At 40.0% G+C, this 72,089-nt stretch overlaps 4 protein-coding genes across 4 annotated transcripts; 1 reads left to right on the forward strand and 3 right to left on the reverse strand.

The window, feature by feature from the left end:
- Positions 1–10,223: 10,223 nt before the first annotated feature.
- LOC130025313 (olfactory receptor 51D1) lies at positions 10,224–11,198 on the reverse strand. Its single transcript, XM_056116271.1, has one exon. It carries the CDS (start codon positions 11,196–11,198, stop codon positions 10,224–10,226), a length of 975 nt encoding a protein of 324 aa, XP_055972246.1.
- A 6,676-nt stretch (positions 11,199–17,874) lies between these two features.
- TRIM68 (tripartite motif containing 68) lies at positions 17,875–26,273 on the forward strand. Its single transcript, XM_056116110.1, has 7 exons — positions 17,875–17,920; positions 20,546–21,028; positions 22,360–22,455; positions 23,473–23,733; positions 24,158–24,180; positions 24,754–24,854; positions 24,987–26,273. Exons 2-7 carry the CDS (start codon positions 20,603–20,605, stop codon positions 25,535–25,537), a joined length of 1,458 nt encoding a protein of 485 aa, XP_055972085.1. The 5' UTR covers positions 17,875–17,920; positions 20,546–20,602; the 3' UTR covers positions 25,538–26,273.
- Positions 26,274–31,353: 5,080 nt separating this feature from the next.
- Positions 31,354–32,340, reverse strand: LOC130025337 (olfactory receptor 52I2-like). The gene has a single exon (XM_056116296.1). The coding sequence runs from the start codon at positions 32,326–32,328 to the stop codon at positions 31,354–31,356; it is 975 nt and encodes a 324-aa protein (XP_055972271.1). The 5' UTR covers positions 32,329–32,340.
- A 29,610-nt stretch (positions 32,341–61,950) lies between these two features.
- LOC130025484 (olfactory receptor 52M1) lies at positions 61,951–62,904 on the reverse strand. The gene has a single exon (XM_056116418.1). It carries the CDS (start codon positions 62,902–62,904, stop codon positions 61,951–61,953), a length of 954 nt encoding a protein of 317 aa, XP_055972393.1.
- Positions 62,905–72,089: the final 9,185 nt, after the last annotated feature.

Here is a 72,089-nt window from a genome sequence, read left to right on the forward strand (position 1 = left end):
ATTATTAGGGCTTAAGACAAACAAAAGTAGAACGTATGACAAAATACCTCAAAGATAAAGTCTGGGACAGGAGTGGAGAGTTAACTTACAAGGCCAGTTTTCTTACAAGGCCAGCTTTGAATGTAACAGTCCTGGGTTCAATTCCCAGCACTGAATGGAGGGCCATGCTCTGTGAGGAGTGATACATAAGAAAATGTACAGGGCATAGCCCCTGAGAATTTTCAGCTATAATCTGTAGGATAACATTGGTTTGTCCTTTTTGCCTTGCTGCAGGGAGCTTAGTTTATTGGATTACTCCCATCACAGTGTGCCCATTCCTCTGTATTTATTTGTAACTTCTTCCTTTGTTCTCTGCTGACTTTTAAATATTGTTTTTTCAAAACTGAGTGCCCGAGAACAGATGACTGGTTACAGAAACTTTGGTACATCTACACAATGGAGTATTATGTGGCTGTTAGAAAAGATGAAGTCATGAAATTTACATACAAGTGGTACTACATGGAAAGTATCATGCTAAGAAAAATGAGTCAGAAAGAGAGGGACAGACATAGAAAGATTGCATTCATCTGGGGAGCATAAAGTAACAAAATAGGAGACTAACACTGAAGAATGGCCCTCCCGTTGATCATCGATTTGCTCGAGTGGGCCCAGTAACGTCTCCATTGGAGACTTTGTTGTTACTGTGTCTGGCATATCGAATACTCTCGGTAGCTTGCCGGGCTCTCCGAGAGGGGCGGAGGAATCGAACTCGGGTCGGCCATGTTGGCTGCATGCAAGGCAAACGCCCTACCGCTGTGCTATCATAGCCGAGATAAGTACCAGGAGGTTTACTCCATGGCTTGGGGGCCAGCCACACATGGTAGGGGGGGAATGGCAGCTCAGACAGAGAAGGGAACACCAAATAAAGGGTGTTGGGAGGATCCTCCCAGGTTGGGAGATGCATGCTGAAAGTAGACTATACACCAAACACGATTGCCACTCAATGCCTCTTTTGCAAATCACAACACCCAAAAGGAGAGAGAGAACAAAAGAGGCAAGGTGGGATGAGGGGGATAGAGGAGTGGGAGGAATACTGGGATCATTGGTGGTGGAGAAAGGGCACTGGTGGAGAGATGGGTACTCGATCATTGTACAACTGAAGCCCAAGCACAAAAACTTGTAAGTCCACAACTGTACCTCATGGTGTTTCACTAATAAAAAAAAAAAAAAAGATGTCATGTGGCTGCATTTGCGGCCACGTACTTCTGGGAGTAGGGTTTTATAGTTTCTGGGTCTTGGCCATTGATGGGATTATATGGCGCCCGAGGCAGTTGGTGGGTATAACGCCTACATACTGGAAGATGGGGGATCTGGGTGAAGGAGGCCCCAGTCCCGATCTGAGCAGGCTTGGAGATCTACACCCCGGATCCTGCACACCTGGGTTCCTCTGCCAGTTGCTTCATGCGTGAGGCTCGTTCGAACGTGTGGAGAGTGGTCTTAAGCATGGCTGTGGCTGGAATCAGAGGTCTTCAACTGCTAGCACCCCCAAAAGCAGGGGCCCAACGAGGAATTGGAGGGACCCAGGGCAAGTGGTGAGCAGAGTGCTACCCTGGCATAGAGATGGGCCTGGCCAAAGTGCCATAATGTTTAAGTATAAATTAAGAGCATGGTCATGGACAAATTCTGTCATGATCCAAAAAGTAATAACTGGATTTGGACCCTGCTAGGGTTAGGAAAGATTAATCTGGCCTGAGCACTGTAGTCTGAGTCTGTGGCAATGTGTTCCTGGGAAAGCCACCCTACAAGTCTCAAGTATCTCTTACTGTGTCCATAGAAAAATAACTAGTATTAAGATGTTAATTAAGATGTTAATCAAGGAGAAGAGAAACATCCCTAGGTGGTGTTTCTACCCTTGAACCTGAAGGGCATTCAGGAAGGGCTTTCTTATGTTGATTTTGCTACCTGACTGGGTGTAGTCTGGCTCAGAGTTGTAGGAGTTGGGAGAGAGAGTAGGGAGCAAGATGAAGAGAGGAGATATGAACAGGAGAGACAGGAGGAGACAGGAATGAGGGGCAGTGTGAGACTAGAATGAGGGGCTCAGAGAGAATGAAACAGGCGCGTAAAGAGAATGGAATAAACAGCAACTGATCAATAAACTGCCTTGGCCCTCGTTTTCTCCTCCATCTGCCCCATGGCCCAGGCTGTCTAGGGTGGGCAAGTGGCCCGAGGCCCTGAGAACCCAAAGGCTAGGGAGAGAACTGCTGGGGGAGACTATACAGTAATCCAACAACAAAAGGGGAGAAACAAGGGCTGGAGAAACAATGCGGAGGATAAGACATTTGCCTTGCAGGTGGCTGACCCAGGTTCAAGCCCTAGCACCACATATGGCCCCCTAAGCACCATCAGGAATAAGCCCTGAGAACAGAGCCTGGGATAATTCCCAAGGAATTACTCCAGATGTAGAGAGAGAGAGAGAGGAAATAACGAGGAGCATAGTATTGTAATTCTTTCTTGATATGATAAGATTATATGAAGGTATATTTTATAACTTAATGTATAGCATAATTAAAACAGTCACAAAATACTTATATGTTGTTAACAATCCTTAAAATGAGAAAAAGTACCATTAAAACTATTCAGTTAGAAAATTACATTTCACAATAAAGAATATCACCACAACAATACCATTTTATAATGGAAATGAAATTTGATGAAATAAGAAGGGAAATCAAGATAAAATTAGAAATGCTGTATGCATATATATACACATTAAGAAAATTTCAAAATAGCTGGAAGTAAAAACTACTTGAACAAACAAATCTAAAACTGTAGTAAAAGACTTCAATATCTTAAGAGCTGATGAGAAATATGTAATGCTTATGCTTTACACAATGTTTTATCATAATATTTATTATACACAATACTTTCCGTATAAATAAAAATAATATAGAGCACATGCACTTTAAGTCACAATGTCCTAGCACTTTTGGCCAATGTAACACATGAATAATAGTAAAGTCCGACAAATTGGAAAGAAAGAAGTAAATCTGTGTTTCTTTAAAAAAAAGCATGACTATATATGTATAAAATCTAAGTACACAAACAATAAAAAGTCATTAGCAATTTTATTCAAGTTCAAGATTAACAAAGAGAATTCAATTATAGTTCTCTATACTAGCAATAGACAACCATGAATTTTAGTTAAAGAAACAAAAATATTTACATGAATAGCATCGAAATATAAAATACTTTAAATAAATCTATGAGTGATGTGAAAAATCTGTATATTGAAACCTCAAAACATTGATGACAGAAGTTAAATCTGTATTACAACAGAGATCAGGCCTTGAAGATGGCTCCAAAGCTTAAGGCTTTTCCCGACAAGTGCAAGGTTGTGAACTCAAAATCCTGGTCCTGCCATATGCTGACAGCTATGCTGTTAGGGAACATCAGTGAGAAAGGGGCACTGAACATGGCTCAGTGACTTATAAAGTGCTCAAAAAAATCTGAGTCCCTGAGTTAGCTGAGAAAGAGACAGACAAGCAGAGACAGAGAAGTGACAGAGGCACAGAGAGATGGAGAAAGACTTTTGTCATAATTGGGGAGACTCATGAAAAAATGTAAATTTTCTCTAAAATAGCCTAGAAATTTTCTCAAAAATCTAATATATTTGGTTTGTGGCCCACACCCAATGGTGCTCAGTGCTGGCTCTGTGCTCAGGGACCACTTCTGGCGGAGTACAGAGTTTGTATGTGGTGCCAGAATTCAAACCAGGGATGCAACTACTACTGTAACATTCCAGGAAAGTTCTTAACCTTTGTACTTTGGCCCTATATATCTTAACTTCTAAGATTTATATGTAAAGAAAAGTCCTGGATCCATACTCAGGAGTTACTCCTAGGATTGTTCAGAGGATAATATGGGGTGTGGGGATTAAAACTGGAGGGGCACCGGCAAAACAAACATCTTACCCACTGTACTATCTCTTCTGCAGTGGTAAATTTTTAGATTCAGTACAATACATACTAATATATCAAAGTTACTTGATAAAGCAGACTCATCAAATTAAGAATATTTGATTTTTGAAAGACTGTTAAGTGAAGTAAAAGATAAGCCATAGGGACCAGAGCACTAGTACAGCAGGGTAAGACACTTACTTACTTTACACATGGCCAACCAAAATTTGATCCCTAGCACCATATAAGGCCCCCCACGCCTGCCAACAGTGATCTCTGAGTACAGAGACAGGAGTAATCTCTGAACATTGCCAGGAATGGCCAAAAACCAAAAACAAACCAAAAGTATAAGCCATAATGCTAGGATTGAGGGTGTAAAGTATGTTTCTAATAAAAGATTGGCATGCAACATATCTCTTAAAATCCAAATTTAATAAAACAAAAAAGCAAGAGAAAAAGCAAGTAAGTATACAAAATTATATTAAGCTATTTTCTTTTTTTTGATTATAGACAAAGTATTTATTACGTAAAAAGTAGATAATACTGTCACTATCTGAGAAAAAATGGTATTGCCACATTTATTTGTAATTCATATGAACAAAAACAAAAGCATTAAATATCAGTCACCTGTGTTCCCAATAAATATTTATTCCACTTACTATTTTTAACTGAAGAATTACTTTTTAAAAATTAAGACTACAGGGGGCTGGAGCAATAACACAGTGGGTAGGGTGTTTACTGTGCATGCGGCTGACCCGGATTCAATTCCCAGCATCCCATATGGTCCCCTGAGCACCACCAGGAGTAACTCCTGAGTGCAGAGTCAGGAGTAACCCCTGTGCATCGCCAGGTGTGACTCAAAAAGCAAAAAATAAATAAATAAATTAAGACTATATTGGTTAATAGCACAGCAGGTAGGGCATTTGCCTTGCACCTCGCCTACATGACCGACCCGAGTTTGATTCCTCCGCCCCTCTCGGAGAACCCAGCAAACTACTGAGAGTATCTCTCCTGCACTGCAATGCCTGACAAGCTACCCATAATGTATTCGATATGCCAAACATAGTAACAAATCTCACAATGTTACTGGGCCCGCCCACTAGAGCAAATTGATGAACAACGGAAGGAGGACAGTGACAGTGACTGAAGATTATGAATATTTATTTATTTATTTATTTATTTATTTTTATTAGTGAATCACTGTGGGGTACAGTTACAGACTTACAAACTTTCGAGCTTGCATTTCAGTCATACAATGATCCAGTATCCATCCCTCTACCAGTGCCCATTCTCTGCTACCAATGATCCCAGTATCCCTCCCACCATCCCCATTCTAGCCCTCCCACCCCACCTCGCCTCAGAAGCAGGGCATTCCCTTTTGTTCTCTCTTTCCTTTTGGGTGTTGTAGTTTGCACTAGAGGCATCGAGTGGCCATTGTGTTTGATCTATAGTCTACATTCATCTCGCATCTCCCAGCCAGAGCTGGTCCTCCAAATACCCTTTACTTGGTGTTCCCTTCTCTATCTGAGCTGCATTTTCCCCAGCATTTGAGCCAGCTTCCAAGCCGTGGAGTAAACCTCCTGGTCATCTTTACTGTTCTTGGGTGTCAGTCTTCCATTCTGTTACTTTATATACCACAGATGAGTGCAATCTTTCTTTGTCTCTCCCTCTCCTTCTGAATACACCTTCTTTTCCAGTGCACACAGAACATTCTCCAAAATAGACCATGTGCTATTTTCATTGGATAAAAATTTAAGACACAATAAGATATCTCTACATGCCTACTAAAATGGCTTAAATTTAAAAAAATACTTAAAAATGCATGTTGGCAAGGATGTCAAAAATTGTAAATCTCATATCCTATTGTAAGAATCTCAAGTGTTCCAACAACTTTAAAAAACAATTTTATAACTAAATATATTACACACTAATCCCATTTTAAATATTTACCTAAGAGAAAGGAAGTAAAAAGCACATATAAAAATTTGTACATATAGTGCTGAAAGAGATAATGGACCAAACATGATAACCTCTCAGTATCTGCATTGCAAACCATAATACCCCAAAGTAGCGAGTATGTCTGCCATGGAGGCAGGGGGAGGGTGAGAAAGGGGGATATTGATGGAGGGATGGGTGTTTGATCATTGTGTGATTGTAACCCAAACATGAAAGCTTGTAACTATCTCATGGTGATTCAATAAAATTTTTAAAAAATTATACATATATATTCATTGAAGCTTTATTTGTAACAATCAGTTCTAGAAACATTCTAGATCTCCACTGGTAAATTATAAAATGAATATACTAGAAAAGATTGAGTTTTTTATACATGCTTTGGTCAAAAATAAAGGAGTATGTAGTGTATTATTTCATTTATATCAAATTCCAGGAAAGGAAAGAGAACATACTATTTAAGCATTTTTGTGGTTAGTAGGGATTAACCAAAAGTGCAGAACTTCCAAAGGATACAAGAAATTTTCAATGGTGGTGTATGAGCTCATGTTCTTTATTTCATCATGCATTCCTGCCAGTGTGGGACTCTTTCAGTGAACAACCTTTTCAGGGAGTTGCTTCTTTAGTCTAGTAAAAAGCTTTTTATAATCACAAAAGTTTGGAAATATTCTTAGCCAATCCTTCCTTAATTATCCTTTTATAGCTATCACCTTTCTTTTACACTAGTTTGAAAGATCTACCCATTCTTTCTGTCCCCACTATCCATTACATGCCACTCTCTTGGTCTAAAAATAAACAAACAAACAAAAATGATATCAAAACTTTTAAAAATATTAATATCAAAATTATTTCATCTTAGCAACTGCTTTTCAGAGGACCTGAAATTTATGGAAGCTGACTTTCTGTACTCACCCATAGCTCTGTTTTCTGGTGCTTCTGATGCTAGATGTGACATTTCACATCTCAAGAGATAATTTGTAGAATCTGTGATGAATTTGGGAAGATAAATTTTGCTTCCTCAACAAGAAAAGATGCTTTTTCAGCATCAAGAAACATTCAATGACACAGACAACTTCTGACCTGCACTGGTCATGGTGTACATGTTCTCAGCCCATTCCTATAACCATCCCATTGACTAAATGACTTTGAATATGCTGGGATAACAGTCAAAAGCTTGACACTGCAGAAGCCACAGTGGAGAAACAGCAGATCTCTTATGTAGATTTTGAAATTTTTTAGCAATATTTCTCAACTGTGGAATGTTATCAAAGAGGGTGAAACTCTCCTGATGGTTACTAATAGGTTTGAGAGTAGAAATGTTACAGGGAGAGAACATAGATCTCTTTCACAGAGGAAGAGGATAAAAGTTTCAGTTGTTGTTCAAAGGAATAGTGTGCTAAAAAGATGTCTGTGGAGTCTGTAGAATATTCTCTAATCTATATAATCATCATATCCTCTACAAAAGGGCTGAAATATTCTTTTCTGGAACCAAGTAGGGGCGAGACACTGAAATGAGGCATACTTACCCAGAAATGGTTCTAAGAATTCTAGAGATGTAGATGTGCTTCCTTGGTACAGAAGGTAATTATGAAAGTGAAAATAGCTCTACTTTGAGTCTCATTATCAGTGATGAAATAAATAAGTATCACTTGACCCACTTTTGCAATTAAAACTACCGTCACAAGTATTGTTATTCCTTATTTTCCATATATGTATGCACCTGTTATCTTACTTAATTCTTATAATATCTAGTTTAACAGTATTTGATTTTTCAGGTTACTAAATTTCAGGTTAATTAGCTCAAATGTCAAAGTTAGTAATCCTAGCCTATATTACGTGCAATTCCAACCCAATGGTGTCTCTTTTCCTAACACAGATAACTTATTAAGCAACTTCTTGGCACAGATGTACTTCTTTTGATGATAATTTGTAAATCAGACACAAACTTAGAAAGAGAAATTCAGCATCTCACTTAAGCTTTGAAAAAAAATTAATTTATTAAGAGATAAAGAGTTGTGGAGCTGGAGCAATAGCACAACGGTAGGGCATTTGCCTTGCACGCGGCCAACCCACATCCCATATGGTCCCGTGAGCACTAGGGGCAATTCCTGAGTACAAAGCCTGGAGTAACCCCTGTGCATCGCCAGGTGTGACCCAAAAAGCCAAAAAAAAAAAAAGAAATAAAGAGTTGTTATCGTTTACAGCAATAAATCAGAATAGTCACACAACCATACTAGTGGTGCAGTGCAAAGTTCTGAAAGTACCATTCATGTAGGTCATGCTGTGAATGGTGTTCCCTAAAGTTGTATAATAATATGACCATGATCATGATCATTTATTGTGTTTGTAGCACTTCACAGTGTTCAACGTACTTCATAGTAGTTAAACTTTACATCACCGATATTGTTACATATTACACAGAGAGGAAATGAAATTCACAGAGGCTGTATGATGTGCTAATGGTATTTCCAAGATTTTAACTTTGTAAGCTTTATTTCAATTTTATTTCAAGTGTCTTGAATAGCACTGAATTATTTTATACCTGCAATTCTTCAGTGTTAATGTTTTTGACTTAGTGCTTTCCAGAGATGGAAGTTAAGTGAGTGACAGATCCCTGGAAGCTATAAAACTCTTGTGATGTCCCAGATTGTCTCCCTCAACTCACCCTTATTTGTTTTCACCCAAAGGGATCAACACAGAATCATTGCAATTAAGTATTATATATATATGCTTAATAAAATTGTGGGTAATAGAAATCAGGACAGTAATAGAAAGCACAACAATAGTAATAATAATAACAGCAAGCATATTTGGGAAGCTGGCATAAAAAGGAATAAAAAGAGGATAACATTTGACCTTCTACTTAGGTGAATGACCCACAATTTAGGTACGTTAATGCTGAGAAAGGGCAGGTGAAAAAGATAGAGAGAAGTAACAGAAGCACCTGAAATCATACAGTCAGTATACAGATGGCGTAGCCTGGCATTGAAAAGATGGAGAGAAGCATGAGCTATCCTGTAATGCCAGACATTGAGTCAAAACCCAAATTAGAACAAGTGCAGAATCTTCATCTCTCAAGGTCACAGCTTTCAGAACTTCAAATTACTAACAATCAATACATCTTGTATCTCTTAAATGAAGATGCTGTAGTTACTTCACGCCAAACAACTGAAATAAGGTACACAAAGGAAATTTGCCATGAAACCAACAATGCACACAGGCACAGCACAGCCCATGGTGCTATGCACATATTCCTCAGATATCACATGCCACCTACATATGACTCAAGGCATGAAACCACACAGCAGAAATTCATATCCAAATCACGTACAATTGACATATGCTCAAAGATAAACACCATGCAATCTGAAAAGTGTAGTTATCCCAATACTATACCTTTCACACATATTCACATATTCAACTGCTGCACATGTGTAGCATTTCACATTCTACACATTACTTGCAACATATTACATTCTAAAGTTTGCAATTACAGATATATAAAAAAATACAGTAGTATCATCTTCATAGGATAGTCATAGGTATTGTTTATATTGTCCAACATTCTCACATAGATACATACCACATACCAACTCACAGAGTCCACACAAACACAAAAATTATAATCAGAGATAGTATCCATGAAGAATATACTTAGCCAAACATACTTCTCACATTCACAATAATTTAAAAGGCATATATTCTATGCATTTGTAAATACACAAACACTAAAAATAATAAACTGCCAACAAAAAAATTCCTACAAACTCACAGCTACAACTAGAAAACACAAAACACTCAGGAGTCACACACACATTGCACCTAACCATAACCAGATGCATATAGAAATATAGATACTTTGTGTTAGCTACCTCCTTCCCTGTGAGTCTTCTTTCCTTCCAGTCAATTATTATAGCCCAAATACCTTCATTAATGGTAAAAAATTACTGTGTAACTATTTGGAGGTCCAAGAAAGAATATATATAGTTAACAAGGAATCATCAGTGCAGATGCAAGAAGACAAAAATAATTAAAATCATGCATCAAAACTCAAGTAAATCATAACTGTGGCATTTACAATTTTCTCATATCCATATGACATGGGTTTTCTATTAGGGAGAGAGGGAAAAAAACGGAAGAACAGCACAGCAGAGATTTTATCCAGAATGGTCTTATCAGACTGGGTCACAAGGTCCATACTGGTATGTCCCTGGAGACATCCAGATTTTATTGAGATAAAATAAGTTTTGTTTCTCCAACCACCAAGCCTTTTGAAAGGACCCCAATACTCCTGTTCTTGTTATTGGTTGAGGATCCTATTGAGGTTTTCCCTGCTCACCTGGTATCTCGTGAGAATAAATGGATGATCCGAGAACGAATCTCCTTGGTCTTGGCTCCATAGACAACAGGGTTGACCACAGGGGGTAACAGAAGATAGACATTAGCCATAATTACATGGAGCAGGGAAGTGGGACCACCCAGCCTATGCACCACTGAGAGACCAATGAGGGGCACATAGAAGACCAGGACAGCACAGAGATGAGAGATGCAAGTGTTGAAAGCCTTGAGCGCTGCTGCCCGAGACTTCAGCTCCAACACAGCCCGCAGGATGAGGATGTAGGAGAAGCCAATGAAGAGAGAGTCCACACCCATGACGGAGAGGATGATAAAGAGTCCATACACGACATTGACTGTGGTATCAGTACAGGACAGCTTCATAATATCTTGGTGCAAACAGAAGGAGTGTGTGACTGTATGTTTTCGGCAGTATGACAACCGCTTCAGGATGAAGGGCAGAGGGAAAAAGAACACAAACCCCCTGGTCAGGGCAGCTAGTCCAATCTTGGCAACAGTAGGGCCAGTGAGCACAGAAGCATGCCGTAATGGATAGCAGATGGCCACAAAGCGGTCAAAAGCCATGGCCAGCAGGACAGCTGACTCCATGGCTGACAGAGAGTGGATAAGAAACATCTGGGCCAGGCAAATATTAAACTCAATCTCCTGGATGCCTGTCAGGAAGAGGCTAGCCATCTTGGGCATGGTGACAGAGGAGAGGACGAGGTCGATAGTGGAAAGCATGGCCAGGAAGAGGTACATGGGCTCGTGAAGACGCCTTTCCACGCGAATGATGAGAACAATGGCCAGGTTGCCTAGAGTGGCCAAGGCATACATGAAACACAACGGGATAGCCATCCAAAAGTGTGTGTTAGGCCCGAGGCCAGGGATACCCACTAGCAAGAAATATGCCGGGTGGATCAGAGTTCCATTTAGAGTGGCCTTGACCGGAAGCAGGTGCTGAGGCTTCTTCATCCCAACTAGGGTCTGTGAAGAGAGGAGAACAACATCATTCATTCATGGCTTAGAGAATAGAAATGGCTAATAAATAAAGGGCACACAAGTAGCGACAGTAGCAAACAGCAAGTCTGAGGATTCATAGTAACTCTGAATTCCAGTGCTCCTTGCTTTCTTTACTCACACCTCTCTAGCGTGACGTTAATCTCAGTATGTGAAAACTCGTGCATCCGTTCTCATTTCCAAAACAGTATTGCTGACCCAAAGTCACTGGCATAGGCCACTTCTCTAGTAGAGAAGACAGGCTTGCACAGAGGCTTCCACAAAGATCATAATTCTCCTCGCACATGAGCACTTAGGGTTGGTTTATATCCAAAGTTTGAGTCTCAGCCTTTAAGACTCATTCCTATCTGATTCAGAATTTAAAGCAGGGCTTCAGACTGAGTCTGGAGATCGAGAGATGTGTTCATAATTAGAACTGAGTAATATTTCTCTAACTTTCCTTATAGAATTATTTGAAGCACTTATTACACACAGCGTGTCTTTCCCAGTGCAAACTCTAGTCCCAGGAAGTTAGAATCTCTAAGAAAGAAATGTAAATACTTGCTTTTAAAAGTAAGTCCCTTATCTCCAGTCATTTCTGTTGGTTTTGTTTTATCTTTCTAATTTTATTTTAGGCACTATTATTTACAATGGTATGGGTAGGTTAAAAGGTAAAGGTAAAGGTAAAGGCCCTCCCGTTGATCGTCGATTTGCTCGAGCGGGCCCAGTAACGTCTCCATTGGAGACTTTGTTGTTACTGTGTCTGGCATATCGAATACTCTCGGTAGCTTGCCGGGCTCTCCGAGAGGGGCGGAGGAATCAAACTCGGGTCGGCCATGTTGGCCGCTTTTAAGGCGAACGCCCTACCGCTGTGCCATGGGTAGGTTAATGGTAGGATTTCATGCATGGAACATTCCAGCACCACACCCTCTCCAGAGTTTCTGCTTCCCGCCACCACTCTCCCCATGCTCTCCTTCTCTCACCTCCTACTCCCAATGGTAAATTTTCTTCTAGAGAGCAGCTTTTTATCAGAGAATTTGCGGGGAGGGGGAACTATTCTAGAGTTCCATTCCCAAAAGAATTCTTCCACCTCCAGATATGATTTGGCTTTTCCAATTAATCTGTTGCAGTCTTCCCTCTTAGTTAGCACACTTTCCCTCTCAGCTTCATAATAATATTCATTTGGCTCTGATATGAAAAGAACTCTCTAATTCACTTCTCTGCGCTCCGCCCCTCCCCCTCTACCCTGCCAACTCAGCCTATTTCAATCCCCCTTTCACTCTACTACAATCTACATAGCAAATCCGGCTATGTGACAGCCAGAACCTTCAAGATACAGGGAGAGCCCTGGCAGCTCCACTAGAAACAAGTATGTTTTCTTTGGATAATTAATGCCCCTTGTCTTGTTTCTTCAGTGAAGGATAGAAAACTAGAACAAAAGGGTCCTTCTTGGGCTAAGGGATAAACAAAATTTAAAATAGTCCTCACCCAATGTGATTTGAAGAAATTCCTTTTTGATTAGATCACTAAACACAGTCTGAGATCCAGGCCACTGTACTCTGGAAATGTGGAACTGGCAAACCTCTCCAAGCAGCCAGAGCAAAGGCCTGACTCCTGGAGCAATGAGTTCTCCCTGCTAAGTCTCCTGCTGTCAGCCCCCCCCCCCCCTTTCACCCCTCTCCTGATGCACTGAGCTCGAAGCACTCACTCACTCACAATGCCTCCTCCCAAGGCTGTGACCCATATATAGCTTCTCTGGGTCCTGAGAGAATTGTGAGGGGTAATAACAACGTCAACAGAAGTATTCCAAGGGAGTGATGCACCCCTCTGGGATCCAAGGGAAGCTGAACCTGACCCAGAAGCAAAGGAGCTGTGCTATTACTATTCTAGAGGGAAGGGAAGTGACGAGACGGAGAAAAAAAAAAGGATGATCGGTGCTGGAAAAGAAGAACTTCAGGAGCGGAGTCATAGTCAGCACTGAAAGATCACAGATATGGACACTGGCCAACTGAGAATTTGGGAACTTGGGAACTGGGATCCGGATGGTCTTTCACTTCTTGATGCTGCCCCCTTCTGGTTGTATCTGGGAGTTGCAACCTTGCTGATGTCAAGGCTTAAACTTCCTAAAGTAATAGCACTGTCCTCCCATTGTTCATCTATTTGCTCGAGCGGGCCCAGTAACGTCTCCATTGTGAGACTTGTTGTTATTGTGTTTGGCATATCGAATACATCATGAGTAGCTTGCCAGGATTTGCCATGCGGCAAGATACTCTCAGTAGCTTGCCGGGCTCTCGGAGAGGGGCGGAGGAATCGAACCCCTGTTGGCCACATGCAAGGCAAACACCCTACCTCCGTGCTATTGCTCCAGCCCTACAGTAATATAAAATGATATTTTCATAACCTCAGATAGAGAATGATTTGTTACATCAGCTAATTTGTCCATGAATATTCACTGACTGACTACTGTGTGGTTACTGTCTCTTCGCTAATTTATGTAAATGTACCTGAGGATAAAGTAAACAAATGATTTTGTGGAACTTATATGCTGACCATAGTGATTTTGCACCACTTTTGAGGCTTTACCTATATTATTGCTGACAGGATCCCTTAACTCCTTTCTTGGACTTCATAAATTTCCTCTAAAACTAACCTATGAAAGATTTTATGAAAGATACTATATTGTAAGATTTGAGTCTCCACCTAGAAAGGTGAGGCCAAAATACTTTACAAGAAACTGGATATTCTTGATATCATAGTTATATACACACAAATTTTGATTGCACTACAAAAAGCAATAAACAAGCTGAGATTCCTCTGAGTGAAGTTTTTCCTTCATCCAAGGAGTATTTATTAAAATAAATTCTGTGGGGGGGGGGGCAGGTAAGCAATATGGGACTGGGAGATGGTTCAGTGAATAAAGCATCAGCCTTGAAAGTGTAAAGTTGCAAAGTTCACCTGTGCCACCCATGTGTGCTGAGCTAGATAGATCTTGAGAGCTTGGCTGTATGTGATCCCAGTGCGACAGGGTTTCCATTGGCACTGCAGCCAGGTGTGTGGGAGCCCAGCAACTCCACAAAGGGTGAGATCCCAGGTGAGCACCACAGCTAAAGTGCAGTATGAGAACTGTCATGCTCTGTGACTCTTTTTTTTTCCAGTTCTCATCAACTACTTCTGGGCTTTTTGTTGTTGTTGTTGTTTTATTTCGTTTTCTGGTGTGGCACCAGGAATAAAACTTGGGGTGGGGCCTAGCACATACAAGCAAGTGAGCTACCTCTGAGCTATATATCTGGACCTTTATTTATTAATACCTAGTTAATAAAGTCCAACTACACATTTTATCTCGCTCTGCTCATCACTCTCACCATTTGAGAGACTTAGTCCCTGCAGGTTGAAAAAATAACCCTAGTTGCTTGCCTTTACACAACCAACCAGGATTTGATCCCTTGTATCCCATATAGGTCCCTGAGCACCGCGAGGAGTAATTCCTGAGTGCAGAACCAGGAGTAACCCCTAAGCATTGCCAGGTGTGACTCCAAAACATAACAAACCAAAAAAAGGAAAAAGAACCCTAGTGCTGCGAGTTACTTATTTTTGAGCAGGCCAGTATTAGATAGCAAGAATAGGAATTGTTATAGAAGAATAAAAGGGATAATAAACATAAATGAGCAGGTATAGAGAGTTTCTTTATTTTATATCACTAATGGGCTGAAGCAATCGTACAGCAGGTAGGTAGTTTGCCTTGCATGCGGCTGACCCGGGTTCAAGCCACAGCACCTCATATCCCCAGCATCCCAAGCATCGCCAAGAGTAATTTCTGAGTGCAGAGTCAGGAGTAACTCCTGAGCATCACTGAGTGTGAATCAAAAACAAAAAAAAAAAAAAAAAAGAAAGAAAAAGAAAGAGATTCCATATCATCAAATTATATTGGGTATACATGTTCATGAATATCTAGTATATGGTAATAAAAGTTTATTCTAACGCACATAAATTGCATGTATTTACATCTGAACAGAACACTGTTCATCTTAAAACCAGAGAGAGTTCAGTGGGTAAGACATTTGCCTTGCATGTGGCTAACCCTAGCTTGAATCCTGGCATATATAGTTCCTTGAACACTTCCAGGAGTGACCCTGGGCACAAGAGCTGGAGTAAGGCTTGACCACTGACAGGTGTGACCCATAAAATAAAAATAAATAAATATAACGTAAAAATAAATCTCCACATTGTAGTCCCTTTATGCTTTTGAGAAGTCCAAATGCAAATTTCCTAACAAGGGTAATAAGCTCTGCCTAATCTGTTACTGTGAGCTTATCTAGAATTTCTCTTCCTCTGCAAGTTCTGTGTGATTCTATGCCTTTGCATTTGCCCTGACCTCTTACCAGAAGTGTCAAATGTTCAGGCTGTCTCTGCCCATCTCCAGGCAGGACTAATATTCTAATAGTCACTTAAACTGAGTATTGTCTTTACCCTTCCCCTCAAGACCATTTGTAGGCCGAGGTGAATTTTGAGTTCATTTCTTGAGGAGACGGCAGAAGAAACTAAGGCGTAGAAGGAAACTGTACCTGACCCATCTCCTCACCTCTGCACAGATAAACCTCAAGCCCCTCTGTTCATCTCTAACTGGATGGGACTGTCCCTGTTCTGGTTTTGGATGCATCACTGAGGAAGGCTGCCTGGTATGGCTTCCCTAGGGATAGGTAGAAAATTCTGGAGACACCTCTGTCACTGGGAATTGACTTTCAGTGGTCAGTTGAGATTGGACTGGAGTCCCAGGAGAGAGTAAGAAGAGAGAAATCCTTCTCTTCCCTTTGCTATCAATTCATTTTCTTCTACTTAGAATCTGATTTGTATACCATGGGAGAGAGGCAGGGAGTTCCTACTACCTACCCTCTTTTATGCTCCACTCACTCTCCATAGCAACTTATTCTTCCAATTATTCAGCAGGAATATTTCCAACAATCCTGGTACTGAGGAAGCAATAATCATGAAAATGTCATGAAGATACAATATTAAGATGATCATGATAATTCCACTAATAAGACGCCTCATTTGGAATTGATGTAAGTGGAGGGTGGGGACAGGAGGAAAGGGCAAAATTATAAATTCTAAGGCCTGAACATGTAGGCAATCTATAGCAAGAATTCCATTGCTTCAGTAATCATGCTGTTATGAAAAGCTCAGTGACAGCTAATGACAAATCTTATCTTAATCAGCAGGTAAAATAATGGCACGGTGTATTGATAAAGAGATAAAGCTTATGAGCCTTCCAACAGTAACAAACTTCAAGAGTGTTCTAGGAATTGGAAACGGAGAAGGGTGAGTAAGAAAGTGAAGGACTCTGAAGAACATTTTGACCCAGTGACAATGTTGAACCAATCAATGACAGACAAAATGTAGCTAATGTGACATTTATGGGGGGGAAAACCTGTTTGAACGACAAGAACAAATTAGAGAACACTGGAATATTAAAGGCAATTAGAATCATATCCCAGTGCTCGGGTTAAAAGGGACAAAGTTTCCAGAAGTTTTAGAACATGTAAAAACTCACAAACTGGCAGGCTATCGAATGTAGCCTGCCCACAGGGCAGAGTCTAGCAAACTCCCCGTGGCGTACCAAATATGCCAAATACCAGTAACAATGATGGGTCTCATTCTCCTAAAGAGCCTTGAATATAATCTCAGGGCTAGGATGAAAGAGACGTTATTGGGGCCTGCTCGAGGCAATCGACGAATAACAGGATGATGAAAAATGAAATGAAATGAAAAACTCACTAAGAAATGCAATAAGGAGGGAAAACATAGACAAGGGAATGCTGATCTAATAGGCTACTATTTAACATGGATGGCTAAGCAAACTGCTCTGGGCCCAGCGCTGTCCCTGGGAATAAACCGGGTTCGTTTTTAAGAGTCAAGGGCCTGCGTGAAACGCTAGGGGTCCGGTGGTCCAGACTCGGCTGATGCAGCGCTCAGCAGCATCTCAGAAGTTTGAGCCCCTGGACTTTTTCCGGGAGCTGACTCTGAGGATTCTCCTTTTTTTTTTTTTTTTTTTTTTTTTTTTTCCCCTTTATTTTATTTTATTTTTTTTAAAGTTGTAGGTTTACAATTTTTTGTGCTTTGGTTTCAATTATACAATGATCAGATACCCATCCCTCCACCAGTGCCCATTTTCCACCACCATGGATAATATCCCTCCCACCCCCATCCCCCCATCCCCCCGTCTCTGTGGCAGGGCAATCCCCTGTGTTCTCTCTCTCCTTTTGGGTGTTGTGGTCTGCAAAAGAGGCATTGAGTGGCAAACATGTTCAGTCCACAGTCTACTTTCGACATGCATCTCCCCTCCTGGGAGGATCCTCCAAACATCCTTTATTTGGTGCTCCCTTCTCTATCTGAATAGCCCTTTCCTCTAGGATACCAGACTGGCCTCTAAGTTAAGCAGCCCTGCGGGCCTTTTCCTTTCGGTAATAAGAACCTGGAGAAAAAAAAAAAACTACTATGAATCAATCGGATGAAACCAGTCAGGCTCCTAGCGCCCCAGTCCCCACATCTTATTGGCTACGGTTATCCAGATTCTTCCCTATGATTGGCTGTTCCCACAAAGACCCCGCCAGCAGGGCGGAGCCTCGGCCGTGGGGGCGTGGCCGCGGCTAGGACGGACCCGGAAGAGGAGCTGGATGCGGCCGCGAGCGCCGCTCACGCAGGTACTGCGCTGCGGGTCTCCGACCCTGGGTCCTTGGCGGCTCCACTCTCGGTTAACACCGCGGGGAGAGCTAGTTCTAGCTGAGGGTGATGCCTCTTCCAAAGTCTGGCGTCTTCCAGGGGCATCTTCCTCTGCCCCGCAGGCTCCCTGCCCCCGCGAGGCCTGGAGGTCACCTTCTCGCTCAGCTCCAGAAACCCGCACTCAGGGCCCCCCCTCGCCCCTCTTTCCACCCAACACTCCAGCTATTCCCATATGTACCCCCCCACCCCCCGTCTCCCCTGCACACACACACACACACACACACACCTCTCAAACTGACACCCCACCGAACCCCACCCATCCCAAGGCACAGTAGAAGCAATTCTACATTTAATAAGAAGAAAAATTGTCGAAGTAACTTACCTTGAATGTGTTAAAGCAAGACTTGCGTCTTAACGTTAGCAGCAAGAGCATCCTTCCTCCGAATCCATTTTGCAGAGCTTCCAGCACTTACTTAACATCTTGTCATTTTTCGATCTTCTTATGACCCCACTAAATCCAAGTAATGTGCTTCTACCGTCCATGCTGATTTTTTATTTTGATACTTCTTCACCTTTTTCTATATTCGTTTTGCTTTGATTTTTCACTTAGTTTTCCCTACTGCCACCTTCTGCCTTCTTTGATACTGTTACTTTCCTTATCCGTCCATCTTTGTAGCTTTAAATTATATTTGTATTCTTTGTATTGCTGCTTTCCTTATTTATTCATCATTGTAGCTTTTAATAATAGCTGTCCATCTCCGTTGTGTCCATTTTAGGTGGTAACTTTGGAGGGCCTTTCTATATTAGAGGAGGATATTGATACTTTTTTCCATTTCCAATGCATTGTCAGTTGGGCTTGTCATTTCATTTAATTATCTTGTATTCAGAAGACTTCCAGGCACAGTTTCTTGTTATTGGGGGGTATAATGGACACAGCCCCTGTCTTCCTGTGACTTTTAGGGAAGCTTTTAACTGATATTAAAAGCAGGATCAGAAAGAAGTTATTTCACACTCTTGGTATCCTAAATAGAATAGGTAGATAGGGGGTCTACAGGAAAGTGAAAGTTTCTAGGTGAAGAAACAGCTCTTTTGTAGAGACACTTTGTGCAGTGGGTGCTCAGGAATCAGAATAGATGCTTTAGTGGATTAATAATATACTTTAGCTATGCTATTAGATTCTACACTTTGGTAGTGATAGGAGGAAGAGGAGGAAAGTGGAGGCAGGGTGGCCCCATGAGCAGACCTGACATGCTGATGGCCTGTCACATCACTGTATCACTGTATCACTGCCATCCATTGTTCATCTGTTTACTCAAGCAAGCACCAGTAATGTCTCTATTCTTCCCAGCCCTGAGATTTTAGCAGCCTCTCCTTACTCATCTTTCCCAACGATTGGAGGCTCTTTCAGGGTCAGGGGAATGAGCCCTGTTATCGTTACTGTCTTTGGCATATTGAATACGCCACGGGGAGCTTGCCAGGCTCTGCCCGTGTGGGCAGGATACTCTTGGTAGCTTGCCAGGCTCTCAGATATATATCTGTCACTGTCACTGTCCTCCCGTTGTTCATCAATTTATTCGAGCGGGCCCAGTAACATCTCCATTGTGAGACTTGGTTGTCACTGTGTTTGGCGGCATATTGAATGCACAGCGGGTAGGGCGTTTGCCTTGCACGCAGCCAACATAGCCAACCCGAGTTCGATTCCTCCGCCCCTCTTGGAGAGCCCGGCAAGCTACCGAGAGTATCTCGCCCGCACGGCAAAGCCTGGCAAGCTACCTGTGACGTATTCAGATATATATATATATATATATATATATATATATATATATGTCTCTCAGTGATTTGTTGCCTAATGTCTGAACCCCATCAAACATGGTGTGGTAATTATAGAAAATGGGTAGGAAGTGTAGGAAGTGCTGTCATGCAGTCCAGAAAGCAGCCTGGAGCGTGGCAGTAGTTGGATAGTGGAGGTCGGCTGCTGGGGCTGGGTCCCTTGGGGCAGAGGGCTCTCACCTGTCCCGCTCTGGGGTGCCCTGAGTGAAAACAGTCCTGGTGCGGGCTGTCACATAGAGTTCTGTGAACTCTGTCTAGTCTCACATCTGTCAGGATGATTTTTTTGACTGTCTTCGACCACTTTCCCCACCCCCTCCTCTTGAATTTTTATTATACCTTGAAGCTAGAGAATTAAGCAGTTTACCCTAGAGAGAATGGTAGAACCCTGTACCAAGCACATGAAAACCATTAAATAATAATTTCAGCTTGGAATTGTGATGTAAACTGGGCTAATCCATGTTAAGATGTTCAGAGTAGTGCCTGCCACTTCATGGACTGCAGGAGTGATTATTAATGTTGTGCCCACAATACCAAATAAAATGTGAAATCCATTTGGGTTTAGGAACAAAACACTTAACATCCACCTGCTAAGGCATCCCACCCTTCATGTCTGTTTTGTGAAGAACATGATCTAGTCAGGAAGTCCAATGCTTATTAAAAGAGGTCAAAAGTGTTCCCATTTATGGAGGAAATTGTTTTCCTCACCCACTAATTATTCTTTATTCTGATCTCTCTGGTCTTGTGTTAACTTTCTTAATTTTCTTTTTTTCCTCCAGCCTCCACTGCCACTACTTGATTTTATTCTTGTTCTGAGGAGGGTGTAAGAATGCGCTATGGACCCTACTGCATTGGTGGCCGCTGTTATGGAAGAACTGGCCTGTCCGATCTGCATGACCTTCCTGAGGGAGCCTGTGAGCATTGACTGTGGCCATACCTTCTGCCACAGCTGTCTCTCTGGACTCTGGAAGGTTCCAGGGGAATCCCTGAACTTGAGTCACACATGTCCCCTTTGTCGGGCTCCTATTAAGCCAAAGAACTGGAGGCCTAATTGGCAGCTGGCCAGTGTTGTAGAAAAAGTCCGACTATTAGGGCTACCTGCAGGAATGGGGCAGAAGAACAACGTGTGTGAGCAGCATAAAGAGCAGCTCAAGGTGTTCTGCAAAGACGACGGCCTTATCATGTGCGAGGTGTGTGGCCAGTCCCTGGAGCATGAGACCCACCATGTTGTACCAATGGAAGATGTCTACTGGGAGTATAAGGTGGGATATGGAGTCTTTCCCATCACCTGCTATCGCTAGATTCAGGACTTGACTAAAGGCCCCCAGGACTGAATAAAAGCTCATTTCCTTGAATTTATCTTTCAGATCTTGGGCACCTGATAGTCAGCCACACTTCTTCATGCATTCCTGACCTTAGATTTCCTTCCCTCCCATTTTCACACCCCATTCCTGAGCCCAACAAAACTTAACCCCTGTGCATCACCAGGTGTGACCCAAAAAGAAAAAATTAATGTCTAATTCGCTGGAGCGATAGCACAGCGGTAGGGCGTTTGCCTTACAAGCGGCCAACATGGCTGACCCGAGTTCAATTTCTCTGCCCCTCTCGGAGAGCCCGGCAAGCTGCTGAGAGTATCTTGCCCACACGGCAGAGCCTGGCAAGCTACCCGTGACGTATTCGATATGCCAAACACAGTAACAACAAGTCTCATGATGGAGACGTTACTGGGCCCGCTCGAGCAAATCGATGAACAACGGGACAACTGTGGACCTGAACGTCTAATTCAAATGTATTACTGAATTTGGTAGAGATACATATTGTTTAGCTGGCATTCTAGGTACCTTGGGATGGTTTTGAGTCTGAAGTAGTTAAGGCTGCACATATTAGAACCTACAAATTCTTCATAGCTATACCATAGTCATTCGACATTGGACAAGTCATTTTAAGTTCCTTTGCCAGGGGAAGAGGCATGCGAGGTATTTGGGGGTTTGGGACACACCCAGCTGTTCTGAGGGTTTACTTCTGGCTCTGTGCTCAGTGATAACCTTTGGTGAGGCTTGGGATCGAAGCTGGTTTGGCTGTGCAAGGCAAGCGCCTTTTCCACCATACTCTCTCTGGCTCCTACGGTCCTTACTTTATGACAAAATTGAGGCTTAGAAATGTAGGGTTCTGATAGTTGACATCATAGCTGGAAGGGCCCGTAGCTAATTCAGTAGGTGTGGCCTGTGGCCCAGAGTCTGCATCACTCACTGGTCCACTATTGATGCTCATCTGCTGACCCACTAGAGCCACACTTGAGGTCATAGGCAGAGAAGGATAAACGTAGACATGGATAAAAAAGTCTAAGATAGGTTGGTGGCAAGTTTGGAAACACATCAGAACATTTCTTCTGTCTCAGAACCACAGAGATTCTGAGGGTTTACATAGTTGTCCGAGAGCTACCTGATGGATACATCTTTCTGTGGCATTCTTTCACTCAGCAGTCCACTGGCCTGTCACCCGAGAGACATTTGTTTCTCATCACTTTCTGCTAGAAAATCTCTATCGATTTTGACTTAGCTGATGAGCCTCATGCTGTCTGTGTCTCTTTCAGTGGAAACTCCATGAGACTCTGGAAAATCTGAGGAAAGAGCAAGAAAAGGCCTGGAAGCTGGAAGTTGATGAGAAGAAACGAACTGCCACCTGGAAGGCAGGTTGTCGCCAGGAGAAAAGTGTTTGTGTGTTTCCTGTGGCACTGGCCGATGGTAGCGTCCTCATCTCTCATGCAGGATATGGGGTTTAAAGTCAGCACCCACGGGTCTCATACCAGCTTTCTCCCAAGGTTTGTGGTGTTGGGCTGCCATGTAGCTCCCAATGCCAGTTTCCTAATAATGGTGTAAGAGTAACCCATGAGCTTGTTTCTCTTGTGAGAAACAAAAAGTTTGGCATCACAATGATGCAACTTGTATGATGCTTAGTAAAGCCTAATTGCTGCCTCACCTTCCCCTTACAGAGTATCTTTATCAAGAGTTAAGTTTTTCAATCTTTTAAAATCCCCTCCACCAGGGGCTGGAGCGATAGCACAGTGGGTAGGGAGTTTCCCTTGCATGCGGCTGACCCGGGTTCGATTCCCAGCATCCCATATGGTCCCCTGAGCACCACCAGGAGTGATTCCTGAGTGCTTGAGCCAAGAGAGTAATCCCTGTGCATCGCCAGGTGTGACCCAAAGAGAAAAAAAAAGAAAAGAAAAATCACCTCCACCATAAGCTGGAGGCTTGCATAATCAAAGCATCTGAATGTCTGGTCAAGAGAAGATAATACTGAGACCAGTCTAAAACAGCATGTTGATGTGACATAGTAAGAAGCAGAAACATTTAAGAGTGTGTTAAGCATTCTACCTTTGAGTCTTATGTGGGGTTCTCTGTTCATTATTCTGAAGATAGAAAAATGTCTAGAATATATAGTGCTGAGATAATACTTTGGGCTCTACCAGGGTCAGTGGAACCCTGAAGTGTGGGCAAAAGCTGTGAGGGCAGAAAAGCAGGATCATTTATTTTCTTGATCTTTGCCTCTATAGCACTGGCTCCTAGTCATTACCAGAGTGTGTGTGTGTGTGTGTGTGTGTGTGTGTGTGTGTGTGTGTGTGCGCGCGCGCTCACACATCAGAGTCCTCAATCCTAAGTAGCCTTTACATGGACAGTGTTGACGTCAGATCTTGGCTTTGCAGATGCAGGTGGAAACCCGGAAACAGAGCATCATGTGGGAGTTCGAGAAATATCAGCGCTTACTAGAGGACAGACAGCCCGCGGACCGGCAGCTTGAGGCAGAGGCAGCCACGGCTCTGGCCCTGCTGGAGCAGGAGAAGGGGGAAACCCTGCAGAAGCTGGAGCAGAGTCGTGAGGGGCTAGTCCAGCAGAGCCAGGCCCTGTGCAGGATGATTGCCGAGCTGGAGGAGATGACCCAGAAGCCTGTTCGCTGGATGCTGCAGGTGAGGAGCCATTTTTTCCCAGGGAACCCCAACAGGGAGCTGAAGGGAGACAGGAACTCCAGGAGGGAGGTTCAGCTAGTCTTCCATGGGGCCCTGCCACCACTGTGCTCCCCGGCCTGGCTCCCCATATACGCCCACGTACTTACTCTTCATGGTGCATGGCTCACCTGGCCTGGGGTAGCCCCTTAAGTGGGGCAATGTCAGACAGCTGTGATGAGCCAGTTCTCAGGAGTGAGCCTGCAGTCAGAGAAGTCGCCAAGAGTTCCATGTGCCCTTCTCTCTCCGATGGGGATGTGCCCTCACCCTCTGCCATCATTCTTTCACTCTCCTCAGCCCCCTTTACACGCCAGTGCTCCAGATCTGCCTCATCACTCTGAGAAATGGCACATATAACTCATGCACTGCATTTGTTTTCCTTTTCCAGGGTATTCAGGAAGTTTTAAACAGGTATGTGCCCCTCCTTAGAGCCCCTTGCATCCCTGTAAGGGAAAGAGGGGCCTAGTCAGAGCCAGAGGCCTGGGAGGAACATGGATCCAGCACCCACAGTGAAGCTCATGCTGCTGTATAATCTCCTCCCTCTGTGCGGTGGCTAAAGTTTTGTTCAGATTTTTTTTTTCTTCATTATACTTGGCCAAGTACATTTCCAACATCAACACTAGGACAAATTTCATATCAAGTGATTAAAGCATATAGTTTCAAGTAGATCCCAGTTGGGGGGTTGGTGGGGTGAGTGGAGGCAGGGCGAGGGGACCTGTCTCAGTGCCTCGAGCTCTGGGCAGGAGCACCAGCCTCCCTTCTTTGCAGCAGTGTCTTCCTCTCCTAATGAGCTGCCCCTCTACCCTCATCCCCAGTCATCTGTTCTCTCCCAGCCACACCCCCTTAGGGCTCGGTCCAGCTCTGCTGCACCTGCTGTGGCCAGCCCGTGACCCTCATTGGCTAGGAGCCTGGCCCGGCCCTGCTTTTCTATTCTGTGGGAAGTCTACATAGCAGAGTCAGGACTGCAGGCCCCTCCACCTCCAGGTGTAGGTCCTGGACTCTGCAGCCACCAGAGCCAGTCTCCCTGGAGTTGAAAACGGAATGCCGCGTGCAAGGCCTGAGAGAGATCCTGAGGTCCTATGCAGGTATGATGCTGGGGGAGCTTGTGACAGGCAGTGGGAGGGATCCTCCTAGGGGATAATGGTTCGGGACCCCTCTGTAGCCCCATTGTACAGCTGTATCAGGGCGGCGGTGCCCCCTGGGCTCCTCTTCCCTAGCTGATGTGCGCCTGGATCCAGACACCGCTTATTCCCGGCTCATTGTGTCAGAGGACAGAAAGTGTGTGCACTATGGAGACAGCCAGCAGGACCTCCCAGACAACCCCGAGAGATTCTACCGCTACAACATCGTCTTGGGTAGCCAGCGCATCTCCTCGGGCCGCCACTACTGGGAGGTGGAAGTGGGAGACCGGACTGAGTGGGGCCTGGGAGTGTGTACAGAGGATGTCGATCGGAAGGAGGAGGTCTACTTATCCCCCCGCTATGGATTCTGGGTGATCAGGCTGAGGAAGGGAGATGAGTACCGGGCAGGCACCGAGGAGTACCCACTCCTGTCCTTGGCAGTCCCACCCCGCCGAGTGGGTGTCTTCCTAGATTATGAGGCCCATGATATCTCCTTCTACAACGTGACAGATAATGGCTCCCACATTTTTACTTTTCCTCACTGTCCCTTCCCAGGGCACCTCCTGCCCTATTTCAGTCCTTGTTACAGCATTGGAGTCAACAACACGGGTCCTCTGACCATCTGTTCCTTGGACATGGAGGACTGAGAGAGCCTCCCTTTCAGCCAGAGAAATCAGAATTTGTTTATCCTCAAGGTTCTTGGAGAAGACCTCTGAACCAGCTTCCCCTTGAATTAAGCCAGACCTAGAATCCAGGGCTTCCCCTGCCTGGCCCAGTTGTCTGTGATGCTGGCCAAAGTTTCTCAGTAAATCACTCATGTAAAGAAACTGACACTCAGACGGGCCTTGCACCCCTGAGGAAAATGTGACAGAGCTGATGGTAAGGAACAGACTAGTTCTAAGAACGAGAACTCGTTCCATTCTGTACATCATAGTCCTTTTCCCCACCTTGTTTTGTTGCATAAACACAAACTGAATAATTTATTCAGTGAAAATGATGTAGTTGCAACCTTTAGGTAACCCTCTGACTAGGGTTTTCCAACAAAGCACAATATTTAGTTGTTTTTCTAAAACTAGTTTGACAAAACTTCACCCGTGGTTTGCTGCTACCCATTTCTTGGGGTTGGAGCAATAGTACAGCATGGAGGGCATTTGGCTTGCACACAGATGACCCAATTCAATTGCCAGCATCCCATATGGTCACTTGAGCCCCGCCAAGACTGATCCCTGAGCACAGAACAAAGAGACAGCCCTGAACACAGCTGGGTGTGGCCCAGAAAGAAAAAAAAACTTTAAACAGCGTTAATGCCACAGATTATTTCACACAAGACTGCTGAAAGAAGAAGATTGTAATGATTTTAAAATGTTTACACATACATATGAAATAAAATCAGCAAACTCCTCCGGTCAAATGTCTCCTTACCTGCATACTATTCATTGCATTTGTCTTAGAAATATCCAATATTTTTGAAAAAAATTTTAATAGGTGTAATAGCAGTAGTAGCTGCATAATCTACCTCAAGTTGACAAGGAAGTTCTTAGATCTGTATCCCATACTCCTCCCTCAGGGAGAGAGGAAAGAAAGCTATGGGGTTTTGTCTGTGGTGATGTGTTATTTTGTTTTTTGGGTTTTGCTCTGTTTTGCCTTTTTGACGCCATACCCATTGATGATGAGGAGTTACTCCTGGCTCTGCACTCAGGAATTACTCCTACCAATGCCCAGGGAACCATATGGGGTGCCAAGGTTGGAGCCCAGGTCAGCCACATGCAAAGCCAGTGCCATATCCGCTGTACATCACCCTAGTCCCTGCCTGTGGTGATGTTTATATCTCACCATACAGACAATATATTTACATCTTTGTTGTAATACTTTCTTATTTCTTAGGCCTTTCCTTACAGTATACAGCCCTTTAAATAGAAATATGCTCATGTTGGTGACAGACTCCAGGCCATGGTAGTATAGTTTGTATCTGTCCTTGAAGCAGAATGGACACTATGTCTTTTAGAGAGAGTGAAAAAATAAAAAACACAACCTACATAGAAAGGAAAGCTGACCCACAGACTAGTGGGTTGAAGTTTACATCATTATATGTCACAAAGAGATTCATCATGTTTCTGATACAACGTTATAGTCTATCTGCTACTGTCTTCTCTTAATCTAACAGAACAAGGAATGGGGAAGGGATAGAGAGAAAACATGACTAGGCTGTAAAATTTCATATAATGATGGAGAATTAAGGCTATACATGCTTGGATTATTTAGAACAGTTGTGACAATACTACAGTACAGATCTTAAGAGTAAGATATGAAAATGATTATGGATGGAAACAAATTGCAAAGCTCACAAATGAAAATTATTGGCACTGCTTACTGCAATAAATGACAATGTGTAGAACATTACATATGGTCATGGTACTGTATAGTAAATTCTGATGTAGTTTAATGGGGACTGATTTGGATAGCAAAATAGATATTACATTGGGTCAAAGGGAGAAGCAAAGTAACTTCCAAATGGTTGGAATAAGGATTTTTAAAAAATATCTTCCTGCCTTAATTATGTTGGAAATATGGAGATAAAATAGAAATAAATCCATTCTTCCCATGATATTTTCAAATTTCAACTTGAGCATTAGCAGTTGAAGGGGAAAAGTTTCTATTAGCTACTCCAGGAGTAATCAGCTGGTACATCAAAGACCTGGTTTCGGTAAAGGGTTGAGCTGATTTTCCCTGGAGGTGCTATATATTTTTGTTTGGGGAATTGTTGGTAGACTTGAGAAGAATATCTCAAGCACTTCAAGGTATATTCATGGACAGTTAGCAGAAGAGATTACTGTTCCCACCACTGCTGTTCTTTTGCTGTAGTTTATTAGAACACATCATGAAAAGTACCCAGAAGAGGACTAATTCAATGATAAACTTATTCAAAATTCATAGAGCAAATTAAGGAGCACAATTGCTTTGTAATGTGCTATATGTTGTCTTGGCATTTATATGCTTATTTGGGTTCTATGATTGATTTCATATTGGAAGGAAGGTTAAACAAAACTACATCATTTCCTATTGTTTCACTTTTAAGACCGAAGAAGATTGAGGGTTGTATGTGTGTGAAAACTATTTTCAAAGGTAGTTACCTACACTTCTCTTCTAATAACTCCTTAAAGATGAGGAACTTTTCTGTCTATTATTGTGGCCCTGTGTAGCACTGTATGTATACGTGTACACACATGTGCATGCACACACATGTACATGTATGTTAATATTTAGTGAACTTTCATTTACATGCCTATAGTCAAAAATAAGTTCTCTGCCTCATAGGTATATAAAAGAATGGATACTATTAGTTAAAATCTTACTCAAAAACTTGATTGTATGGATGTTATAAAAGAAATCCAGAAGGGTAAGAAGCAGGTAATCATGGAGAGAATGTCCGGTGCCTGGACATTCCCAGAATGCGTGGAATGACAACTTGATGTGATTATTCCCTCCCAAACCACGTCTAGTCTTGCCTATTCTTGTTTTACTGTCAGAGAAACTAAGGGATGCAATGCCTGAATCTTGAGGTGAAAAGCTGCCAAAATGTAGGAGGAAACAGAGGACAAATCCCTGAGTTTATAGGTCCCCACAATAAGTCATCTCCCCTTTTTCCAGGAATCTTGATATTTCAATCTCTTAAAACTAAGAGTGTGAGGGGCTACTCTGGGTCCAAGGTATCTATTAAATGAGATTGCATGGATTAGGAATGTAGTTTCAGTAACAGCACATGCCGCGCATGGGTAAGGTGCTGGATTCCAGTCACGGCATCCCATGGCCCCCTTGTACGCTGACAGTTATAGTGCTCATAGGAATAACAGCAACAACAACCCCTGCTCAAAAAAAAAAAGAATTACTTCATATAGAGCAAGATTAGAATCTGAAATGTACTCAGTGAAGTCTGGGGTTACTGGAGTGATCTAGTTAACCATCATAGGGATCAGATCCCCTCAGAGAAGCATATAGTTTAATAAATACTTGAGTAACAACAGTGGGCTCCAGTTTATTTCAGAGAACACTAATGTAAATGGAACAAAAAGTTGATATGTCAGGACTTCTGATGAAAGTGTGCGAAAGTTACATTTTATCACTTTGCAGTGGATTTTTGTTTTGGGGCCACATCCGGTGTTTGTTCCTGGCTCAGTGCTTACTCCTAGCAGGATTAAGGGACCTGGAGATTGAACCCAGGTTCTACCACTTGTAAAGTGTCTTGCATGCTCTACTATCTCTCTGGCTCCTACAGTAGATTTTTTAATGAGCTTAATATTCCTTGATTTTTGGGGAAAGAATGAGTTTTCAGAATGGAAATCTTATCAAATAGATTTAACCACCTCATAGTCTTAATTTGTTTCTGTGTTTTAAGAAAGGATATTTTGTTGGTGACTGTCACTATCACTGTCCTCCCCTTGTTCATCGATTTTCTCGAGCGGGCCCAGTAATGTCTCCATTGTGAGACTTTGTTGTTACTGTGTTTGGCATATCAAATACATCACGAGTAGCTTGCCAGGCTTTGACGTGTTGGTGAGATACTCTCATTAGCTTGCCGGGCTCTCCAAGAGGGGTGGAGGAATCGAATTCAGGTCAGCCATGTTGGCTGTGTGCAAGGCAAATGCCCTACCCGCTGTGCTATTGCTCCAGCCCACTACCTTACTAATAGGAGGTATATTAAAAGGTATAGAATTATCTTGTCTTAACAGGGATGTATAATAGGGGTATATCTGAGTGTACAAAATATTAGAATTGGAACCAGAAATCAATTTTTTCATTTCATTTTGCTAATATGTTTCCCTTAGTGTGAAACAGATTTCCCCTCATAAATTCCTGTGTTTGAAAGTGGCCCTTATCCATGGTCCCAAGTTTGTCTTGTAGATGAACTGGAATCCGTTTAGGCTGAAGAAGTACTCTTCCAGGTATGACATTTCAGCAAAGTTGAATGAATTAATTTATAGATTAGAAGGCAAAGTCATATGTTAGCACATGCATGCATATCACATGAGATAAAAACTCTTTTGAGAAAATAAGCTAGATGTAGGCAGTTGGTTTCTTTTAAAGAGAGACTACTTGAATATTGAGTTGGGAATTTTAAGTCTGAAACTGTGAGGACAAGAGAAACAACAGAACAGGCTTTTGTCAAGCTAAGAAACTAGCAAGACCTGAGTTTCTATTTCCCGGAGGACAGGATGGTACTAACGAAAGCAACACCCCGAAACCACAGACAAGGGTGACCGACCACGACCTAGGTAGAATGTCCCCAAGCCTGGCAGATGGTAGAGACTAATCAGCAAGCACCCCGCACCCAGCACCCAGTCATATTAGGAAAAGCCTGTTAGAGCTTGGAAAAACTTATGTAACAGATACTGCGATGCTTATCTAACCAAAACATATATAAACCACCTGAGAATTGGAGTTGGGGTTCTTGTCAAGACTTCACTGGGTTGGATGAGACTTGGACCCTAGCTCGAGCTAGCAATAAAGCTTCCTTTGCTTTTGCATTCTCACTTGTGGAACTGGTCTCTCTGAATGGTAAACCCAACACCCAGATAATAACAAAACAAAGTGAAGAAAAAATGAATATGTCCTCAGTTCGATCTTTTACTCAAATATTAATTATACCATTAAAAGTGTTGCCAGCTCTTCATGGTAAAAAATAAGTATTGGAAAAGGGAAATGTGTTTGATATTTGCATGACTGAGACCTAAACCTGAAAGCTTTGTAACCTTTCCCACAGTGATTCAATAAATAAATAAATTTTTTTTAAAAAAGTGTTGCCAGAAAATTAATCATTTCAGGCTGGAGAGATAGTACAACGGGTAGAGCATTTGCCTTGCATGTGACTGACCTGGGTTCAAGAACATTTATGGTGCCATGAGGATCAAGCCAACTCTGTGATCAACTTCAAAAGTAAGCTACTTGTGGGGCCAGAGATTCAGCTGGAAGAGTTTGCTTTGCCCAGATTCAATACTTAACATCTCATCAGCAGTTCCTGAGGACTGCCAAGAGTGATTCCTGAGAGCAGAGTTAGGAGTAATCCCAAGTAATGCTGGGTTTCACCCAAATGGAGCCTGAATAGAATAGAATTTGTATTAAGTTTGTATTTATAAGTCTCTGCCCTCTTGAGAGCCGTGTCCTCTCTCTTTCTTTCTCTCCATCCTTTTCTCATTGTTCCTCTTCTTCCCCCTTTTCTCTCTCTTCTTTCTCCCTCTCTCCTTCCCACTCTTTCTCCCTTCTCTCTTCCTTCTCTGTCCCCCATCACTCATATTCCCTAAATAAAATTATTTTACTTAAAAAACTTTTTTGTAATCAGTGGCTAAGGTGTTTACCCTGCATACAGCCTACTTGCTTTCTATCCATGGTACTACATAAGGTTCCCCCAAACTCTTCCAAGATTGACCCCCGAGCATCACTGTGTGTTTCCCCACAAAAAAATAAGTATTCATGAACCAAGGTGAGAGTGGTTAAAGAGGCACCGCATCAGCAAATTTGATGTTCGGTCTCTTATCTGTTTGGTTCTCAAGCCATAAATAATGGGGTTTAGGGTAGGTGGGATGACCAAGTACAAGTCAGCCAACAGCACTTGGGTGTGTAAAGGCACTAAGCCCTTACCTATCCAGGCCACATAGATGGATGCCATCCCTGGTAAGTAGTAAAGAGCCATAACCCCGACATGGGATCCACAGGTGCTTAATGCTTTCAATTGAGCATTCTTTGAGGAAAGACCGAACACTGCCTGGAGAATCAGGTTGTAGGAAGCAGCAATGAAAGTCACATCAGAGCCCACAATAATGGAAGAACCAATCATACTGTAGAGACTACTGGGCATGGGGTCAGCACATGCCAACTTGGCCACAGCTATGTGCTCACAGTAGGAATGAAGAACCACATTGGAGCCACAGAAAGGGAGATGACTCACCATCCAACTTAATGGAGTCATGAAGATGGCAGCTCTGATGATGATGACCACACACATGCCCAGCATCACTTGAGGTGTGAGAATTGTTTTATAATGTAGGGGCTTACAGATGGCTACATAGCGGTCAAAAGCCATAGCCAGCAGCAGCCCTGTCTCCACAGCTGTGGCTGCATGAACAAAATACATCTGAGTAAAACAAGCATAAAAGCTGATGGAGCCATTTCCTGAGAAGAAGATGTCCATCATTTTGGGCACTACGGAAGAGGCCATAACAATGTCCACAGCAGCTAACACACATAGAAAGTAGTACATGGGCTCTCGTAGAGTGGAATCCATCCAGATTACAGTGATTATGAGGGTATTTCCTAAGAGGACTATAGCATACATAGCAGTTAGTGATATAGCCAGCCAGAGATGTGAAGACTGCAAACCTGGGATACCCACAAGAAAGAAGGAAGTGGTCTCCACTGTGTGGTTGTAAGGTGGTCCCAGCATCATTGACGAGACAGCTTTCCTGTTAATGTATAAAATATGTAAGAAAGGGATTCAATTGACTCATAGCTCCTGAAATAGTATGCTCAGTTCTGTGGTCCACAGTATAAGAAACTGACATTTGACAAACTTGTCCTGTGCTACTTTCCATTTTCCTCATCATTTCTTTTTTTTTATTACTTCCTATTATTATAATAGGTTTCCTCATGGGTTGTCTTCTTTGGGGAATCTATAAGTCTCCTCTAGCCCTTGTTGAGGCTAAATCAGGTGTCTTACTTCTAAGCTTTAATCAACTCTTCCATGCTGACTTCTGAGCAACTAACAATTCCTATCTTTTACCCATTACTTTATTATATTCAATCAATTGTGTTTGTTTTGTTCATGCCAATTCCTGGGTATATGATTGATAGCAGTGATACACACATCTGTAAAGAGAAAGAGAGAGAGGAAGAGAAAGAGAAGAGAGAGAGACAGAGAGAGAGAAGAGCGCTTGCCATAGAGGCAGGTTGTGGGGGAGGAGGAGGGAAACTGGGGATATTGGTGGTAGGAAATGTACGCTATTGAATGGACAGGTATTGGAACATTATATGACTGAAACCAAATCATGAATCAATAATAAACAACTTTGTAATTGTGTTTCTCACAATGATTCACTAACAAAATAGAAGACATGTGTACTCTTTCCAAATGATTTCCATAGAATTAAATATTGAGTAGTTTGTCTTCTTTTTGGTGGGCAAGTTGGACCACACTCAGCTGTGTTTGAGCTCACTCCTGACTGTCTAGGAATCATTCCTGCAGTTTCTTGAGGAAATCATATGTGATGCTGGAAATCAAACCAAGGTCTACTAAAAGCGAGGCATGAGACTTAACCTTTGTGCTATCTCTATAGCCCTGAATTTTATGTTGTACATTCAGTTTTCAATGCTTAATAATTATTGAAGGAAACAATGAACTTCTTGATATGAACATGTCACCTCTTCTATTCTAAGTATAGTGCCTAGGCATAAGATGAAAAAAGCATCCTTCTGGTCAAAGAATTAGATCTCTGGATTCAGGAAAATTATATCATTAGAGAGCAACATGATCATTTTCATTGGAGATAATAAACTGGAAATATTCATAGTCTACTTGTTCTAAAGTTCAGCCTATTTTCATGTTGTTTAATTTCTAGATTAAATTGGTATAAATAAATTTTAGTATTTCAAAATGTATGAAAATGTATACCTCCTTCTACCCTGCAGGTATATTTTTTATATTTCTCCAATATGAAAAAATTCTCTTCATTAGAAATTATGAAGTCATTCTAAACAGTGAAGAATAATCCTTTGACAACTAAAACATTTCTTAATGAATATAGTATATACCAGTACAATGCTTATAAGTAGAGTCAATCTAACTATTTCTCATTTTACAAAATAAAATATCTGTACTTTCAAAATAGTTGATATGACTATTCTAGGATTAAACATATTTTTCCCAAATAACATAATAATGGTAAATTTGAGATTCAAGTACAGATCTTTCTCTTAACACCTGTGAGTCCCCAGTGTCCATCAATCTCAAGATAAATAACAAGAAAATGACTCAGGACTGTCAAAAAAAAGTGAAATGTTAGTAGACTTATTTGACCAGTTTTGATGGGACAAAGTTACTATTCTGCATAGTAACTGAATAGCTAGTTCTGCATAGCTAGTAACAAGTTAATCTCTATTTATTGCAATTTTAGTTCCCATCTATTAGCTTATGACAGTATTATTAATGTGTGTAATAGTCTTATTGTATAAACATTAAATAGTCAGCATTAACTACTATTCTACTCTTGAGATAATCCTTTATTTAAGGTTGCTTTTGCACAGATGTTTCCCATGACTTTATATATTTGGGAATAAGCACACTGCTCTAATCATCTGAAGATACTTATAAAGATCACTTTTTTCTCTTGTGGAGTCACTCAGCTTTGGGTTATGCTGATTAGACTTCTTCAAGGAACATCGGTTTCTCTTTCCTTATGAATTCTGCATGTTTATATGTATACTGCTTAAAATGTGTTATTAGTTCTGTATCATCAAAAGATAGGATAGAAAAATAGCTAATAGCATTGGTTATAAATAATAATCCCTAGACTGGAATTTATCTCTGTCACTTACAAGTGTTGTAAAAGTGCTTAGTACATAGATGCTCAATATAATATAGCTAGTAAAATTAACCTATTTCCCCTGATTACTTCTCTGGTTCTACATTGTTCTATGTAGCATACTCTACTGTGTGTGAGTTGAAGATAAAACTAATATCTGAGTAGGGGCTGGAGCAATAGTACAGTGGGTAGAGCGTTTGCCTTGCATGAGGCTGACCCAGGTTTGCTCCCTGGCATCCCATATGATTCCCACCCACCCCCACCCCATATACTGCCAAGAGTAACCCCTGAGCATCACTGAGTATGACACAAAAAGCCAAATAAATAAATATATCTGAGGGGTCTGAGAGATAATACTGGGGTTAAGGTGCTTGTCTTGCATATGGTCAATCCCAGTTCAATCCCTGGCACAGCATTTGGTTCCCTGAGGAGAGGGCCAAGAATAATTAAGCTCTAAGTAAACTGGATGTGGCCAAAAAAAAAAAATTGCACAGCCTGGAATTTCAAAAAACTTTTCCTCCTATGATCTGTTACTGAGATATACCAGCAGTACACAGCCAAATTCTTATCTGACTATTGGGTGAGACATCTTCGCAGATGATGAATCAGGAGAAAACAAAAGCTTATTTTGAGCAGGATTTTAACAAATGGTAGGAAAGGTAAGAGTTAGAATATAGAGTGATTGTTTTTTAAACTGCTGTTTGCTTCCTGGATACCACAAACTCAGTTAAGCATTACTGCTTAAAGAGCTAACGGAGAGTCTGAAGAAGCAGCTCTATCTTTCTCCTCCCATTCACCTCTGATCTAGGATCTTTCACTCCTAATCTGCTGCCTTTTATAAATCTATCTTTCTTCTGAGGGGAGTCTCAGCTGGAACCCTAAGCATCCCCGTCTCAAGTCTGGTCCATGGTTTTTCATATTTTATTAGTATTTTAAAACAGCAGGGCATTTGGTTTGGGTTTTTTGTGTATTTTTATTTTTGTTTGTTCTGTTTTGTTCTTTGACTTATTTCTACTGAAAATTTTTTTGCTATGATCAAAAATGTTCATCTTTAGTAACATGCTGTTCAGTCATTTGTTTTCAGTTTCTGTTTTACTTAATTCTCAAAAATCTTCACTGCCTACTCCCCTACTCCCCCCACTACTCTTTTTCGGGGGGGGGTGTTAATTTATGCGGTATAACATATATACTGTAAAATGCCCAAATTTCAGGTATACAGTTTGAAAAATAATATAGTGAACACATCTGCATGGCTACTACCGGAATCAAGATATAGAGATGATAGATTCTGGGTCTTGAGGGACACTATTCAGGAAGCTTTGTTTGTTTAAACTACCCTGAGGCAGGTCGAAAACCTATCTCTGCTCTCTGCCCTGAAAGAGACATTCACTTTTAGTAACTGAAAGACCGTGAAGATTTGTCATTCCCATACAAAGGATGTGTAATATATATCCCAATTTTTAAATGTCTTAAAATTAAGAGAAGATATGCAGGAGTCATTTTAATGGAGTTTTTGTATTTATGATAACTCTATGCCTTTCTTCTCTAGCCAAGATGGTCCCAACCAGCCCTGCAGCTCAGTTTCTTATCCCCTAAAAATTCTCTTTAACCCTTCATATCCCCTAAAAATTCTCTCTTGAGCCAAGAATGAACTTATCCATCCCTCCTTCAGCTTTAAACCACAGTAGGCATATGTTCTCTGTTCTCTCTCATCCAATTGCCCATCATTTCCACCAGGTGATCTTGATAGCAGGAGTACTCACCAGATGTTTATATTTTTCTGTCTTGAGTCCCCTGGCCTTGACACTCCATCAGACTAATACATGGTTCCCAGGTAAGTTAACACACCCTCTGTGTTTTCTCTACTCAGCCCCCCACTAATATGCCCATATCTAGTATTCCACATTTCTTTCACTCAAAAGGTACTTATTTATACAGAATACTTCAGGAGAGTGACAGAAGGTCAAAGATGAACATAGAGCAATGGTAAAGAGTATTGTCACAAAAAATCCCCAATGGGAGATTGCTTTACCCTTTAGATTCTTTATCTTCTACTTTTTCCCAGGACACACTGGCTTCCCTTGGCCTCTGCCTAACAGCCAAACACTAACTGCTCCAGAGATTTATTTTTCTTTGTGCTTTGCCCTCTGGAGATTTTCAGATTGCAGGAGACAAGAGTGAATAAAGAGTCTTTGTTTCAAATCCTCAGAGGATACCCTAAGAGTTAGAATATAGAGTGATTGCTGAAAGGAAAACAAAAGGCCAGTGATTATATTAAGGAAAACTTGCTATATGCAAACCACCTTGATAAAGACTTCTCAAAGATAATTCCATTTAATTTCACAATCCTTTGAAGTAGGTGACATTATTGCATCTAAATTTTATTTTTTATTATTATAGTTTCAGTATCATATGGACAGTCATATTAATGTCTATGATCGATGTAACAGATTCTCACACTTCTCTATCACCAAAATAGTCAAAACCCTCCACCAATGACCTAATATCATTTCTAGTCTATGTCTTCATCACCCTCCCATCTTCCCCATTCCCTAGCCCCTCTTACCCTCCCCACCACTTGGCAATCTCAGTTTTTGTAATCCAGGGACAGGGTTCTTTTTTTATAATTGATGTTGGCCGTTCATGTTTTATTTCACTATAGACCCACAGATGAATGAGGTCATCTGGTAGATATCTTTCTCTCTTTAACTAATTTTATTTAAATGATACCCTCCAGTTCCATTCAAGTTGCAGAACACTTCATGATTTCACATTTTCCCATAGTTGCACAATAAATATATTATACAGTCTTTATGCATTCATCCATTGTTGGACATTTGGGTTGTTTCTATATCCTGGCTATTGTGATAAGCACTTCAATGAATGTAGGTGTGCAAATATGTTTTTGAATGAATGTTTCAGTGTTTGAGGGGTAGATACAATGGAGTGGAATCGCTGGATCACATGGAATCTCTATTCTTACTCTTTTTATTGTAAATAAATCTCCATAATTTTTCCATAGAGGCTAAACCCATGGACATCCCCACCAACAGTGAATGAATGCTTCTTCTCACTACATCCCTACCAACACTTGTTTCCTGTTTTTTAAATATGATATTTTCAAACTTTTCATTTTCAGTTTTTTATATTACTTGTTGTCTCACTTTTATTTGGATTTCTCTAGTAATAAGTGATGATGAACATTTTTATATTCCTACTACTCATTCATATGTCCTCTTCAGGAAAGAATTTGTTTATCTCCTCTTCCCAATTTTTGATGAAATTATTGTTTTTCTGTTTGTTGAGCTTTTTGAGTTCTTTATGTCTTGACATTAGTCCTTTATCTTATGAATTTTGTGTAACTATTTTCTCTCATTCAGTGGGGTTTCTTTTTATTCTATTTTGAGTTTCTTTTGCTATGGTAAAACTTTTTAATTTGATGCAATCCCACTTGTTTATTTTCGTTTTGGTGATCTTTGCCAATAAAACTTATTAACATCATCTCTAAGTTCTCTCTCCTGTAGAGTTCTGCCTATATTTTTGTCAAGAAATTTTATAGGGTTTGGTCTGTTATTAATGTCTTTAATCATTTTAAATTAACTTTTGTGTAGGATGTCAGGTATGGATCCAGTTTTATTTATTTGTATGTGACTATACAGTTTTCCAGCGCCATTTGTTGAAGAAGCTTCCTTTGCTCCACTTTATGCACTCAATTCCTCTGTGATTGACTAACTGACATTAAACATGAGGGTTTGTCTCTTGGCTCTAAATTTTATTTCATTGGTCTGAAATACTATCTTTATAACAGGAACACATTTTTAATTAATATAGCTTAATAGTAAAATTTAAAGTCAGGAAATGCAATTCCTTTCATCTTTTCTTCAGAGCGGTTTTATTTAATTGAGAAACATTTTATCATTCCACACAAAATTTAGTAGACTTTTCTCTAAGTCTTCAAAAAATATAATTGTAATTTTATGGAACTTGCATAGAACATGTGCAATGCTTTTGGTCGGATAGTCATTTGACTGGGTTAATCCCTCCAATCCATGAACATAAAATATTTTTTTATTTCCTGTTGCCCACTTAGATTTTTTTCATAAGAGTCTCCAGCAGTCGTTTTTCTGGAAATGTTTTTATTTGATAACCTTTCATTGTAGAGAATTCTTGATTTCAGGCTCTTTTCATTCTGTGCTTTGATTAGTTCATTCCGTTCTAGCCTGCAATGTTTCACTTGAGATAGTTGGTGCTAATTTTATGTTATCCCCTTGTTTTGTAGGCTTTTGCTTTTTTTCTGTTTTAGGTAGTCTGTTGCCCTCTTTTTCATTTTTATTGGAATATATCATGGGGTTTTTATATTTGGGGCACATTGTGGGCCTCCTGGCTCAGTGCACAAGCCTTTCTCCTCAGACTGGAGTAAGTTTTCAGCTATTGTCTGTCTCACCAACTCATTCTTCCTCTTTCTCTTTTTATTGTAAATAAATCTCCATTTTTTTTACCATAGAGGCTGAATGAATGAACATCCCCACCAACAGTGAACGCGGGTTTCTTTTCACCACATCCCTACCAACACTTCCCCTTTCTCCCCATCATCTCCTCTGGAATGCCTGTGATTTGTAGGTTGTTCCTTGTGTTATAGTCTTATAACTATTTTAAATTTTCATTATTATTTTAAAGATCTTTTTTCTTCTGTATTGTGATAGCACAGCGGGTAGGGCATTTGCCTTGCATGCAGCCAACATGGCCAACCCAAGTTCGATTCCTCCGCCCCTCTTGGAGAGCCCGGCAAGCTAGCGAGGGTATCTTGTCCGCACGGCAAAGCCTGGCAAGATACCCGTGATGTATTCAATATGCCAAACACAGTAACAACAAAGTCTCACACTGGAGACGTTACTGGGCCCGCTGGAGAAAAGCGTGATGACATGTGCCTTGTTTTTGAGGTCACTGATTTAAGATTTGTCTTCACCATTCTGCTGATAAGTCCTACTACTATAATTCCTTAGGTCTTTCAATTCTATTTGAATGAGTTCTTTCATTTCCCACCAATTTTCCTTCTTGTTTATTGTACACCTCTTCCAATAATTTTCTCAGTTCAATGAGTATTGAGAGGATTACTGTTTTGAACTGATTCTCAAGTAGCATCAAAAGTTCTGATGCGCTTGAGTATTTTTCTGAATTTCTGCCGATCTGTTAATGCAACAACATAATTCCTTCATTTTCTTTTATTTTCTGGTGCATTATGGTAGCTACAGGTGGAGGTCCAAGTATTTGGTAGTCTGAGCAACAGTCCAGTGCTCCTGAATTTTGGGCAAACTAACTCCTCTAGGTTCTTTCCAAAGTAGGCAGGGAGGTAACACAGGGGTGCCTATCATTCTGTTGTAGGCATGGAGGTAACACAGGGGTGATCATCAGTGGCTCCAAGTGTCTCACACAGCAGCACAGAGTAAATCTACATTTTGAAGTTGAATTCTTAGATGCATCAATGTTCAAAGAACTAGAAAACCAGAGAGTCAAGATTTAAATTTGAGAAGTTAATAACTCATTTATATTTATTGCAGAATCATTTACATTAATAGCACTGTAGCACTATCGCTTCAACCCATTTACATTAATAGGATACTTAATCTCTCAACATCATTTTCATTATTTATACCCAAAACCTATTTGAGAACTCATAGTGTGCTACACTGACTAATTATTTTAACGTCCTATTGGAACAGAAAATGGAAGAGGAAATATTTTGCAATGGATATAAGCTTTTCAAACTAGTGGTAAATTATAGATTTCAGCACAAAGATATGAAAAGATAAAAGTTCTCTCCAAATAATTAACAAAAGAAAATGGAGTGCAGATTATTTAAAGCACATGAAAGTAAATGAGGCAAAGAAGGGTGAACTGACCATATTTTAAAGGTCTTTATTTCTACCTCGAAGTCATCATGGGGCAAAAAAAATAAAGTTTATGGAAAGATTCCAACAAGTGCAAGATAAAGCTTTCTTTATTATTTTAATATCAAAGGATATATATCTATATATAAATATTAAAAATCATGACACAGTGCTATGTGATGTTGTCTGTTCTCCATATTCCAGTGGACACCTAGTTATTATTAGTGAGGTGGATGCTCAGAGGCATTTTCTTGTCTTGTCAAGGTAGGTATTGACATTTTCTCAGTGAGCACATTCCTAATGAGAGTGTGATTTAAGTTCAGTTTTCTAGACTCAGAATTTGTAACATGGCCCAGTCTTTAATCTCTTTTATAAAGTATCTAGTCACCAGGACTGTATTACTTAAATTTTTTAATGTCAAACTCTGTGGGTCCTTATTGCCTGTAAGATAATTTAGATAACAGACCATAATTTAAAGCAAAGCAAGTGGAATATGATAGGAAAAGTTGGGAAGTAACCATATGCAGAAAGCAAAAGATATACTAAATAATCCCAGCATGAGATGAAAGAGCCTGACTGGACAATTAAAACCACTTTACCGTTTACCAATAAGAACTACTTTACCCTGAATTGAACCTGACTCCTGCTAAAAAAAAAAAACTGGAGTGGATTCTCACTAAAACAGGTGGCCTTAAATTCACCACATGCATACCCATGGCAGAATGTTTCCAAGAGAAAGAATAGCTCGAAAAAAAAACAGAGATCCAAATAATAGAATCACGATTGCAAAAAAAAGATAATGTATAAGAGCTTTCAACATTTTTGTTTTCCCATTCTTAGAAGATGGCCTGTATAAAATGGATTAATGGGAATAGGAATACGTGAAGCCAATTATTTTTTTTATTTATTTATTCATTTATTTATTTTTATTAGTGAAACACCATGAGGTACAGTTGTAGATTTACAAATTTTTGTGCTTGGGTTTCTTTTTTTTTTTTTAATTTTTATTTATTTATTTTTTTACAGTTGTAGATTTACAATTTTTTTTGTGCTTGGGTTTCAATTATACAATGATCAGATACCCATCCCTCCACCAGTGCCCGTTTTTCACCACCATGGATAATATCCCTCCCACCCCCATCCCCCCATCCCCCCCTGCCTCTGTGGCAGGGCAATCCCCTGTGTTCTCTCTCTCCTTTTGGGTGTTGTGGTCTGCAAAAGAGGCATTGAGTGGCAAACATGTTCAGTCCATAGTCTACTTTCGACATGCATCTCCCCTCCTGGGAGGTTCCTCCAAACATCCTTTATTTGGTGCTCCCTTCTCTATCTGAACTGCCCTTTCCTCTAGGATACCCGGCTGGCCTCTAAGTTATGGAGTAATCCTCCTGGTGCTGATCTCAGCTATTCTTGGGTATTAATCTCATACTTTGTTACTTTATATCCCCCAGATGAATGCAATCTTTCTATGTCTATCCCTCTCTTTCTGACTCATTTTGCTTAGCATGATACTTTCCATATTGTACCACTTGTATGTAAATTTCATGACTTCATCTTTTCTAACAGCTACATAGTACTCCATTGTGTAGATGTACCAAAGTTTCTTTAACCAGTCATCTGTTCTTGGGCATTCAGGTTTCTTCCAGTTTCTGGCTATTGTAAAGAGTGCTGCAATGAACAAACAAGTGCAGATGTCACTTCGACTATACATTTTTGCCTCTCTGGGATATATTCCCAGGAGTGGTATTGCTGGGTCAAATGGGAGCTCAATTTCTAATTTTTTGAGAATCGTCCATACTGTTGTCCAGAAGGGCTGAACCAGTGGACATTCCCACCAACAGTGAAGGAGTGTCCCTTTCTCGCCACATCCACGCCAGCATTGGTTGCTTTTGTTCTTTTGAATGTGGGCCAGTCTCTGAGGTGTGAGATGGTATCTCATTGTGGTTTTGATCTGCATCTCTCTGATGATTAATGATGTAGAGCATTTTCTCATGTGCTTTTTTGCCATTCGGATTTCTTCTTTGAGAAAGTTTCTGTTCATTTCATTGCCCCATTTTTGGATGGGGTTGGATGTTTTCTTCTTGTGGAGTTCCACCAGTATTTTGTATATCCTGGATATCAACCCCTTGTCAGATGTGTATTCGGCGAATATCCTTTCCCATTCTGTAGACTGTCTTTGTATTTTGGTCACTGTGTGAAGCCAATTATTAAACAAAAATGTAATAACATGAAAGAGAACTGACAAAGCAGAAAAAATAGATAAATTGTATGATTTGAAAATCGAACAGAAATGTTTAACTCCTTGGGTTTGGGGTTTGGGGTTTTTGAGATCTTTTTTCCCCCTGGGGTTTCTTTCATTTTGTTTTTGTTGGTTGTGTGTATGTGTTGTGTGTGTTTGTTTATTTGCTTATTTGTTTGTTTCTGTTTTTTTTTGGGGGGGGACATACCTGGTAATGCTCAGGGATTACTCCTGGCTCTGCTAAAAAGTAGCAATTATTGTTTACTTACATAAAATGTTGAGCAGTAATAAATAAAAAAATATATGAAATCATACTTTGAAAGGAGTAGTCTAGAAAAAAATATTAAACATTTTAGACACAGAATGCTTTACCTGTGTTCCATGCCTGAGAAATTGAACAGAGAATAAGCCTGATTCAACCAGACTATGACTGTAGAAACTTGGGTGCAGGGACTGAGGGTGAGAATGAAAATATTTATTTATTATCTAAGATTTTTAGAAATATGGAGCAAGAATAGAAGAATCATAAGCAAATATTCTTTTTCACCATATATAATACAATTACTCCTGGTAGTGTTTCAGGAACTGTATGGAATGCCAGGGATTGAACCTGGGTCAGCCGCATGCAAGGTAACCATCCTACCCACTGAATTATTGCTCCCTCCCATAGAAGTTAAGAGTGTCTGGCATATATCCCGTATTTTGCTCTATGTGATTTGTATTCTTTTTCTTAACTTCGGGGAGTTTCTTTCAGTGTTAGAGTGGTTTGTGATTTCATCCTATTTGATATCATTATATTACTCTCATAATTCATCTTTATTCACCATTTACCTAATTTAGCCTCTAAATGATATCCTTTAATATCCACTATTACCTGTATGATAATCAGTAATTTTTACTTTGTCTTTCCTTTCTCTATTTCTCTTTTATAATTGTATTCTATATGGTGTCTAAAATGTTTAATATTATTTTTTCCTTTCAAAACCTGGCCAACCTGAGTTCGATTCCTCCACCCCTCTCGGAGAGGCCAGCAAACTAGTGAGAGTATCTCGCCCCCATGGCAAAGCATGGCAAGCTACCCGTGACATATTCGATATGCTAAACACAGTAACAAGTCTCATGATGGAAACGTTACTGGGCCCGCTCGAGCAAATCGATGAACAACAGGAGGACAGTGCTACAGTAAATGTTTAATGTGTTGTGGATAATACAAATTATAGTTTCATTCCTAAATTATATGACTTAAACATACCACATATTGCAATTATAAGCATTTAAGATTTTGTCAGTGACTTTATCAGTGAGTGAGTTGCTTTGATGTGTGTAGAGACAATCTTGTTTCTTTTCTTTTTTAAATAAATGAATAATTTAATCATTGTGAGCTACACAGTTATAAAGCTTTCATGATTGTGTTTCAGTAATACAACGTTCTAGCACCCATCCCTCCAACAGTGTGCATTTTTCACCACCAATTTCCCCAGGTTCCCTCCCATCACCACTCCGCTAAATCTGCCTATATGGCAGACTCTTTTTCTTCTTTCTCTCTCCTTCTCTCTCCTTTTGGGTTTTATAGTTTGCAATACAGGTACTGAGAGGTTATCATGATTGAAATAGTATAGTTTACTATCATGAATATTGTGACCATGTTCTCTAGAAGTTAAAAAGTGAAAAGAAAAATTATTGCCAATACCAGCATGACTGGGCTGGAGCGATAGCACAGCGGGTAGTGCGTTTGTCTTGCACCGGCCAACCTGGCAAACCCAGGTTCAATTTCTCTGCCCCTCTCAGAGAGCCCGGCAAGCTACCGAGAGTATCTCATCAACACGACAAAGCCTGGCAAGCTACCTGCGACGTATTCAATATGCCAAACACAGTTACAAGTGTCACAATGGAGACGTTACTCAGCCTGCTCAAGCAAATCAATGAACAACGGAGTGACAGTAACAGTGAAAGTGACCAACATGACTCAGAATTACCAGAAAAAAAAACCAAATGGCTAGTTTATTTCAATGATAGATGAAAAATGTGCTACTACATTAGGAAAGTAAAATAATCAAGTAGACCATACTGTATAAATTTCAGAAACAATTTGACATTGGCATTATGGATAATGGGTATGAATGCACTGACTAATCCCACAAATTTAGGGTGAAACAGCAAGTATTTACATCAATCCCATTCACTAATGCTCGCTAAAATCATTGGCCACTGAATTATCTTAAACAGATCCTACAAACATGTGTTATCATACAATTCCTTTGTTTGCCCTATGAAACCCAAAAAGTTACATTTTCTGATTCAAAGCAAAGAAAAATGGCCATTTTGATAGCAGTTACATCACTGTTTTACAGTATGCAGCTGATTTTGTTAAAAATCAAGAATAATTTATATAATTTTCTAGGTGATATATACAAAACAAAGTATTACCCTTAGAGCATACTTTTTTAAAAACTTTTATTAGTGAGATACAATGAGGTATAGTTGTAGACTTACACATTTTTGTGCTTGGGTTTCAATTATACAATGATCAAATACCCATCCCTCCACCAGTGCCCATTTCCCACCACCACGGATCCCAGTATCCTCCCACTCCCCATCCCCCCCATCCCACCCTGCCTCTGTGGCAGGGCATTCCCCTTTGTTCTCTCTCTCCTTTTGGGTGTTGTGGTTTGCAAAAGAGCCATTGAGTGACAATTATGTTTGATCTATAGTCTACTTTCAGCATGCTTCTCCCATCCTAGGAGGATCCTCCCAACACCCTTTATTTGGTGCTCCCTTCTCTATCTGAACTGCCTTTTCCCCTAGTATGTGTGGCTGGCCTCCAAGCCATGCAGCAAAATTCCTGGTACTAATCTCGGCCATTCTTGGTTGTTAGTCTCCTATTTTGTTACTTTATGTTCCCCAGATGAATGCAATCTTTCTATGTCTATCCCTCTCTTTCTGACTCATTTCGCTTAACATGATACTTTCCATGTAGTACCACTTGTATGTAAATTTCATGACTTCATCTTTTATAACGCTACTTAGTACTCCATTGTGTAAATGTACCAAAGTTTCTTTAACCAGTCATCTGTTGTTGAGCACTCAGGTTTTTTCCAGATTCTGGCTATCGTAAAGAGTGCTGCAATGAACAAACAAGTGCAGATGTCACTTCGACTACACTTTTTTGCCTCTCTGGGATATATTACCAGGAGTGGTATTGCTGGGTCAAATGGGAGTTCAATTTCTAATTTTTTGAGAATTGTCCATACTGTTTTCCACAAGGGCTGAACCAGTCGGCATTCCCACCAGCAGTGGAGAAGGGTCCCTTTCTCACCACATCCGCGCCAGCACCGGTTGCTTTTCTTCTTGTGGATGTGGGCCAGTCTCTGTGGTTTGAAATGATATCTCATTGTCATTTTGATCTGCATCTCCCTGATGATTAATGATGTGGAACATTTTCTCATGTGCCTTTTAGCCATTCGGATTTCTTCTTTGAGAAACGTTCTGTTCATTTCATAGCCCCATTTTTTGGTAGGGTTGGATGTTTTCTTCTTGTGGAGTTCAACCAGTACTTTGTATATCCTTGATATCAACCCCTTGTCAGATTTGTATTCAGAGAATATCCTTTCCCATTCTGTAGTCTGTCTTTATATTTTGGTCACTGTTTCTTTTGAGGTGCAGAAGATTCTTAGTTTAGAAGCCAACTTTTTCTTCAATGTACCTTATGGATTGTGGTCTGATGTTGAGGTCTTTAATCCACGTTGATCTTACTTTTGTACATGGAGTTAGGAAGAGATCTGAGCCCATTTTTTTGCATGTAACTGTCCAGTTTTGCCAGCACAATTTGTTAAAGAGGCTTTCCTTGTTCCACTCACTTTTCTTGCCCCCTTATCAAAGATTAGATGATCATATGCTTGGGGGGAGATGTCAGTATATTCAACCCTGTTCCATTGGTCTTCAGCTCTGCCTTTTGTTCCAGTACCATGCTGTTTTAATTATTATTTTAATTATTACTGCTTTGTAGTAGAGTTTGAAGTTAGGGAGGTTGAGTCCTCCCATTTTCTTTTTCCAAGAATTGCTTTAGCTCTTCGTGAGGGCTTATTGTTCCATAAAAATTTCAGGAGTGGTTGCTCCATTTCTTTGAAGAATGTCATGTGTATCCTAATAGGGATCACTTTGAATTTGTACAGTGCTTTGGGAAGTATTGCCATTTTGACGATGTTAATTCTCCTGATCCATGAACAGGGGATATTTTTCCATTTCCTCGTGTCCTCTTTTATTTCCTGAAGTAGCGTTTTGTAGTTTTCTTTGTACAGGTTCTTTACTTCCCTAGTTAAGCTGATTTCTAGGTACTTGATTTTCTGGGGCACAATTGTGCACGGGATTGTTTTCTTCATGTCATTTTCTTCTCTTTCAGTACTTGCGTATAGGAAAGCCATGGATTTTTTGGTATTGATTTTATAGCCTGCAACATTACTATACAGTCTATTGTCTCTTGGAGTTTCTTGGTAGAGGTTATAGAGTTCTCTAAGTATAGTATCATATCATCTGCGAATAGTGAGAGCTTGATTTCCTCCTTTCCTACCTGGATGCCCTTAAAATCTTTTTCTTGCCTAATCGCTATTGCAAGTACTTCCAGTACTATATTGAACAGCAGTGGAGAGAGTGGACATCCTGTCTCATCCCTGATCTTAGGGGGAAGGCTCTCAGTTTTTCCCCATTGAGGATGATGCTTGTTGTAGGCTTGTGGTAGATGGCTTTAACTATATTGAGGAAAGTCCTTTCTGTCCCCATTTTGGCGAGGGTTTTCATCATAAAAAAGGTGCTGGATCTTGTCAAATGCTTTCTCTACATCTATTGATATGATCATATAATTTTTGTCTTTTCTTTTGTTGATATGATGGGTTATGTTTTTTGATTTCCAAGTGTTAAACCATCCTTGCATCCCCGAGATTAATCCCACTCAGTCATGGTGTATGATCTTTTTGATGAGTAGTTGAATTCTATCTGCTAGTATTTTGTTGAGAATCTTCGCATCTGTGTTCATCAGGGATATCAGCCGTAGTTTTCTTTTCTTGTGGTGTCTTTGTTTCCTTTTGATATTAGAGAGATATGGGACTCATAGAAACTGTTTGGGAGAGTTTCTGATTTTTCAATTTCCTGGAAAAGCTTGAGAAGGACTGGCAGTGAGTCCTCCTTAAATGTTTGGAAAAATTCACTAGTGGATCCATCTGGACCTGGGCTTTTGTTTTTGGAAAGACTTTTGATTACAGTTTCAATTTCCTTGATGTTAATAGGTCTATTCGGGTACTCTAGATCTTCTTGATTCAGCTTTGGAAGACAATAGGAATCCAGGAATTTATCCATTTCTTCTAGGTTCTCTTGTTTCGTGGCATACAGACTTTCAAAGTAGTCTCTGATGATATTTTGAATTTCTTTGGTTTCTGTTGTGATATCCCCCTTCTCATTTCTGATTCGGTTTATTAGGGTTCTCTCTCTCTCTCTCTCTCTCTCTCTCTGTTTCTTTGTGAGTGTTGCTACTGCTTTATCTATCTTGTTTATTTTCTCGAAGAACCAGCTCTTGGTTTCATTTTTCTTTCAGATTGTTTCTTTGGTTTCCATATCATTGATTTCTGCTCTAAGTTTTATGATTAGAGCATACTTTTATTTGAAGAAAATAGAATATCATATATTCTACTCATTTCTATAAATATCTTAATGAAATCAAAGAAAACATGGGATAAGTGAAACACAAAGCATTCAGTGCTTACAGAATCAGATTGAATTGACAAAAATATAATGTACCAAATATATATTCTCTGTAGATATTTATATATTAATTCATTTATCTACTTAATGCCCATGGAAGAACTTCTGATTTATTTCTTCTTCTGTCTTAAAAAGTAAATATTTGGGGACAGAGAGATAGTAGGAAGGTAAGGCGTTTTTCTTGTATGGGATTAACTTGGGTTAATCCTTGACACCACATATGGTTTCCTAAACATCCCCACAAATAACACCTGAGCATAGAGCCAGGAGGAATCCCTGAACACAGGTTCGTGTGGCCCCCGAAACTTTTTTTTAAACAGGCAAAAATTAGGGGGCTGGGTTTGATTTACATTTGCTGATGCTCAGGTATTACTCTCATCACTGTGTTTAGGGACTACTCCTGGTGTGTTCTAACTAGAACTGGCTATATGCCAGGCAAGTGTCTTAATGACTGAACTATCTCTCTAGCCCCTGGGTTTTCATTTCTGATAATAACCAAGCTCTTCATAACATTTTGATTTTCCAGGATATTGGGTTTACTTGCTAGATACAATCTATTTATAATAACATTTTATACAGATTATTGGTAACCATTTTATGTATAAAAAGATATAACCTTTTTATATCGATTTAAAATGTCAATTTGTGTGTTGCAAAGTTTTTCTTAGTCTTTGGTAACACACTATATGATTGATTTATATTTGTTTCCTCATTTGTAAATTAAAGATCATTTATAAAACTATCATTTATTATGTTACTTTAGGAAATAAATGAGATAGCACTGATTTCATGTGCAGAGTTTAGCACATTGCTTTGCATAAAGTGCTTAGTAAATATTATGATATTTTGATTATCTTTAGAAAATCATGAGTCTCTTAAGTTCTTGTTACTCCATGTATGATCATCAGACCAATGGTATAAATTGGGAGTTTTGTTAAAGTGCAAAAGTTTTACTTTTACACCAGACTCTCTCATTCAGAGCAGGAATTTTAACAAAACCTTCCAAGTTATTTACATTCATATTAACGTTTCAGAAACACTAATACCATTTGTTCTCAACCTTTTTTACACCCATGGATCTACATAGGTCTACTCACCAGAAGGTTTGTAGTCGGCTAGTGTCATTTTCTTTTGTTTTGTTTTTTACTGCCTGTTGTCCAGTGATTGAAAATAACTAGTTATATATCTCCTTTTGAAAATCGCTGTTTTGAAAAGGGAATCCCCTGCCACAGAGGCAGGGTGGGATGAAGGGCATGGAGGGTGGGAGGGATACTGGGATCCATGGTGGTGGGAAATGGGCACCAGTGGAGGGATGGGTATTTGATCATTGTATAATTGAAACCCAAGCACAAAAATTTGTAAGTCTACAACTGTACCTCATGGTGTCTCACTAATAAAAATTTTTTAAAAAATGAAAGCTTATGAAAAAGGAAAAAAAAGAAAATCGCTGTTTTAGGCATCAGGAGTATTGTATTAAATCCCAAAGTGCAGCCAAGAAGGAGACAGAAGGTGAAACTCTAGACAGTAAAGTGACATATAGATCTATATTCAATCACTTATCAATTAATCTGTTCATATCAGTCTTATAGCCTATATTTTATAAGGCTATAAAGTATAGCTTTCTGACTTAAGTTGTGTTAGGATAGACATTAAACAGTTCATTGAGGTATAGGATAGAAGGAAGAAATGATTTCATCAACAAATGGATGAGTTTTGGGTAGTGGTAGAAACTTTCAACTGCCTCCTGAGATTCAAACCTCAGAAATTATGTTGCTAGGAACTAGGGAATTACAGCTACATTTTTTTCAGTCTAAAATTTTATTTCAATATTACACCTAGGCATAGGGAAAATATCAGACTTATGTTTGTGAGAGTACAAGTGTGTGCATACATGCAGATTTACAAGTAAACACTGATAGACTTTTTGGTCATACAGCCCTGTTGGTTAGAGCTGCTTTTCAGTGGGATTCTTTCACATCTTTCAAGGAAAGAATTTCATTTAAGAGTCAGCTACCATATCTATGGAAAAGTCTATAGGATTCCAGTTGCTTCTTCACAAAGATATCTCTTTAGTGTAGAAAATAAACAGAATTTTCCAAGCAGTAGAATAATTCTCTTTAGATTTAGATTAGTTTAACAAGTCTCTTGAGATAGGGCTTAAAACACAAGATATTTTTAGAAATATATCTTTAAAATGCTGTTTAAAAAGATCAAATGCTGTTGAAATTTATATGGTGTAATAAAACCCCCAAGGAACCAAAGCAATTCTAAGGGAAAATAATATGTGAAGTTTCTTTTTCTCCAATTCTAAACTATAAAGCTGTAGTAGTCAATAAGTGTGGTCATGGTAGAGGGACTAACTCTCAAACTAATTGAATAGAAATGAGAATACAGATAGACCCTCACGTAGATGAACTATTAATCTTTGATGAAGGAGCGAGAATACAAAGTTGAGCAAGGAAAACCTCTTAAACAAATGGTGGGAAAACTCAGTCATATGCAAAAATGAATTCAGATTCCCTTCTAACATCATGCACAAAAGTCAAATCAAAATTAATTAAAGGTTTCAATATTAGATGTAGATTATATTGAGGAAAACATAGTGGGACAATTCATTACATTGAACGTAGATGTATCTTTAATGAGTCAGAGCCATTAATCAAGCAAAAGATAAACAAATGTGGCTACATCAAACAAATCAAACAAATGTGACTACATCAAAAAATCTTCAATAATGAGCAAAACCCCCAATAACTCAAATAAAAAGGCATTCTACAGACTGAGAGAAAATATTTATCCACTACTTATTTGATAAGGGTTAGTATCCAAGATATATAAAGAATTAATAGAATTTTATAAGAAAAAGCAAACAACCCCAACAAAATATGAGGGAAAGAGGTGAACAAAACCTCCTCAAAAAACATATACAGGCTTTCCAGAAGGCGCTGGCTAAGGGTGGCTGAGCCTGGCCTGGAGGGGGAATCAGACCTGGGGTGCCACAGAGGCAGGTTCAGAAGCCCCTTCTCTTCCTCTCTACTGTTTGTAGAGGGAGCCAGAGTTGGACAGCCCCTGGTCAAGGTCTGTGACTTAATGTTGAAAGAAGGCTTGGAAGTTCTATAGTTCTATGTTGCAACCACCCTTACGAAGATGCTTTCAACCATGCCCTGGAGGCACCTCACCAGGACAGAACCAGAAATCTAGCCCAGTAGGAAGAACCTAGCCAAAGATAGCTACTCTGAAGTTTCCTCAGTGAAAATAACATCTATGGGAAGACTGGATACTAAAGGTTTTGGTTTTGGGATTCTTCTTATTGAAGAATACCAGCTACATAAATGTTTCCCTCGGCCATATCTTGAAGTGGTGTGTGGACCTCCCCGACAGTAACCCATTCCCCTCACTCGCCCCAATCCGGAACCCAAGGGCCACACTCACAGCATCTCATGGGACATACGGCAGGGAGAAAAGCCACCGGGATGGCAGTAGTTGTTTTTTCCCCTCTCCCAGCACTCTGGACTAACATCTCAATATCCATTACCTCGTTCTGTGGAGGACATCCTGGCTATCTCAAACACATTAGGCCAATAATTCACTAGCCTATTCCAATCTCACCAAAATACCACTTAACACAAGAAGCTGTACAAGCCTAATATAAAAGAACACATACTCTGAAGCTTAACTAGAGGCTTCACACAAGTCACAGAGGAGCACCTAAGAGGAAAGTAGTATTTTAGAAGTAGAAAAAGTTCATCACCATCACCCAAGTAGTATTTTAGAAGTAGAAAAAGTTCATCACCATCACCCAAGTTCATCCAGAATCCTTTCTCACAGCAAGAGGGGAAATACTGATAATGACCTGGAAGGTACTACCTCCATACTAACACAACAACATGAAGAAACAGTGCATATCCCCACCACAAGACGAGGATGAAGAAAATAGTCCAGAAGTCTCAATAGGGGTTACCCACAAATATGATCTCTCTGACAAAGAATTCAGAGATGAAATGTTGAAGATGTTCAATGAACTCAAGGAAATGGTAAAACAGACATTCAGTAAATTAAAGGAGGACATGAAAGAAACAGTGGAACGTACAGCCAAGAAAACACAGGAAGAAATGAGAACAGAAATAAGAAAACTACAAACATAGTGTCACTAATAAAGGACTCAGTATATGAAATAAAAAACTCAATGGGTGCCCTCAAAGTAAAATGACTACAGCTGAAGACAGAATCAGTGAGCTTGAAGATGAGCTGCAGAAAGCTTACAGGCAACAACATACAATGGGAAAAGACCTCAATATTGCTCTAGGGCAAATCAGAGACCTAGGGGATGAATTCAAGAGGAAAACCATAAAAATCATCAGAGTACCAGAAGGACAGGGAGACAGCCCCAGTGAAAAGGCCACAGTTGAAGATATCATTGCTGAGAAATTCCCAGAGCTGGAGAATTCAGGCTTCCAGATCCAAGGAGCCCAAAGGGTGTCATCTAAAAGAGACCCTAAATAAAAAGACTCCAACACATATCATAATCAAAATAACGGATACCACGGAGAGAAACTCAATACTGCAAGCAGCAATGTTAAATAAGGAAATCACATACAAAGGAGCACCCCTTAGATTTACAGCAGACTTATCAGAGGAAATCTTCCAAGCCAAAAACAATGGTGGGACATAGTGAAAAAACTCAATGAAATGAACACCTCACCAAGAATACTTTATCCAGTTAAACTCTCACTCAAACTCAAAGGAACAATACATTATTTCATGGATAAACAACAGCTCAGGAACTTCATAGACTCAGAACCAAACTTAAAAGAAGGACTAAAGGGGCTACTGTAAGACAAGAAAAAATCCTAGGAGCACAACAACCCTCTACAGAAAGATGCCACAAAATCCCATGACAATAATCTCTCTCAATGTCAATGGTCTAAATGCACCAATTAAGAGACAGAGTGCCAAAATGGTTTAAAAAACTGAACCTGACATTCTGCTGCCTACACATCTGAGCAGTCAGAGCAAACACAGACTCAAAGTCAAAGGATGGAAAACAATCCTGCAAAGAAACAACTACCTCAAAAAATCCAGGGTGGAGATACTAGTATCAAACAATATAGATTTCATGTTGAAAAAGATTAAAAGGGATAGCAAAGGCTATTTTTAATAATAAAGGGATATATACAGCAGGAATAAATCACACTCCTAAACATATACACACCCAATGAGGGATCAGCTAAGTACTTAAAACAATTGCTAATAGATTTTAAGGAGGACATTGGCAGCAATACAATAGTAGTTAGAGACTTCAACATCGCCTTATCACCTCTGGATAGATCAACAAGATTAAAACTTAGCAAGGAAACACTGACTTTGAAGGAAGAAATAGAAGAGAGATGACTAATAGATGTATATAGGACTTTAAATCCCCCAACCCCCCCAAAAAAACGAATACATATTCTTTTCCAGTTCATATGGAACATTTTCCAAAATAGACCCATGCTGGGTCACAAAACATACCTCAATAGAATCAGAAAGGCATAAATTGTATCAACTATCTTTTCAGACCACAATACACTGAAGATAGAAGTTAATCACAAACAGATGTGGAGAATCAAATCAAACACCTGGAAATTAAACAACTCAATGTTGAAAATTGATTGAGTCAGGGAGGAAAACAAGAAAGGAAAGAAATCAAGAGATACCTAGAAACAAATTAGAATGAAGACACAAGCCACCAGAACCTGTGGGATGCAGCTAAAGCCATGATAAGGGGAAAATTGATAGCTCTGCAAGAATTTCTCAGGAAGGAAGAAAGGGCCCACATAAATAACTTGACTTCACAGCTCAAGATATTAGAAAGGGACCAACAAAAGGAGCCCAAACCAAGCAGAAGGAAAAAAATAATAAAACTTAGAGCAGAAATTGACAACATGGAAACCCCAAAAACAATCCAAAAGATCAATGAAACCTAGAGCTGGTTCTTTGAGAAAATAAACAAGATTGATAAACCACTAGAAAGACTCACAAAGAAAGAGAGAGAGAAAGAGAGAGAGAGAGAGAGAACCCTAGTAAACCAAATCAGAAATGAAAAGGGTGGCATCACAACAGAAACCAAAAAAATTCAAAAAGATCATCAGAGACTACTTTTAAAGTCTGTATTCCACAAAACAAGAGAACCTAGAAGAAATGGATAAATTCTTGGATTCTCATGCTCACCCAAGGCTAAACCAAGAATATTTGGAATACCTGAATAGACCTATTACTATAAAGGAAATTGAAACTGTAATTAAAAGTCTTCACAAAAACAAAAGCCCAGGTCCAGCTGGATTCACTAGAGGACTCTTCCAAACATTTAAAAAGGACCTATTGCCAGTTCTTCTCAAGCTTTTCCAGGAAATTGAAGAAACAGAAACTCCCCCAAACAGTTTCTATGAGGCACGTATCTCCCTAAGAGCAAAAGTAGAAACATCAAAAAAAGAAAACTACTGGCTGATATCCCTAATGAACACAGATGCAAAGATCCTCAACAAAATAGTACCAAATAAAATCCAAAAACTCATCAAAAAGATCATATACTATTGCCAAGTGGGATTCATCCCAGGGATGCAAGGGTGTTTTAACATTCAGAAATCAATCAACATAATCCATCATCTCAACAAAAGAAAAAATAAAAACCATATGATCATATCAATAGATGCAGAGAAAGCATTTGACAAGATTCAGCACCCGTTTATGATGAAAACTCTCACCAAAATGAGTATTGAAGGAACTTTCCTCGATATAGTCAAAGTCATCTACCACAAGCCTATGGCAAGCATTATCTTCAACAGGGAAAAACTAAGTGCTTCCCTCTAAGATCAGTGACAAGACAATGATGCCCACTCTCACCACTTCTATTCAATATAATACTGGAAGTACTTGCAATTGTGGTTAGGCAGGAAAAAAAGATATTAAGGTCATTCAGGTAAGAAAGGAAGAAATCAAGTTCTCATTATTTGCAGATGATATGATACTATATTTAGAGAACCCTAAAGCCTCTACCAAGAAATTCCTAGAAACAATAGACTTGCATAGTGAAGTCTCAGGCTATATCAGTACCCAAAAGTCCAGGGCTTTCCTATACACAAATAATGAGAGAGAAGAAAGTGACATGAAAAAAACAATCCTGTTCACAATCATGCTTCAGAAAATCAAGTACCTCAAAATCAGCCTCACTAAGGAGGTAAAGGACCTGTACAAAGAAAACTACAAAACATTAATTTATGAAATAAAAGAGGATATGAGGAAATGGAAACATCCCCTGCTCATGAAGTGGAAGAATTAACATTTCAAAATGGCAATACTCTCCAAAGCATTATACAGATTCAATGCGATCCCTATAACGATACCCATGACATTCTTCAAAGAAGTGGATCAAACACTCCTGAAATTCATACAGAACAACAAACCCTCACGAGTAGCTAAAGCAATTTTGGGGAAAAAGAATATGGGAGGCATCACCTTCCCCAACATCAACCTCTACTACAAAGAGGTAATAATTAAAACAGCAGGCTACTGGAACAAAAGCAGAGCACTAGACCAACCAATGGAACAGGGTTGAATATCTTTACACACACACACACTCAAATAAAAACAATCAGCTAATGATTGATAAGGGAGTAAGAAATGTGAAGTGGAGCAAGAAAGCCTCCTTAACAAATGGTGCTGGCAAAACTGGACAGATACATGCAAAAATAATGGGCTCAGACCTCTACCTAACACATGAACAAAAGTCAAATCATAATGGAATAAAGATCTCAACATCAGACCAGAATCCTTAAGGTACATTGAAGACAAGGTGGGCAAAACCCTCCACAACATTGAAGCTAAAGGTATCTTCAAAGATGACTCACCACTAACCAGACAAGTGGAAATGGAGATAAACAAATAGGACTATCTTAAACTAAGAAGCTTCTGTACCTCAAAAGAAACAGTGACCAGAATATAAAGATAATCTATAGAATAGGAAAGTATATAGGAAAGTATATTCACCCAATACCCATCTGATAAAGGATTGATATCAAGGATATACAAGGCACTGGTTGAACTCTACAAGAAGAAAACATTCAACACCATCAGAAAATGGGACAATGAAATGAACAGAATCTTTCTCAAAAAAGAAATCCGAATGGTCAAAAGGCACATGAGAAAATGCTCTTCGCCACTAATCATCAGGGAGATGCAGATCAAAACAACGAGAAATCATCTCACACCAAAGAGACTGTCCACATCCAAAAGAACAAAATCAACCAGTGTTGGCATGGATGTGGGGAGAAAGGGACTTTCCTTCACTGCTGGTGGGAATGCAGACTGGTTCAGCCCTTTTGGAAAACAGTATAGACATTTCTCGAAAAATTAGAAATTGAGCTCCCTTTTGACCCAGCAATACTACTTCTGGAAACATCACGATCACAATCATCCTGTTGTTAGTCGATTGTCTGGAGCAGGCACCAGTAATGTCTCCTTCTACCTAGCCCTGAGATTTTAAAAGAGCCATTTCAATGCTCTTTCAGGATTAGGAGGATGAGACCCATTATGGGAACATTACAATCACGATCATGATCATCCTGTTGTCTGTCGATTTCCTCGAGCAGGCACCAGTAACGTCTCCTTCTTCCTAGCTCTGAGATTTTAAAAGAACCATTTCAATGCTCTTTCAGGATTAGAAGAATGAGACCCATCATTGTTACTGGTATTTGGCATATTGAGTATGACATGGGAAGTTTGCCAGACTCTGCCGTGCAGGCAGGATACTTTTGGTAGCCTGCCACGTTCTCCAAAGGAAAAATAAAATAATAAGATGTCGCAAGGCTGCAAATGCGGCCACACACTTCCGGGAGCTGGGTTTTATAGTCTCTGCATCTTAGCCGTTGATGGGACCAACCTGGCGCTGGCGGCAGCTGGTGGATGTGACGCCTACCTACTGGAAGATGGGAGGATCTGGTTGGAGAAGGCCCAGTCCCAATCCGAGTAGGCCGAGTAGGCTTGGAGACTTCAGCCCTGGGACCCGCATGCCTGGGTTCTTCTGCCAGTTCTTTCATGCATGAGGCCCGTCCGGACGTGAGGAGAGTGGTCCTAGCATGGCCGTGGCTGGCTCCGGAGGTCCTCAGCTGCTGGGACTCTGCTTGGGAGGGGGGGTGGGGGGGAGAGAAACTCAACCCTCCCCCCTCCAAGGGAACCCATGGGAACATATCCTGGAAAAAAAGTATAGTAGAAATGACATCTGCACTTGTATGTTTATTGCAGCACTGTTTACAATAGTCAAAATCTGGAAAAAAACCTGAGTGCCTGAGAACAAATGACTGGTTAAAGAAACTTTGGTACATCTACAAAATGGAATACTATGCAGCTGTTAGAAAAGATGTCGCACTGTCCTCCCATTGTTCATCGATTTGCTTGAGCGGGCCCAATAACGTCTCCAATGTGAGACTTGTTGTTACTGTGTTTGGCATATCGAATATGTCATGGGTAGCTTGCCAGGCTTTGCTGTGTGAGCAAGATACTCTTGACAGCTTTCCAAGCTCTCCGAGAAGGGCGGAGGAATTGAACCCAGGTCGGCCATATGTAAGGCAAAAGCTCTTACCCACTGTGCTGGGCTCCAGTCCATGAAGTCATGAAATTTGCATATGAGTGGATTGACATGGAGAGTATCATGCTAAGTGAAGTGAGTCAGAAAGAGAGGGACAGACATAGAAGAACTGCATTCATTTGTGGAATATAAAGTAACAGAATGGGAGTTCAGGAAAGGAAAGGGAAAGGAAAGGAAAGGAAAGGAAAGGAAAGGAAAGGAAAGGAAAGGAAAGGAAAGGAAAGGAAAGGAAAGGAAAGGAAAGGAAAGGAAAGGGAAGGGAAGGAAAGGAAAGGGAAGGAAAGGAAAGGGAAGGAAAGGGAAAAGGAAAAGAGAGGAAAAAAAGAAAAAAACATATTTCTGGGCACATCTGGTGTGACCCAACAGGCACACACACCCCCCCACACACACACACAAAAAAAAAAAAAACCAAAAAACCAAAAACATCCTTCTCCCCTGGTATAGAAGTGTTCTGAATTAGAGCATCTGATAGGACAATGCTTTCCTACACTGCAGTACGGGCGGACTCTTCCGTCTGGTCTTACAACAAAATGCTACCTGTAAACAAAGAGTTCAGTGAGTTGTCATTCTCCTTCAGTCTTTCAAGGTCTTGGCTATCTCTTTATATTTCTAAGTAAGACATTACAATTGAGAGACCATAGTCTTGTATAAAAGTGAGATACTAAAGGTCAGAGAGGTAGTATAGTGGGCAGGCCTCTTGCTTGCAACATAGCCAACCCAAATTTGATCCTTGGCATCTACTGTGGTCCCCTGAGCACTTCGAGGTGTGATCCAAACAAAACAGATGTTAGACTTGAGGAACTACTGCCTTTTACAGCCCTTCTGTGACTACAATCTTTGAAAATAAAAGACAATTATAGACTCAGTTTGTGGTTTTATTTGAAATTCAATCTAGCATGTGAATCTATAACTACCATATACTGAGAAAATTTAAATTTTCTCTACTGGAGAATAAGATTTCTATTTTCTCTCCAGATATTTTTACCTGGTTAGTATACTAAAACAGTTTCATAAGAAACAACATTATTCCTTGGCTCTCGCTCTTTCCATAGAGTGGGCCCAGTGAATATATCACTGGCTCAGAGCATCTTTCTCTGGTCCCTAACCATGGTGGAGATGTGTAAAACTAGATTTAAAATGGTTTATTTTTTCCATTAATAGGGAGAAAATTTAACTACTAGGGTGATTTTTTTTTCATTTTTATTTTTTCTTCAAATTTTATTTTAGGCACCATGACTTATAATACTGATAATTTTAGGGTTTCATGAATAAAACATTCCAGAGTATCTGCTTCTCTCCACCATTGTCCCAGTAACTCCTCCATCCTATTCCCCCACCCCCAACCCTTACACCCTGCAGTGGTATGGTTTCTACTAAACACCAGTTCTCAGTTCCTGTTGCCTTTGGATATTTGTTATTCACATACTATAAGTGTTCCCCCCCCCCTTTTTTAAATATCCTGAAATTGAGCAAGAACATTCTGTATCTGTCCCTCTCCATATGACTAACTTCACTCAGCGTGATATTCCATTTTGGAGAACTCAAAATCCATGACAGAATTTGATGGAATAGATTTAGAAGATAACTTAATGAAACCTAATGATCACACAATTCTATATAGTGACATTGTTGACCTTAAAGTAGGAACAGCCAAAGTAAAACTGAGTTTTTTTCCTCTAATTTTCAAGTCATCTTTTCTTTGTGTTTTACTAATTTTAAATAGCCATGATCAAGGATAATTTAAATAGTTGAGAACTGTAGGCACACCTTCCTGACTATTTCAGATGATAAAATTTGTGATAAGACTAGACTAAGTTCAGTTCTATTTCTCATCTTCTGGGAAGGAGATTCTTGGAGGAAACTGCTGTTTCAACGGTGCATGCCCACTTCTGGGAATTAATGCAGATAGTATCTGTGTTGGGAATGTTACGCACACAATGATTCAGCAGCTTCAGAATCTAATTTTCCATAACTGAACTTTGTAGAAACTCTAGTTTTTGGACAACTTACTGCTGGCTATTCTTCTTAAAATATATGGTCCTTGGGCAATTCTTTTACTGTTTGTAGAAAGGTCAGCTTTATCTGCAAAGTGGACATAGTTATTCATGCCTATACACTAAGAATTGCGAACAAACTTTGCAATCATGCCTATACACTCAGAGTTGCAAACTTATACACTAAGGCTGGAGCGATTGCACAGCAGGCAGGGTGTTTGCCTTGCATGCAGCCCACCCGGCCTCAATTTCTCCATCCCTCTCAGAGAGCCTGGCAAGCTATCGAGGGTATCCCACCCGCATTGCAGAGCCTGGCAAACTCCCCATAGCATATTCAATATGCCAAAAACAGTAACAACAAGTTTCACAATGGAGATGTTACTGGTGCCCGCTCAAGCAAATAGATGAACAATGGGAGAACAGTGCTACAGTGCTACACGCTAAGAGTTGCATCAGTAACTTTTAGCCAAATGTGTGTTTCAATAGAAGCTATGTGCTTTATGTGTATTAACTATTAGGTATTGAGCTAACCTAAGGACTAATCAATGTTCTTATGAATGTGATATCTTTACAATTTTCCTTTGTAATCCATCTTTTTAGTAATGATTAGGGACACAGAATTTAAGTTTTTGTGGGAATTCACGAAGCCCTCCTATGCTTCAGATCACTTGATGGTAGGAGTTTTCAGGGAAAATTTGTCAAGAATGAGACATTGCATTAACATCTCTTCATTAAGTTGATATTTTATCAAGCCACACTTTCATGAGAGGTATTTCTTGTTCCTCCTAACACTCTGGACAGTCAGTTTCTTTTTCTCTCTCATACTACATACTTTGTACAAGCAGTTCTAGAAGGAACTCAAAGATTGAATTTGAAGCATTCCTTGTCACGAAGGCCCCTTTTGAAATGACCAAATTTTTACTTAAAGTACATACAAAACATACTAAGAAGAATTCTACTACAATATACTATAAACATCAAATGATACATTTGATCTAGAATTGAAATTGATAAGTATTTAAAACAAGGTTATTGTGTGTAAAATGTGAACAATACTATCCACTTCAAAAGTTGTTAGGCTGTTTCAGAATACGCACCAATGTGGGTTTAAATTGTCTTAACTCTTAATAAATTTTACATTTTTAGGTTTTGCCTATTCCATGTAAATTCTAAATTATGTTAGCACATAATTTTATTAAAAGCTTTATGAGGAGGAAGACACCATATTTACCACAATGAGATTCAAGTATAAAATAAACTCTAATACAATATATTATCTGCCAGAGTTTAAAAATCAGCTACACAAATGAGAATAAGCAGTATACTGTATTAAATGATTTGAATTGCTGAGGCTGAAGAGATAGTACAGTAGGTAGGGCATTTGTCTTGCGCCCAGCCAACATAGTTTTGATGCCAAGAACTCTATATGATCCCCCACAAATCTCCGGGAGTGATCTAAGTGCAGAGGCAGAAATAAACTAGGTGTGGCCCCAAAACAAAACAAACAAAAAAACATTTTTTAAAATCTTTTTGTTAAAGCCACAGCAATCAGTCATCACAAATTGACTTTTATTGACTTATTTTGGTAATTTCACTTGTCATCCTTTAAGTTTGTTGAAGTAATATAAACTTTGTTAAAAGAGAAGCCAGAGAGATAGTCGAGTGTTTGCTTTGTACATAGCTGACCCAGGTTCAATCCCTGGCATCCCATATGGTCCCCTGAACACACAGAGCCAGGAGTCACTTGAGTGTTGCTGGGTGTCACACATAAACAAAAGAGTGTTAAGAGTCCATATCAATTATTATTACTGATTTTATCATCTTTGCAGCTTAAATACCTTATCATAAAAACGTTTCCATCTTTGGAATTTAAAACTACTTTTAGAGTTAGCATTCCTTTGGAATTACAAAAGTCAGAAACCATAGGTCCTAATAGCTCCAACTGTCCACCATATTTAAACACTTTTTGGTGAGTTTAAGAAGGAAGTCTTGTTTCTTAGTCATCCAATCTCAGTTTCCAACTTCATGATTTGGAGGAGCCTCTCTCGGATCTGCTTGGTACGAACAGCATAGACAATGGGATTGAGGATTGGGGGGATAAGGAGATAGAAGTTGGCCAGCAGGGTATGGATTGGAGGAGGTACTTGGTGACCAAATCGGTGGATGAGGGAAGAAACAGCAATGGGAACATAGAAGATCAGGATGGCACAAATGTGAGAACCACATGTTCCTAGGGTTTTAAGCCTGGCCTCAGGAGTAGCCAGCCCCATCACAGTCCTGAAAATCATCACATAGGAGGCTGCGATGCCCATCGAGTCCAGGATCAGCACCAGAAAACCAATGCTTAGTCCATAAATATTGTTGACCCTGCTGTCACCACAGGCCAAGGTGACCACAGCCATATGTTCACAGTAGGAGTGGGAGATCACATGGGCTTTGTAAAGAGGCAAACGCAGACGGATCATTAGAGGCAGAGGTCCAATATAGACTACTCCCCGGAGGAGAGCAGCAAGCCCTAAACGTCCCACCACTGCATTTGTGAGCACTGTCATATGATGCAGTGGGTCACAAATGGCTACATAGCGGTCAAAAGCCATGGCAAGGAAGATGCCTGACTCAACTGTAGCAAAGCAGTGTATTAGAAACATTTGGGTCAAGCAAGCATTCAGGCCAATGTCACCAGCACCAAACCAAAAGATTCCCAGAAGTTTGGGCATAGTGGAAGTAGACAGAATCAAATCAATAACAGCCAACATGCACAAGAAGAAGTACATGGGCTGGTGCAGGCTACGCTCCACCCTTACCACAGCCAGAATGGTGACATTTCCCACCACAGCCACCAGGTACATGGAGCCAAAGGGGATGGACAGCCAGATGTGCAGGGACTCCAGCCCTGGGATTCCAGTGAGCGTGAAGGAGCTGGGTACTGAACACACATTTTGAAAAGTGACCATGGCTATTCATAGGCAGACTTTCTCACTTGTGCTCTTAACATGTAGTAGAACGTTTCTGAAAATAGAAGACAAAAATATCCTTTAGACTTTATAATAAACAATTGGATCATTGATAAAACACTACAAACTTAAAAAGAAATTGTGGAATGTCATTAGTACAAGCTTATTAATGATACATAATACAGGTCACAAAAATATACAAAGTACAGGCCAAAACACATATTTGAGTGAATATGTTGGTATCCTTTTGCATTACAACTCAAGGACTAATATCCTTGTATCTATGAATGAAGCTAAGACAGGTACCTGCAGAGGTAAATGACTAAACATGTATCTTACAAAATCATAAGGTATCAGAGAAAGGACTGGACTTCTTTCAGGAGGAAACACTTAACAGACTTCAAGAACTGCATAGGTTCTGTAGTAAACCAAAATTTAAACTTAGGGTCAGAATTATCTAATAGATTAGCTAGAATGTCTAATTTGCAGGTAGCTATCAGAAGGCAGAGATGTATGCTTATAAAGGGCATCCAAAGTCAAAACCAAGAGGTCCTGACAGGTGAAAATTGGTGACTGGAGTCCAATTCATATGTTTTTCAAGAGGCACATCCTTACAGTGACCTTTATCCTTCTAGGATCCTGAAGTGGTGGGGCATTTCAGGCTTGGGGCTTGCTGCCCTCCTCCTGGGTGTAGTCTATATAGAATGCCTGCCTCTAATGATCCATCTGCGGTTGCCCTTTACAAAGTCCATGTGATCTCCCACTCCTACTGTGACCACATGGCTGTGGTCACCTTGGCCTATGGTAACAACAGGGCCAACAATATGTACTAAGCATGTTAAAATTCCAAAAGTCATGAGAGTCACTTCTGGGAAGGAAGATATAATCAGTGCAGCATGGCACAAAACCTCTGAGGGTGGATTCAGACCATGAAAGATATAAGCAGGAGACAAGGAACAAGACTAAAGATCAGAAATTTATTCCACAATTCCCTTCCTTCTGGGTCTCATTTAGCAGTTTTATAGATTTGACAGTTTAGAAGTGACTTCAGCCAGTAATCTGGAAATAGCATCTTACCTGGTCAGGCCTGTTAGGTAACACTGACCGTTGTTAGTCCTGGTACTCCATCATGCCTTTACAGTTTCCTTAACCCTACCCAAATCTTTGCATCTAGTTCTTTCAATTGTTCTCTAAACAGTGCCATTTGTGTTTTGGTATATGTATGATACATATTCTTTGATATATATGTGATATTTATATATATGATATATATGCCAGACCAGAACCCAACAGTGTCCAATCTTCATTCAGTATTTTTATTACTTTGATTTGGGGGGATGATACCCAACTCTGTGGTTTTTAGGGTATTATTCAGTGCTGGGGATTGATCTGGACCTCCCACATACAAAGTATGTTCTCAACTCATTGAGCTGGCTCTCAGGCATTCAGTATTCTTTTAAAAAATCAATTATTTCAGCAGGACAATTCTGAAAGTGACAACTTTTAGTACTAAAAACTAAAATCTTACAATCTCAAAATAGTCAAAGTATAAATAAATTTACTATAATTTCCAGTAAAGTAAAGGCCCTCCCGTTGATCATCGATTTGCTCGAGCGGGCCCAGTAACGTCTCCATTGGAGACTTTGTTGTTAATTTCCAGATTTACAATAAAACAACGCTTACATATTTTCCCCTACTTCTAATGAACTGACTTTCAAACTTTGTTGATGCACGGTTACCATATATAGAAAAGGAAGTGCCCACGAGCAAAAATTTTTGATAAGAACTGTTAAGTTGAGGCAAGAAATATATGATAGGTTGTGTGTTTGCCATGCATGAGCCAATCTGAGTTTGATCCCCTGCGCCTATAAGGTCTCATGAACCCTACCAAATGTAAGCCATAAACACCAGCAGGTGTGGCCGCAAAACAAACAAAAATGCTAAGTAATTAATTTTTTGTTCCCATGATTCTCATTAGAGCAGTTACTCTGTGTTGGTGACGGGATTGTTGAAGCAGTCGTTTTTTTCCTTCTAATGGCATTTTAAGTCCTATCACTGTTAAGTCAAAACCTGAGACCATAGTTTGGGCCTATTGATGCACTGTTACCATGTATAGAAAAGGAAGTGCCTCTGCCATACAGGAGGATCCCATAGGCCCAAACTATGATGCTAATCAAGTGAGGTTAAAATGTATACCTGCCAAACACTGCTTATGAAAAGTGATTTCTACTGAAAGCAAGCAAGCTACTGCAACATCAGTCCTTTTTATAAACCCAAATCAAATGTCTTCAGTCCTCTGTCTTAAGCCCTGAGAAGATACATATGACTTGCATCCCTCTTTGATTTTCTTCTTCATACTGATGCAGACACAGCTTCGACTTTATGATGGAGTGTTTTTTCTCCCCTAATCTCCTCATCTGTAGCAACACATCTTGAAATAGGGTACCACTGGCAGGGTGCACTTCAGTTGCCCTCCTAGTTGAGAGTAGCCCAACATCCAGAACACAACAGAAGAAAACTACTACAGCTAATCAAGGGTTCTGTGAGGCTCTAAGGACTCAGCAATAAAACAATTCTACCTGAGATCTATTCAGCTGTATATGCCAACACCCACTACTATATTCCTCACCCTGCTCACTGACACCCAACATGTCTGAATTTTCCCATTTTCCAGCTGTATATTCATATACCTGTCTGATACCTATGTTATTCCTTGATACAGGAAAGATATAGTCTTCAATTTTCTAATTCTTAAACATACACCTGTTCCAGCTAAAATAAAACCTACTTTAATCCTTAACCTATGCTTTATGTCTGCCTTTGCAGTACATGCACATAGTTCTTAGACTACCAACTTACAATAAACTTTGTCCAAATATAAATTCCACAAGAGTAGGAAATTCACCTTTCTTTGTTTAATCCCTGTGATAGCGACACCTGACTATATTGAACAAAAATAGAATTAAAATGTTGTGCCTACAAAAAGCACCTGGGTCTTTTATTGGTACTAGTGAACTATAGGCCTTGTTAGCTTCATGTATTGCTTTACTGAGATCCTACCCTTTCTTGATCTCTAAGAGAATTCCTTCCCAAGTCTTGCATATGTGTACAGGGACATCATTTAACATAGCATGCCAAAGTTCTAGATTCTGTCCAACTTTAGAAGCTGCGAGAACTTCCTATTGGCCTGTTTCTTTTCTAAACTCTTTTAGAAGATTCTCTTACCTGGGTTGGATAGTGTCAGACCAAGAGCCTGAGGCCCTACAAATGTATCTGAGGTCTGACACTTATAAACATTCTGATCAGGGGTTGAGGGAATTCCGTGAGAACTCTGTCTTCCGATTGCCTCAGTGGAGAAGGAAAATAGCTATTGACCTTGTCCCCAAAGGATGAATAACATCTAAACTTAAGAATTCTCCCTAGAATAGCATGATTGGTCCAGAGGTGTGTAGTAGGGCAAACCTGATTAGGTCATGAGCCCTTGAGTCTGTGCCTGCTCGTGGGTCATGCCATCCTAGAATCTGCAGCTTTTCAAAGGGCTACAAGTAGAAATAAGACCTTTCTAGAGGAAGAAATTAATCTTCTGAGCATTGTGTTTTAGTCCTGTAAATTTGAAGCTTGATAATTTTACAGAATTTAGAGGTATGATATTTGATAGTGTAGAATTCTATATTTTAAACAAGTGAATAACTTTTTTAAAAGTAGGCTTTACAATGTTCTCTGGTTTACATTGAGAGAGAAGGCCCCCATGGATATGTTGAAGCGAATCTCCTTTATCTTTCTGAATCTAACTTCCCATCCCAAAGTCTCATTCCTCATAAAGGAGAAATTTAAACTAAAAAAGCAGTTTCTCTTGGTGTATCTTTCATGAGTGCTCATGGGGTGGGGGGAGAGGAGGGCTGGGCAGAGAGGGACATCATGGTTTTGGATATGTGGGTTAGATGTGAACTTTGAAGCTCCAAATCCTTGGATTTCCAATCTGGCTTGGTTACATACATGCTGTGTGACCTGCAAAAAGTCATCCCATCTCTATTTCAATCATACAAATTGGGCTTGTTATATTTGAGAAACTAAGTATAAAGGAGTTATCAGGAAGACAAAACACCACGTTTAATATTATCATTATCACCATTAACCCTTTTTCTCTTTGGGAAATGTTATGTCTCATAAGTCTGAGGCTTGCTAACTGTCTCAGGAGCCAGGTATGATTAAGGCAGGGGCTAATTAAATAGAATAAAAATATAAAGGATTTCATTTTCAATCTTACTTCCTTTCAGAGGACACTAGTTCTGACACCTCAGAAGTTGGGAATCTACAGAAGTTTACTATCTGCTCCACAGTTTTAACTACACATTGTTTATCAAATTGCTTAAGTGACTGCAATGACTATTTTTAGCTATGCCTATGCACATATTTTACTTAAACTTCAGTCAAATGAAATAGGAATGTCATTCAATATGGACATATTTAGCTCCTGAAACTTAGGTTTTAAAATGCTCTTCGATTGATGGACTCTGCCTTTAAATTGAGAGTTTTCTCTTGCAAACCACAGGACCCAAAAAGAGAGAGAGAGAGAACAAAAGGGAATGCCCTGCCACAGAGGCAGGGTGGGATGGGGAGGATGGGGGTGGGGAGGGATGCTGAGATTGGTGGTGGTGGAGGATGGGCGCTGGTGGAGGGATGGGTACTTTATCATTGTATAACTGAAACCCAAGCACAGAAATTTGTAAGTCTATAACTGTACCTCATGGTGTTTCACTAATAAAAAAAAGTTAAAAAAATAAATTGAGAGTTTTAATAAATATGCTATAGATTTTACACACTAAACATAGTGCAAAGTATTTCAACATTTTTAATTTGTGTTGAGTCATTCTAAAGGGAACATGAAATTCTCTTTTAATATTTAGAACTCAAGGCAACCTTTTTAAATTGAGTTAAATGAGATATGCAGAAGAACATGAGCAATAGCACAACAGGTAGGGCATTTGCCTTGCACTTGGTCAACCTGGGATTGATTCCCCGCATCCCATATGGTCCCCTGAGGACCTCCAGGAGTAATTTCTGAATGCAGAGCCAGTAGTAACCCCTGTGCATTGCCGGGTGTGATCAAAAAGAAAAAAAAACTTTTAAAAAAATTAACTTTCATAGGCTATCTTGGGACCCGTGGTGGTGGCGGATGGGCACTGGTGGAGGGATGGGTACTTGATCGTTGTATAACTGAAACCCAAGCACAGAAATTTATAAGTCTATAACTGTACCTCATGGTCTTTCACTAATAAAAATAAAAATAAATAAATTACATGAAAAGAAAAAAAAAGTCAGGATGACTCAGCATTGGAAACAGAAGCAAATATTGTTCATGTTCATCCTCACACTATCCAGGAGAGGGCATCCCAACCCACGAATGAAATAACAATGACATACTGGCCTCCACAATCTGAAGGGAAATTTATTAGTGTGGTCACTAAATATCTTAACCCTTGATGTAAATGTACTAAGTTTTGTTTTTATCCAATCAACTTTACAACTTTTCAATTTAGGTCAAAGGTAAAGAGAACATTATTCTCTGGCCAACATGATGCCCAAGGATGCCCAAATAGTCCAATTTCTACCTATACACTAAATACTGAATTTTCATTTTAAGACTTGAGTTCATCTCTCTTTGAAACAAACTACCTTTGAATTATCAATCTGGGGAAAATGGAATTTTAAAGCTTGATGGCATAGGTGCTACATTAAAGGATATGAAATATTGAGTGCTACAAATGCATCTTGGAAATCTAAATGAGTTTCTCAGCTATAAATGATGCTAATGCTCACTGAAGTTATAGCTTCCTATCTTTTAAATAGTAGATTGAGGGTTTGGGATCCGAATACAAACAAATTTGACTTGTGCTGGTTTTTATGAGGAAGGTGATATACCAATGGTTATGGCATAAGCTTATGTCCACATCATCCTATGCTGATTGATAAAATTGACATCTGCCAGGCATGTGTTCTTGACTACAGGACTTTCTTAAATCTGTCTTCGTTATCATACACTTGATACTCAATCCAAAGTTTCCTTTTGTGTCCTTTCCCACAATTCCATCCTTCATATAAATCCTCCATTCATAAATGTTCTGAATTTCAACCCATTCCATTCCTAGTCTTACTGCACCCATAAGGTTTACTTGAAAACAAACCATTGATCATCTAGTCTTTCCCATATTTTATAGCCTAAAAGACTCAATAAAGTTTAATATTGTTTGGCTTTGGCTTGAAAATAAAACTTAAAATTCCATGCATCCTATAAATAATTGAATTTTTATATTAAAATGGTTTCTTTCCTATCATTTTCTGATTTTACCTTCACAAAATAGTGTAGAACTACTTCGTACAAAATAAGTTAGTTATCTAGCTACTATTTTTTAATTTTATTTTTTATTTAATCATCATGAGATAAAGTTACAAAGCTGATCATGATCGGGTTTCGGACATACAACTGTTCTACACCCATCCCTCCACAGTATACATTTCCCACCACCAATGTTCCCAGTTTTCCTCCCATCACCACCCAACACCCCCCAGCCTATCTCTATGGCAGACATACTCTCTCTGTTTCTCTCTGTCTCTCTCTGTCTCTCTCTCTGCCTCTCTCTCTCTCTCCACCCTCTTTTGTGTATTATAGTTTGCAATAAAGATACTAAGATGTTATCACATTTGTTCCTTTGCGTACTTTCAGCATACGTTTCTTATCCAGAGGGATCATTTCCAACTATCTTTGTCATAGTGATCCCTTATCTATCTCAACTGCCTTTTTCCCTACACTTAAATCAGGCTTCCAACCATTTGGCCCCTGTTTCTACTGTCTACAATTATTCTCATATTACATTTTTTTTATATCCCACAAATGAGTGCAACCATTCTATGTCTATCCCTCTCCTTTTGACTCATTTCACTCAGCATGATACTCTTCATGTCCATCTGTTTATAAGCAAATTTCATGACTTTATTTTTTTTCTAAAACACTGTCCTCCCGTTGTTCATTGATTTGCTCGAGCGGGCCCAGTAACGTCTCCATTTTTGAGACTTGTTCTTACTGTGTCTGGCATATTGAATACATCACGGGTAGCTTGCCAGGCTTTGCCATGCAAGCACGATACTCTCGGAAGCTTGTCGGGCTCTTCGCAAGAGGGGTGGAGGAATCGAACCCAGCTCGGCCAGGCTGGCTGCGTAGAAGGCAAACACCCTACCACTGTGCGATCACTCCAGCCGGTTTTTCTAAAAGCTGCATAATAATCCATTGTGTAGATGTACCATAGTTTCTTTAATCAGTCATTTGTTCTTGGGCACTCAGGTTGTTTCCAGATTCTGATTATTTTGAATAGTGCTACAGTAAATATAAAAGTACAAATGGCAATTTTTCTGTGTGCTTTTGGGCCCCAGAGTATATAAAATTTTTGATATGTGTTTTGGACCCCAAGGCATAGTCCCAAAAGTAGTATACAACCCCATCCAAAAAGGGGGAGAGAAGAAATAAACCAGCATTTCCTAAAAGAATAAATGCAAGGGCCAAAAAGCACATTAAAAATGTTATACATCTCTAATCATCATGGAGATGCAAATAAAAACAACAACGAGATATAATTTCACACCAGAGACTGGCATGCATGAAAAAGAACAAGAGCAACAAGTGCTGGCATGAATGTGGGGGGAAAAGGACTCTCCTACTTTGGTAGGAATGTTGGTAGGAATGCTGATTGGTCCAGCATTTTTGGAAAACAATATGGGCATTCCTCAAAAAGCTAGAAATTGAGCTCCAAGATGATCCAATAATACTTCTTTGACTACTTTTTATGAGAATTACATTCTAAGGAGGTTTTAGCTAAAGCTCATAATATTTTATTATTATAGGACGTATTACATGAGGCAGCAGTTATTACAGAATGTGCCAGTAAGAATTAAAGTGTCTTTTCAGCAGATCCTGCCTTTGCCCATGCATTATATATTAAAAGATGGTGTATTCCTCCAAAGAAACAGTGACCAAAATACAAAGACAGTCTACAGAATGGGAAAGAATATTTGCCGAATACACATCTGACAAGGGGTTGATATCAAGGATATACAAAGTACTGGTTAAACTCCACAAGACGAAAACGTCCAACCCCATCAAAAAATGGGGCAATGAAATGAACAGAAACTTTCTTAAAGAAGAAATCCGAATGGCGAAAATGCTCTACATCATTAATCATCAGGGAGATGCAGATCAAAACCACAATGAGATACCATCTCACACCTCAGAGACTGGCCCACATTCAAAAGAACAAAATCAACCGATGCTGGCGCGGATGTGGCGAGAAAGGGACACTCCTTCACTGCTGGTGGGAATGCCGACTAGTTCAGCCCTTTTGGAAAACAGTATGGACGTTTCTCAAAAAAATAAGAAATTGAGGTCCCATTCGACCCAGCAATCCCACTCCTGGGAATATAACCCAGAGAGGCAAAAATGTATAGTCGAAGTGACATCTGCACTTGTTTGTTCATTGCAGCACTCTTTACAATAGCCAGAAACTGGAAGTAACCTGAGTGCCCAAGAACAGACGACTGGTTAAAGAAACTTTGGTACATCGACACAATGGAGTACTATGTAGCTCTTAGAAAAGATGAAGTCATGAAATTTACATACAAGTGGTACAATATGGAAAGTATCATGCTAAGCGAAATGAGTCAGAAAGAGAGGGATAGACATAGAAAGATTACATTCATCTGGGGGATATAAAATAACAAAATATGAGATTAATACCCAAGAATAGCTGAGATCAACACCAGGAGGATCACTCCATATCTTAGAGGCCAGACGGGTATTCTAGGGGAAAGGACAGTTCAGATAGAGAAGGGAGCACCAAATAAAGGGTGTTTGGAGGATCCTCCCAGGAGGGGAGATGCATGTTGAAAGTAGACTATGGACTGAACATGTTTGCCACTCAATGCCTCTTTTGCTGACCACAACACCCAAAAGGAGAGAGAGAACAGGGGGGAATGCCCTGCCACAGTGGCAGGGTGGGATGGGGGGGATGGGGGGAGGTATATTATCCATGGTGGTGGAAAATGGGCACTGGTGAAGGGATGGGTATTTGATCATTACATAAACGTAACCCAAGCACAAAAATTTGTAAATCTACAACTGTGCCTCATGGTGTTTC

This window comes from Sorex fumeus, unplaced genomic scaffold (assembly GCF_029834395.1).
Source record: "Sorex fumeus unplaced genomic scaffold, SorFum_2.1 ptg000030l, whole genome shotgun sequence".
In the NCBI taxonomy this organism is placed as follows: Eukaryota; Metazoa; Chordata; class Mammalia; order Eulipotyphla; family Soricidae; genus Sorex; species Sorex fumeus.

Coding starts and splice junctions, on each gene's coding strand:
- LOC130025313 (XM_056116271.1), bottom strand. CDS start 11,198: ATGAAGAAGCCTCAGCACCTGCTTCCGGTCAAGGCCACTCTAAATGGA.
- TRIM68 (XM_056116110.1), top strand. CDS start 20,603: ATGGACCCTACTGCATTGGTGGCCGCTGTTATGGAAGAACTGGCCTGT. Junction 21,029..22,359: donor ATGTCTACTGGGAGTATAAG/GTGGGATATGGA, acceptor TGTCTCTTTCAG/TGGAAACTCCATGAGACTCT. Junction 24,181..24,753: donor ATTCAGGAAGTTTTAAACAG/GTATGTGCCCCT, acceptor CTCCACCTCCAG/GTGTAGGTCCTGGACTCTGC.
- LOC130025337 (XM_056116296.1), bottom strand. CDS start 32,328: ATGATGCTGGGACCACCTTACAACCACACAGTGGAGACCACTTCCTTC.
- LOC130025484 (XM_056116418.1), bottom strand. CDS start 62,904: ATGGTCACTTTTCAAAATGTGTGTTCAGTACCCAGCTCCTTCACGCTC.